The sequence below is a fragment of the Strix aluco genome, chromosome 2, assembly GCF_031877795.1.
Source record: "Strix aluco isolate bStrAlu1 chromosome 2, bStrAlu1.hap1, whole genome shotgun sequence".
NCBI classification, from domain to species: domain Eukaryota; kingdom Metazoa; phylum Chordata; class Aves; order Strigiformes; family Strigidae; genus Strix; species Strix aluco.
Genome location: NC_133932.1, coordinates 97,934,035 through 98,006,123, shown reverse-complemented (window position 1 = coordinate 98,006,123; position 72,089 = coordinate 97,934,035).

Sequence of the window (72,089 nt, the reverse complement as noted above, 5' to 3'; positions counted from 1 at the left end):
AGAGAAATGGGCTGACAGGAATGCGAAGTTCAGCAAAGGAAAGTGTGAAGTCCTGAAGCTGGAAAGGAATAATCCAATGTATCAGTACACGTTAGAGTCAACTGACAAGAAAGCAGCTTTTCAGAAAAGGACCTGGGAGCTGTACATGAATATGAACCAGGAGTTGCCCAGAGAGTGAAAAAGGTCAGCTGTATCCTGGGATGTATTAGCAAGATCGTGGACCCAGCAGGTTCAGGTGAATGACCCTTTCCCTCTACCCAGTGCTTGTGAAGTTGCACCTGGAATGCCATGCTTATTTTTGGGCGCTCTCACAGAAGTCAAACTTTTATAAACTGAAGACAGTTGGTCAAGAGGCTGGAAAACGTGGCATACAAGGAGATGCTGCAAGAGTTGTGTGGCTTTAGCCTTGAGAAGACTAAATCAGGATCTTATTTCTGTCTTCAGTTACCTAATAAAGAAGACAATGCCAGATCTTCCTGGAAAGACACAGAGATGTGGTAAGGTGCAGTGGACAAAAGCTGCAAGACTGGAAAGTTCTCATCAGATATAAGGAAAACTTCTTATCTTTAAAGAAGTCAAATAATGGAACAGCCATAAGAGGCTGTGGAATCTCCAAACCTTGACCTAAGTTGGTCTTGCTTTGTCGAGAGTTTTTCTTGTTGTTATTTGACCAATAATTTTTTCTTGAGTAGTTTAGTCATACATGAAAATTTATCTACTGAAGCCCAAGCAAAAAAAATCTCTGCTTATAAGTAGGGAGAAAATCAAATTACATTTATGAACATTATTGATCTGGGGATGAGAGTAATAAAATGAAAGAGAAAAAACTATAATGTACAGATTCATCTTGTATTCTAAAGGAAAGAACATCTTCAAAATCCACAGTTCAGTATTCAAGAATGAATGACCCTTTAGGAGTTCCACAGATAGTACCATGCAGTCTCCATCATTTAAGAAGGACTCCATGATTGGACTACATTGCAATTGATTAATAATTCTTTGATAAAATCAAGGTCTAAAATTCCAGTGAGTCTGTTATCCAAACACTGGGCTTCTTTTTGTAGTGGTTTTTTGTTTGTTTGTTTGGTTTTTTTTATTCTTTGTTTTCCTTAGTAAATGCAGACAATGTATTTCTCTGTAGTCCTCTCTGCTTACATCTTTGTCTTCCATTTTAATCTGCTAAAATAATAAAAGGTCCATTGATTTTAATAGGACATGGGCCAGATCTAAAGCGTGATTTCATGTGTAAAATATCTATGTATCATCAAATTTATTAACACTAAAAGGTGCCAATATTTTTTGTTCCAATTAGCTTCGTGGGTATTTTCCACAAACAAAACAATTTGAAAAGGACACTTATTGTGGCTTAACTGCAGAAAATGTGTATGCTTTCTGTGTATTCATAACATATGACTGACTATGTGTAATACTTCTCCTGTGAAGTAAGATTCAAAAAAAATATTCATCCAGGAAGGAGACAAGAGGTTCTAATTTCATCTTAGTATTCACTCTAATTCTCTTTTAATCATTCAAGATAGATGATATATTTTTTCCTTTTTTTTCCCCAATGGGGGAACTGTCTATTAAGGAACTGACTTCAGACTTTCATTTCTGTCCATTAGCTTCTCAATTTAATATGTTGTAAGATTTTATTTGTCATGTTGATGGGTTAGATAAACCCTACTTTTACAAAATTAACAAAATAAATCCTGCTGGATCAGGGAAAAAAAAAAAAAAAGTCTAAATAAACCTCATAAAAATGACCAAATTTTAATTTTGTGTTTTACTTGTCTAGCCAAATAAGTTAAGTACCATGACAAGTTTAAATATCACTAAAATGTCTAAAAGCTTATCTCTTTTCAACATCTTCAGAAACAATTTTCCTTCTCTTTCCTTCTATACCTTTCTGAAATGTATTCTTCCTCTAATACATACTCCATCAAATCAATGAATCTTGAAATGCCTCAAGACTTCTGTATTCTCTTCAATACATCCTTCCCATGCAAAAACAAAGTTTCAAAATATTTTGACCATATATTCTTTGCAATATCCATTATCCAATTACTCATTTACAGTTGTTTGGCATGATATAGTCATATCCTCCTGCTATTAACTCAGAAGTATTTTCCTTTTCCCTTTCCCTTTCCTTTTCCCTGGAATATAGATAAAATACAGTCACAAAACATCTGATTTTGCTAGGGTTTTTTTTTTGAAAGGTATTAGTCTACAAAGCAATCTATAAATCCCGAGTCTGCAAACAGCTAAATCGAGATGACTAAATAAAAGACATTTCATGTAGAGCAAGGCCATTTTGGTGGATAAAATTGTGTTTGCAGATAAAGAATCATAGCACCAAATAATTATTTAGTTTGTTAAAGGACCTCTGGAGGTCATCTGGATAAAAGTTAAACAGGAGTTTAAACTGCACAGCAGTTTGTACACCACTTTGCATAGAAGGGTACACAGGAGAGAGCCAACAACTCAGTTCACAAAAGCTTATGCTTCCTGGCGGTGATGCAGCACAGGACACCGTCCCTGGCAGCCACTGCAGCAACTGTCCCTATAACACTAGCATCCCTGACCCAGCTGGAGCTCCTGAGGATGAATGCAGCCCTGCAAGTCTGGGACTGCAAGGATTCCTGGGGCTTCTTGATGAACCCAGGACCAGGGTCAATGCCTTCCTTCTTGCAGGATATGAATGCTCATGATCTATGTTGCCAATTAAAGAAGGTGTGGGAGGACGTCAGCAGTCTGTGCAGCATCAGGGATTATAAGAAAGAAATTGACTGGATGTTCTCCAAGACCCTGCACCTTCAAAAGCCTGAACTCCAGCTGTACTGAGGGAGGGGTAGGCAGAATTTGATCTTTGGGAATGGAAATGGGGACTCCTATGACAGTGAAGAGAGAAAGCTCATGACTTCTGGCACCAGGAGGACAGGTCCTGCTCTATCTGCAGAGCTACAATTACAGAACAGGGTCAGTTCCCTGATTGCAGAAGAGGGCCTCTGAGCCACCTGGACATAGAAGCCCAGATGTTTTTCTCCTCGATCCTGCCAGTGAGTGGGGAAAGGTTTCAGAAGAAGATAAAAGATTCTATGGATCAACAACTGGTTGTGCAGGAAGTGTCAGCAACAAGGTTTTGGTTACTACAACCATGGGACCCTCTTTGATAATAAAGGTCTGCTTAAAAGATACAGGAACCTGACCAAATTGGGGAAATCAAGCTGGCCAACCTGGTAAGAAGAACTTTAAACTATGATTGACAAGGAAGGGAGATGATGACCAATAGTCAAGAGAGGACATGATAGACCTGGACAGAAAGCAAAGAGTTAAAGGTGGCATGAACAGGAGGGATCTCATAATCAACAAAAGTAGGGTTGAAAGGGGCCCAGTTCAAATGCATGCACACAAATAAGTAAATGCTTACAGGAGAACATTTTGGGGAAAGCTCTCACACTTTTACTGGGAAAACAATACCACCAGTTATTTCTGTGAAGTGTCTGTATTCTAATGCACACAGCCTGGTGAGCAAACAAGGAGGAACTGGAAGTCTGCATGCAGTTATACAGCTACAATGTCACTGAGATCGTGGAGACATACAGGGGCATCTGACAGGACTGGAGCACTGCAGCGGATAGAGACAGGCTTTTCAGGAAGGTCAGGCTGGGTAGTTGAGGAGAAGGAATTGCCCTTTATGTAAGAGAGCCGCTGGAATGCGTGGAGCTTTGCCTAGGGATGGTGATGAGCCAGCTGAGACCTTATGAGTCAATGCTGGCGAGCAGAGCAACAGGGTCATATTGCAGGTATCTGCTGTAGACTGCTAATCAGGAAGAAGTAGATGAGGCCTTCTCTGGAGAACTTGAAGATGTTTCACAATCACAAGCCCTGGTCCTCATGTGTGGCCATAAACATCCTGAATTCTTCTGGAGGGACAATACAGAAAGAAAAAAGCAGTTCAGAAGTATATTGACAAAAGCTTCCTGTCACAGGTGGTTGAGGAACCGATGAAGGCAGACATGTTGCTGGACCTCAAATTTACAAAAAAGGAAACAGTAGTTAAGCATGTGAAGGCTGGTGACAGCCTTGGCTGTTGCAATGATGAGAAGGTGGAGCTCTTCAGAAGAGGGAAAAAAAGTAAAAAATGGGATCACACCATCAATGGACTTTAGGAGAGCACACTTTGATCTCTTCGGGAAAGTCTTGCAAGAGCCTAATGGGATATGGCCCTAGAGAATGAGGAGTCCAGGTGATTTGGTTGTTATCAAGGGATCACATCCTCCAAGCTCATGAATGCTCCATTCCAATGAGGATAAAATCAAGCAGAGAAGACAGGACATTTGTGTGAATGAACAAGGGACTCCTGATAAAACACAAATATAAAAAGGAAGCACACAAGAGGTAGAAGAAGGAAAAGGTGACCCATGAGGAGTATAGAAACACTGTCTAAACAGTGGGTAAAAAAGTGGCTGGATGGCTGGGCTCAAAGAGTTGTGGTGAATGGAGTTAAATCCAGTTGATGGCCAGTCACAAGTGGTGTTCTCTAGGGCTCAGTAATGGGGCCAGTTCTGTTTAATATCTTTATCAATAATCTGGATGAGGTCATTGAGTGAACTCTCATTAAGTTTGCAGACAACATCAATTTGGGCGGGAGCGTTGATCTACTTGAGGTTAGAGGGATCTGGACAGGCTGGATTGATGGACCAAGGTCAATTGTATGACATTCAACAAGGCTAAGTGCTGGGTCCTGCACTTGGGTCACAACAACACCATGCAACGCTACAGGCTTGGGGAAGAGTGGCTGGAAAGTTGCCTGGTGGAAAAGGACCTGGGGGTGCTGGTTGACAGTCAGCTGAATATGAGCCACCAGTGTGCCCAGGTGGCCAAGAAGGCCTGTACCATCCTGGCTTGTATCAGAAATACTGTGGCCAGCAGGACTAGGGAAATGATTGTCTCCTTGTACTTGTCACTGGTGAGGCTGCACTTCGAATACTGTGTTCAGTTTTGGGCCCCTCACTACAAGAAAGACATTGAGGTGCTTAGGTGTGTTCAAAGAAGGGCAACAAAGATGGTGAAGGGTCTAGAGCATAAATCTTACGAGGAGTGGCTGAGGGAACTGGGGTTGTTTAGTCTGGAGAAAAGGAGGCTCAGGTGGGACCTTATTGCTCCCTATGACTATCTCAGGGACATGGCTTAGTGGTGGATTTGGCAGTGTTAGGTTTACGGTTGTACTCTATGATCTTAAAGGTCTTTTCCAAGCTAAAGGATTTTCTGATTCTATAAACCAATAGGGTTAGGAAAGCCAAAGTCCACCTGGAATTGAATCTGGTAAGAGACATGAATAGTAAAAAGTAAGGCTTCTACAATGTCATGGTTTGAGCCCAGAGGGCAACGAGTACCATGCAGTCACTCAATCATCCCTTCCCCTCCAGCTCTGGGAAGGAGTAAAATGAATCAAAAGGCTCAGGAACTGAGATAAGGACAGGGAGGGGTGGGGCACTCATTACGTTCAGGGACAAAAGACAGGCTCATTAGGGGAAGAAAAAAGGACATCACTGTAATTCAAAACACTAACAGAACAACACTTAACAGACAGAATGGGACAGTAAGAAGTGTTACAATATCTTAAAAACACCTCCCCCAACCCCTCCCTTCTTCCCAGGCTCAGTTTTGTTCCCAATCTCTCTACCTCCTCCCCACAGCGATGCAGAGACAGGGGATGGGAGGTGCAATCAGTCTGCCACTTCTTTCTGCAAAGGGGGGAGAAGCATTCTTCTGCATTCTTCCTTCTGCTCCACATGGTTCCCCTCTCACGGAAGACAATCCTCCATTAACTTTCTCTGGAATTGAGTTCTTCCCACGGGCCTCAGACATTCCTATGCTGCTCCTGCATGGGTCATCCCTGTGTGTTGCAGTCCTCCCAGTGCCAAACTATAACAATGGGGGTTTCTTCCTCCCTCAGAATCCCAGCCTCCTTTAAGTGCAGCTGCCTTCTCTGGTGTGGAGTCCTCCACAGGGCGCAGGTCGGCCTCTGCTCCACTGTACACCTTCATGGGGGGCAGTAGGAGCAGCCCTGCCATCTAACCACGGGATACAGGGCGGGGTCTCTTCCTCAGTGTACCTCCCCCCCTTCCTTCCCCTTCCTTTCACTGACCTCGGTGTTAGCATAAGTGTCCTTCTCGTAACTCCTCCTCACAAGTCCCAATCCGCCTGAGATTCCCCTTCATAAATATGTTATCATAGAGGCGTGGCCACCATTGCTAATTGACTCGGCCTTGGCCAAAGGCAGGTCCGACTTGGAGCCAGGAGAGCTTTAGAGATACTTCTCACAGGGGCCCACCACTGTAATCTTGCCCCCACTACCAAAAACCTTGCAACAGAAACCCAGCACATGCAAGTACATTGGCAGAGAAAGAAAGACTAGGGAAAATGTGGGCCCAATGCTGAATGAGACAGGGAACTTGGTGACAAAGGTGGTGGAAATGGACGAGGTACTCAGTGACTTTACTGCTAAGACTTTACTGATAATTCTTAGTCTTTACAGGTAAGGCCAGCCTTCAGGAATCTCAAGGTTGTGAGACCAGTGGGAAAGTCTAGAGTGAGAAAAACTTACAATTCATGGAGGAGGATCAGGTCAGTGAATAATTAAACTGGATATAAACAAATTCATGGACCCTGATGGCATGGATTCATGAGTGCTGAGGGAGCTAACTAATGTCATTGTTGGTCCTCTCTCAATAATATTTGGAACATCATGGTGATCAGGAAGAGTTTCTGAGGCCTGGACAAAAACAAATGACCCCTCTATCCTCAAGAAAGGCAAGAAGAAGCATCTAGGGAACAACAGATATATCAACCTCACCCCTGATCCTGCAAAAGGTGGTAGAGCAAATCCTCCTGGAAACCATTTCCAAACATAAAGACAAGAAGGTGATCTCAAGAAGTCAGGATGGATTTATGAAGGGGAAATAATATGTGACCAACCTGGTAACCTTCTGCAATGAGGTGATTTGCTTGGAGGAAAAGGGGTGAAAAGTAGTTGTGGTTTATCTCTACTGTAGTAAAGCTTTTGAAATGGTCTCCCATAACATCCTCACAGACAAACTAAGTAAGTATGGATAAGTTAACTGGACACTGAAATGGACTGAAAAGCAGTTCATCCACTGGGCTCAAAGTGGTACAAGTCCAGACAGAGACTAGTCACTAACAATGTACTCCAAGACTAACTGAGGCTAATACTGTTTAACATGTTCATTAGTTACCTAGATTATGGGACAATTGCACCTTCAGTAACCTTGCAGATGATGCAAAACTGGGAGAAGTGTTTTATAAATCAGATGAGTGTGCTGCCATTTAGATTCACCTTGGCAGTCTGGAGAAATGAGGAGAGAGGAATCTTCCGAAGTTCAACCAGGGAAAATTCAAAGCCTGTCATCTGGGGAGGAATAAATCCAAGCACCAGTACAGGCTGGGGGAAAACCAGTTGAAAAACAGTTTTACAGAGAAGAATGTGTGGGTTCTGGTGAACAATAAGTTAATCAAAAGTTGATTGTGTGGCTTTGTGGCAAAGAATGCCAAAAGAGAGCATTGGGACTGTTTAGCCTGGAGAAGAGAAGGCTTAGGGGGATCTTAGCAATGTGTAGAAATGCTGTATGTGAGGAGTAAAGAAGATTCTCCTCAGTGGTATGCAGTGAAAGGACAAGAGACTATAGGCACAAATTGAAGTACAAGAGATTCTTACCCCTGAGTGACCTACTTCTGCTGACCCTGCTTTGAGCAGGAGGGTTGGACTATATGATCTGCAGAGATCCCTTCCAACTTTATCCATGCTCTGATATTGTGATTCTGTAAATGGAAAAGTGGTTAATACTCTTCTAAATTATGTTGATAGGTTTTTATTAATTTTCTTTTGGGAATAGATATTAGACAGAAAGACAGGAATAAACACATAAACAGCAGAATAAAAGAAATGCCTGGAATCTGCTATTATTAGATACTTTGGCAAGCCAAATTAAGACAATTATAAAGTAATCTTTGCAAAGTAAGGGCCTCCTAGCATTTCTAACAAAAATTCAAGGGATGTTTTTAGGAATGGAGGTATAGATGTGGAAGGAAGAAATGTCTGCAGGAAAAACAACATGCTTGGAAAAATTTTCCTATCCCACATTGAATTGTAGAACAGTAACGTCCAGTTTGGGAAGAAAAGCACATTCAAGTGAGTAGGAGTGTGTGAGGGAGTCTGTGATCACTACCAAAGATCAAGCAGGACTAGTGAGAGAGTAGGTGAAGAGACCTGGAAGCCAGGCAAGTGTGTGTCACTCTAAGGGCAAGACCATGGGAGGAGCTGGCTATTGGGGAGAGCAAAGGAGTTCAACACAGCTGACAAAGAGTTTGTGGGGTCAGGGTGTCTCAAGGGGCAAGAATCTTGTGTGTGTGCCTCTGTCCTGGTTTAGCCAGGATAGGGTTAAATTTCCCCAGCAGTGGGGGGGAAGCTCTAGCCAGGTTATTCATATACCATCCTGACGTCACATCCTGGCGCGAACGCAGGAAGAATCGGTGATCATGTGGGTTGGCACAGCTGGTTCTCTCACTGCTGTATCGGTATATACTTTGCTCTGTTCATTGTTATCACTGTTATTGTTATTGTTTGTTGTGTTGCTGTTGCACTGCTGTATTAAACCTTTCCTTATCTCAGTCTCAGGACTTTGTATTTCACTCCCTTTGTGGGGGAGGGGCAGCGGCCAAGTGGTCTCAGACCCCGGCAGGGGCTAAACCACCGCAGCCTCTAAGGGTGACACTATGAGGAGATTTCACTACTGGGGTACTAGAGGACTCTCAGTGTGTGTGCATGCATGCGTGAGTGAGACTATATCAGTAACTGGAGTGAGGCTGTGATCCCAGGGCCCTTATGTCGAGGTGCCAGAAACAGGTGAGACTGGGATTCAGGGGCAGGTACTGAACAGAATAAGTGTCTGTGCCCAGCTGCTGGAGGATCCACATCGTACTTTTGTACACACACACATATATATGTATATATACATATACACAAATATTTCCGAGTAATGAACCTTTATCCTGCTCATCTGGAGAGGTAAGTAGGATGAGGTTGTTGGTGTTGTATGTGTTCATGTGTGTACTCTGTACATGACTATGATCTGTGTGGCTGGCCCTGTATATACACATATACATGGCATATACGTGTGCTCCGTGTGCATGTGTTTCCTGGGAATACATGACCAGCCTTGCAACTGGTTGTACCTGAGGGCACCCTCACCTTTCTGGAGCTGCCCTAACATAACAATCAAGTATCCCTCAGTTTGTAATTTTTGCATTTTTTTATCTGTCAACAGAGTTTTTGACAAGCCTTTCACAGTACTCTGAATAAAGTCTATGCAGCTGTGTCGAGTCTGAGGTGGGTCTTGGATCTAGCCAAACAGCCACAAATCCTCTGGGTGGGAGGGAGGCTTGCAGCAGGGGTTACAGAGAGTCCAGTTTGCAGTGAACTCCCTTGTTAATCTTCTGGCTGACTTTCTCTTTTCTGCCTAGTTATTGCCCTGGGACTTACATCTTATACTTGTTTTTACAGGTAATGCAGATCTAAAACCATTACCTTATGTTCAAAGTAATTTCCTCATTGTTTGTCTTTGCGAAAATAACATTAATTTATTTTTTCAGAATCATGAACACAAACTATTACCCAAAGAAATGGGTACACCTCTGAAAGGTAGCAGTCTGGGTACCTTTTAAGAATACAAGAAACAGTGATAATTCTGGATAATTTGTTCCTGCAGGCATAGGATTTCCTTAAGTTACATGCTAAATAAAGTTTAATGGTTAATCATCTGTATGACTTTAAATAACTAATTTAAATAATGACTGAGTCTTGTTTTCCATGAATTATCCTTCATGCTAATTCATGCACAAGAGAATGCATCATCCACAAGCCATAGTCTGTTTCACTTATACGTGCTGAATAGTCTCTGCACCTTGAGAATTCTTCCTAATTTCAATTCTAACTCCCGTGAATAAGGGTGTCATAATCTGCCTTAAATAGAAAAGCATTTATTACCTGATAGGCAGATATTGTGATCAGATGTGTCATTTGATACATGCCCTATCAAATAAGGATAAAATCTGTCAGAAATGTGCTAATATTTTACACAAGCATCATTTAGTGTAGATGAAAATAATCTGAAGGATAAAATCCAGTCTTCTCTATGTATTTTTTGTGCCATTCCTTTGTGGCTGTTTCTCTCCACAGAGGCTTCAAGGTAATCCCATTGGGGTTCTGTAGGACTTCAATTTATACTTATAGAAGCATTTGAGGAAGACACACCAAGAGTAAAAGACACAATGTGCACCCTGAGATCTCTAAACAGCCTCCATGAGGAAAGTTCCACAATTAAGAAAGGACCATTTTCTGTCTTCATTTATCAACTAGTTTTTTTCTGTATTTAATTCAGGGAAGCAACATTGGTAGTTGCAGTTTGCTTTTTTCTTATAGGTCTCATTTCCCAGTTCAGATAAACAGTTACTCGTAAAACCTGCCTGTGCCAATCTGGGTGTAATGTACATAATATGGGTGATAGATATCTTTCTTCTCAAAAGAAGATATTTTCTATTTTAATTAAGGATCCACATGGGGAAACCTTATTTATAATTGGCCAAAAGTGAGCATGGTGAATTACCAGCACTCAGTAGAAGTGTATACAAGTCTCCATTATCTATGATCCTGATATCAGATATTTCAGACTGGAGATTGCACCTCTCAGAAGCGAATCCTTATATGTAGAGTAGTCACAATGTTGTTAATGCATCTTTTCATATAATGAAAGCCAATATAAGAATTCCTCTTTCCATTGTCAGGTTCTGAATTTGTGGAATCACTTGCAGATTTATTTTATGGCTAAGGAATAGCAGATCCACATAGAATCTAAATTTATGTGGAAAAGAGGTAGTGTCCTCAAGATAGCAGTAAACACTGCTACTTGATAGTCTTGTTAGGAGCATGAAAAATGATGAGGATCTTAAAATACAAGGAACTCAGTAAGAATAAAAATGATCAGAACTTCTGTTATCATAACATGTAAGACATGCACTAGATAAAAGGCACAATCTCCAGCTTAAGCTTATTTCTGGTATGTTTCTTCATTGAATTTCAGCTATTTTGTGTCCACACATAAATATTTTCAGGGAAATGTATATAATGTTTACAAAAATATTGGTTATGTGAATATTTTTGCCTTATAAACTCATTACAGTAATTCCCTTGGAATGTAGCTCCAAGTGCAGGTTGGCAAAAAGTGAAAACTACATCCAGTTAATATATGACCAGAGAACAGACTTTTCACTAAACAACTTTGCTGTTCTTGATGTACTGAAATTGCAATAGTAACTGTAATGTTTATTCAAATTTTATACATTTATTGTATTATCAAATGCTATATTTGTCCTAAAATATGTTTACCTTGTTTAATTTTAAGTAGCAACATCTTCCCTTTTATTATGAACTTATTAAAAATGTCACGTAACTAAAATTTTATGAATATGTACAATCTCAAGAAATACTTTCATTTATTATAGCAATGTTGTTATCAATGCAGAAATGTCATCTCAGAATTTTTGTCATTTCTCCTCCTCGCCAGACTTGAAAATACCTATCCTGACTGTGTCTGGCTTTCCAAGGCCAAAATGTTAACTATTGCACCAAATTTTCTTGATCTATGTCCCTTTCCCCCCACCTCCCATTGCTTTTAGAAAGACAGGTTAATTTTAGTTTTCAATGCTTTTTGAATAAAAATTTGACCCATCTGAAATATCCTATGTTAGAGAAGAGATAGCTAATGCATCTGGAAGGATTGAATTTTCTGTGGTTTATGCCTCCATAAACGTAAAAGCAGCTTCATAAAAATCACCCAAGTGTTTACTCTGAAAAAGGCTTTAAACAAATAGAAGTAGTTATACTGACACAATATATTTAATGCTTGCAAAGGCTCTCTCTCTGCATTGTGCACAAGCATGTATTGTCACACTACGATGTACCAGACTTATTATTTCAACTGTCTTTGACTACAAGATTTAATGTAAAGGGCAGCCATGTGCACACAAACTCAGCAAGCAACAGAATGAAAGAGAGTGATTCATTTATTCAAATTTCAAACATGCATGATGCTATACTGCAAAAGACAAAGCAACTGAGGCAACATTTTAGTCAGGAGTATGTATCAGGCATTCCTTCCCAGGATCTTCCTTCTTGGGGTCCTATTGATCTTTTCATAGTTAACTAATTAGTTCAGAAGCATTTCATTTTATGTTTGTTGTCCCAGGAAAGCCTACACTGTTGTCCAATCTAGAAGGCCAGCTCTTCATTAAATGTGAAATTAGATACTCAGTTGATGAAGCTTTATCTCGTATTTGATGACTGACAGTAAATCTGTGGTATGTTCTCTGTCTGAATCCCTTAATAGGTTTACAGAGAGTTAACTCTGACTTTGGTCTTCCATTAACAGCAAGACTTTGCTGGTTGGAATGTTCTGCTTGTTTAATTATTTAGTGGCTCAGTAGCACAGACAGCTTTTACAAAAGCCAAATGATCATACACAGCAACAAATGAACACCATAATCTTAACAAGATTATCATAATAAAGAGTCATCAGAGAAATTAAAATTATCTGCTTTAATTATGAAATTATAACCCCATTAACTCCTCTGCATGAAAAGCAGGAATTGGGGAATAGCAAAGAAGAACCCAGAGATGGCTATTATAAATGTGATAGCAAATTAAGGAGGGGGTGAAAGAGATTTGCTGTGTGGGCTCAGATATTTCAGGTAATTTATTTTACAGCATATGTTTCCTATAGATTAGGCTTTCCAAAATGAGACCATGGGAACTGTGGGTTTTTTCCTTGTCTTGTCTTCTTTTGCCTTTTTCCCCCAGATTGTGTTTACCAGCCTAAGACAAGCTTAGTTGAAAGTTATAAACTTAAAAGCAGACCCTTATTTAAATATGCCTAAAGCTGTGAATTAATTATGCTCTAAATAAGTTATTAGAGCAATATTGCCACTAATGCATTATTTATGGCTACTTGTTGAAAAGTTTGTAACAGCAAAACTACTGAACTGACATTTCTAAAGGCATTAACATGAAAACGAGGTGAATTTTAAGAGAAAAAAATATTCAGTGAGCAAGCTTTTACCAAAGTAGTCTTCAGTAATGCATATACTAGCCACAATTTCTTTTATTTCTACTGTACACATGCAGTATTCATAGGACTACTTTAAAATTTCTTTATATTAGTTTGCATGATAAATAAATAAATAAGAATACAACAATAGGTCTCTTCAAAGTACATTTATACTTTAGGAAAAATATTTAGTATCATTGTTATCTCATTGTAAAACACATTTTCATGAGAATTTATCTTATAAATAATTTAGGTAGTAGATTTGCTAGTAACAGGTATTGTCCCTTAATTTTAAATTTGACATGGTTCTCTACAGTTTTGCTAAATTAAACTTTTGAATATAAAATAAGAAAATGCAGAATCTAGTGAAGTATATAATTTCATTTTTATATCTCTAAAATATGTCATTGACACAATAGCACATAATGACTGTCTTTATAGAAATTATTACTGAAATCAGGTATAACACATTTATTGTTGAATAGCTGACTTAGTTTCTTTCAGAAGAGACTGAAAATAGCCATGAGATCAAGTTATACCTTAAAGAAGTCGAGATAAACTGTCAGAGATTGTTTTGGAGTATTCATGTACCTGGAAAAAAAAAAAAAAAAAAAAAAAAAAAGGATATTTACAAAGCTTTTAGTAGTCCATTTTCCACAATATATACACTAATTCTTTCTAATCCATAAGGACATTAATAGACATTTGAAAATTTCACATTGCTCATGAGAAATTGCCCTTTTTCTTGTGCATTATTTGAGTTCTATGGACTTCTGTCTGCTTGTTCCCAAGAACCAGGATTTACTGGATAACAAGCAGCATGTGGGTAGTTATTTTGCTGTTGATATATGTCCTTTGAAGAGGAAGGAAAAAGAGTTGCTAGCTATTGTTTTTCAGGATTTCTTTCTGGTTGTGAATACTTCTCAGATATATCTAATATACATAATATATCTAATACATAATATATCTAATATCTAGTAATTCTAAACAGACTTTGACAGCTTTCAAAAGATGTCCCTAGGTCAGAGAATTACAGGCATGCTAGACTTGTATTCACTGTTGTTTCACAATAGTGCAGTTTCTACAAGTGTGTTTTATGTTTCTACAAGTGTGTTACAAGTGAGTAAGGTGTTTTCAATATTACACATATAACCACTTGATAAAGCCTATAAAAATGAAATTCATTCATCAGCTACAATGATATTTCTAGGGAAAAGCTATGTCATTATTAATCTCAGTTGAAGCCTAAAACATAGGCCACATTTTTTCTGTAGGTTATAGTATTGTTTCATTGTTGTTCCAGTGATATGCAAATATAAAGATTCAGTAGCACAGTCAGGATGCTGTGAAGACTACTTGATATAATCTAGATTACTTTGTCTACTTTGTTTTTTTTTTTGTTGTTGTTAAACAACACATGTTGCTAGTCTATAAATGTTGTACAAGGCAAAGGGAAATCTGACATATAGTTCTCACCTGTATTTGAGGATTTTATTTCTAATTTGTGTTTTATAATGAAAAAGACATCCACTTTTGATGGATTTCACAAGGAAGGTCATGGGAAGAACATGCTAAACAGCTATGCTTTTGTGAGTTCCCATCCTCATCCTCAGTCCAGTGCTGTAGGATGCATGAAACTAAGACCTTCATGAAATTGGCAGAGAAGTTTCACAATGCACATAGGTAATTTTAAGTTAGGTCTGTCTGTCATTCCAGGAGGTTTATCTGAATTTACAGACATAAAAATATCATGATAATCCAGATCATAATTAAACAAGAAAAATAAAGAAATTGGAAGAAAGCATTAATGACCATTTTTAAATGGCTTATTTTAAATAGACTAAATCTTAATGAAAACACAATTATGGTACAAATCTATTATCTCCATCATCTTTGAAGAGCTATCAACTTTTGAAGGCCTTCAAGCCCACCAGATATAAAGAGCCTTTACAATTCTAAGTGAAAAAGACAAAGATTAGTGAGGTGCCAGTATGGAAAGAGAAAGTGTTTAGATTAAGATATAGCAAAAAAAAGTCCTCTTCCCCTCCCCTCCCCTCCCCTCTCCTCTCCTCTCCTCTCCTCGCCTTGCCTTGCCTTGCCTTGCCTTGCCTTGCCTTGCCTTGCCTTGCCTTGCCTTGCCTTGCCTTGCCTTGCCTTGCCTTGCCTTGCCTTGCCTTGCCTTGCCTTGCCTTGCCTTCCCTTCCCTTCCCTTCCCTTCCCTTCCCTTCCCTCCCCTCCCCTCCCCTCCCCTCCCCTCCCCTCCCCTCCCCTCTCCTCTCCTCTCCTCTCCTCTCCTCTCCTCTCCTCTCCTCTCCTCTCCTCTCCTCTCCTCTCCAAAATTAATATACCTTCTAGATGTTGCAACAGATTTTTAAAATTGCATCAATAAAATAAATACCAGGAAGTTGATGAACAGCAAGCCTAAGAGACTTTGACAACTGTAACTGTTAGAAGTAAATGCAAGTACTGTGAAAAACAAATATGGATAGTATGACAGAAACAAAATAGGGAGGTAAGTGACAAGTACATCTACTGAACTGTCACAAATAGCGATTATATCATAACGATCAAAAGACAAGCTGGCAAACGTAAGAAACAATGCAGCACTGAAGGAAACAAACTAAATGATCCTGATGCAAACTCAAAACCAGACCTTGGTTTCAGAGAAAATTGTGGCAATAGCAGAAGCAGCAGCTGTATTACATAAAAGTGTTCTTGCCAGTAGCAAGGATAGTGGTTTACATAGCACACAAGTGGGAGATTAAAAGAAAATGGAATAGAAAATCCTTCAAAACATAGGCTATAGAAGTGTAAGGGAATAATAAGGTAAAGAAATGCGTGACTCATAACAGCAAAATACATATGAGAGGCCATGGTGTGACTGTGACTATTTCCTTACAACATTGCCTTCCCAATGATGATTTTTTTAGTCTAGAGTAATTAGATACAACCAATTAATTTTGTTATAGTAGCGGAATGTTATCGGAGCTTCCAAATGGTCTATCATTATTCATTCAAAAAATCCATTATGAAATAGGATTCCAAGCAAGAGATTGTTTGTTTTTAGTAAACTTTATAGCAGCCCCCACAATTTATAATATATGCAGTACAGAAACACCTGGATTGCTTATTTTAGGTTTCCAACTAAAAGCCTGAGCATCAGTAGAATGATCCAAACAGACTATGTAAAGTGTTTACACTCCTCATAGAGTCAATGGAGAGAGTTAAATACTTTTACAGAAGAAAACAGAAAACCTGTACGAAGATAGGCAGCTGCTTAAAACTAACAAAAGAAACCCTCAGCTATGACAGCATGTCTGATTTGTTGCTACTCCACAGCCTAGGCTCATAAGTCCATTTAGGATACAAAATCTGTTCTTTGAGAATATATAAACTTCATTATTTTTAAGACAAAGAAATTAGTGAGACTACTCATACAGGCAATTAGAGATCTAGATTTCAACTTTGTCCCCAGACAGAGACTGGCAAGGCTTGGTCTTACATGTCTATATCCTAAAAGATTTCTCCACTTGTCCAGGCCCTGAGGACAGTCACAGCCATCACAGTCCCTGCCTAAGTTCCCCCAGTGCCTCCCTCCACCCAACTCATGGTCCAGGACCACATTTCAGACCAGTCCAGGGCCATCAGTCCATGTCCCAGAGATGCTGTGTGTGTACCAGTCTCCAACCCCGTCTCTGACTCTGCTGTCTGAATGGACCTTAGATCGATATTATAGCTCTGTCTCTGGCCCTGACTCCTTCTCTTTCTGACTGGGCTCTCAGGATGGACTCTGGCCCTGGTGCACCACAGTGCCAAGGTTGTTAATGGACCCTGTTACCAGTCCCTGGATCTGCCTGCTGTGCTCAGGTCCTGTGGGACTGTAGCCCATCACTGGAAGCATTCCTTGCGCTGGGGGTACTCTTGGCTCACCCTGTTTCTGGATCATCCCTGTTCTTGCAGCTCCCTGACAACTAGTCATTATACTGCAGATGAGTCTGAAAAGTGAATAATCTGTCTTTTCTTGTGGATTTTGATGTGTATGACTTTCTCTCAAATTGTCAAACTCTTTCACAGCAGGGGACTGGACCCACCACTGTCTGCACAAGCACATACTATTTTTTTCCCCTGGCTTCATTATGAAGACAACCCTCTAGTTTTCTTCAAGAGAAACGACAGCACAGTCAACTGCACAACACACACCAGCAAGTATTTAAGACGAATAACCTTACCTTTGTGTTATATGAGACCCATCAACACAATTCTTAGGTGGACAAGACACTGGATGATAAAATATGGTATGTGTTTACTCTGTCCCAGGCTTGTCACCTCTTGAGCAAAGTGGATGAACCATGTCTTTTGAATGTAGATTTCCTTTGAGCCAATATGGTGGGTTTATGGTCCAGATACATAATTATTATTTTTAATATTTTTGCTTGTTTGATTGCTTTTTACCCTTCATTGTGTCTGCAATGTTGTGAATGTTGTGATGCAGCCCTAAGGGCCTACAAGCAGTTTTTGCAGCATGAAGAAAAAATGTGTTACATGCCTTGGTATCTGGTGTTAGAGTTTGATGTTGGTGCTAGAGTTAGATGTTACAGTGCTGGATGACGTAGATCTGAAAATTGTAAAAGGTAGAGGAAATTAATTTGCTAGTGTCATTCATACCAACTTTTTAAAGGGATCTCTGGAGTTAGCTACCTCCAAATCCACACCACTAGTTTTCTTTCAGCAAAATTAGTTCATTGTAAAAAAACAAAACAAATAAAACAGTGCTGTAGAGAATTAACATATATGCAGATTACAATAAAAATATATGCATTTATGAGGTAGACAAACACAAGACCAGTGCCCAGGTAACTGGGTTCTTTCACAGTGAAGAGGTATCCTTTACAGTATACAGCAGAGATGGTTTAGAGATGCAGGGATATGACAGATTTCAGAGGAGTGCTGTGCAAAGTGGTTGTAGCTACTCTGCCTCAGTGGTTGGTTGCCTGAGTAGAATGGACTTAGGCCATTATATGGTTGTTGGCAAAGTTGCTGAGGGGAGGGGCTCCAAAGAGGAGGATAGCAGCAGGGGACCCTTCTGAAAGCATCAAAAAAACTGCAAGCCAAGAAGGCAGAAGCCAAGGGAAGAGGCAGCGCCTCAAGCTGCCTCCCCATTGAGCGGGAAGAGTGAGCTGGGAACGAGGACAGCGGGGACTCAGCATGGGCGGAGACGGGAGTGACGGCGCCCAACGCCCCTCACGTACGAGAGCAGCCCCCAGGGAGCGTGAGCGGACAGGGTGTGGCGCGGCAGTTGGCGCAGGCAGGGCATGTGGACAGGGCACAGTCCCTCTCCTGGCTCTAGAGCTCATCTGAGCTAGCTGTCATTGTCCTCCACGAGTAGACTGAACTATGGTCTCCACTCAGGTCAGAACCACCACCAGAAAGAATGTGACGACCCAGACGGGGCTGCCACACAAACACGCAGCGGTCTGGGTCCCAGGCTGCAGGGAGTGCCTGAGCCTGTCAATCCTGTCAGAGGGCAGCAGTGACAACACCTGTGTGTGCTGTGACCAGCTGGATGACATGCTCAGCCTGGTGGCGGAGCTCAAAGAAGAGGTTGAAAGATTAAGAAGCATTAGGGAGTGAGAAAGGGAAATTGGTTGGTGGAGTAGCACCTTAACACCCCTGAAGCAAAAGGAGCAAATGGAGGCTCCAGAAGAGGCAGGCAATCCCTCACCCTCTTGCTACCAGGCAGAAGGAGGGGACCTAAGAGATGGGGGAGGCTGGAAGCAGGTCCCTGCTCAGGGAGGCAGGAAAATCCCCTCCTGACCTTCCTCACCCTCCATGGTATCCCTTCACAATAGATACGGGGCCCTGGAATTTGTGAATGAAGCAGAGAAGGATGAAGAGAATGAGTCAAACAAGGAGGAAGATCAAGGTCCACCAAGGCAGGGTTGCTCTACATCAGGTATTAAAACCAATTCTAAAAAGAACCACAAAAGGCTCATTGTAGTGGGTGACTCCATTCTGAGGAGTGTCGAAGGCCCAATATACAGACTGCACCTGCTTCATAGGGAAGTCTGCTGCCTCCCTGGGGCCCAGGTAAAGGACCTTATGGCTCAACTTCCTGCTCTAGGGAGAGCCAAGGACTACTACCCTCTCTTGGTTTTTCAGGTAAGTACCAACGATATTACCAGGAGAAGTCCTAAATCAATGAAGAGAAATTTCAGGCCCTTAGGGAAACTGGTTAAGGGGTCCAGGGCACAAACTGTTCTCCTCCATCACTTCAGTTGTGGGGATGAATGAAGAAGATTATAGGAGAAGGCAACAGATGAACTTGTGGCTCCAAGACTGGTGTTACCGGCAGGGCTTTGGATTTTTCAATCATGGCCTAGTATACAGGATGCCAGACCTTTTGGCACCAGATGGGATGCACCTGTCCCAGAGGGGGAAAAGGATCTTAGGGCAGGAGTTAGCTGGACTCATTGAGAGAGCTTTAAACTAGATTTGAAGGGGGAAGGGGACAAAACTGGAACTCCCAGACATAAGCCTCAGGGAAGATTACCAGAGTTTGTGGGCTGTTGTACACTGATGACCCTCACCCTTCAATCCCAGTGGAGGCGAGGAATGGAGACATGCAGCACAACAAAGATGCAAGGGATATTGATGGATCAGTAGCCATGGTAACACCTGTGAAAGCTCAGGCTGGACTTAGGATCTCTAAATGCAAAAAGGTGCTGGGGACATCAGCCCATCTGAAGTGCATGTATACCAATGCACACAGCATGGGTAACAAACAGGAGGAGCTAGAAGCCATGATGAAACAGGAAAAGTGTACTGAAGACAGGGTGGAGTGTCTTTGCGTTAGAATCAGGGGGAAGGCCAACAGGAGAGGTGAGACATCCTGGCAGATGTCCCAACCAGGACAGAGAGGTGGATGAAATATTCTATAGGCACTTAGGAGGAATCTCACAATCACTTGCCCTTGTACTTGTGGGAGACTTTAACTTCGCAGACATCTGCTGGAAATACAACACAGCAAAGTGGGATCAGTCCCAGAGATTCCTAGAATGTGTGGGAGATAACTTCCTGACACAGCTGGTGAGTGAACCGACCAGAGAAGGTGCCCTGCTGGATCTCCTCTTTGTGAACAGAGAAGGACTGGTGGATGATGTGGTGGTTGGAGGCTGACTAGGGCACAGCAATCATGAAATAATAGAGTTCTCTATTCTTAGAGAGGCCAGGAGAGGGGGCAGCAGAACTGACATCCTGGGTTTCCAAAGAACTGACTTTGTCTTGTTTAGGCACCTGCTTGACAGAATATCTTTGGAGAGAGTCCTGAAGGGTATAGGAGTCCAGGAAGGCTGGACACTCTTTCAGAAGGAAATCTTAATGGCACAGGAGCAGGTGGTCCCCAGGTGCTGTAAGAGAAGCCGGTGACAGAGAAGACCACCCTGGCTGAACAGGGAGCTTTGGCTACAACTCAGGGAGAAAGGGAGAGTTTACGGCCTTTGGAAGAAGGGGCTAGCGACTCACAATGATTAGAAAGAGGCTGTGAGGCTATGCAGGGTGGAAATCAGGAGGTATACAGCACAGCTAGAAATTACTCTGGCTTCAGCAATCAAGGATAACAAGAAATGTTTCTATAAGTATGTCAACAGCAAAAGAACGACCAGGGAGAGTCTCCATCCCCTGCTAGACACAAGAGGAAACATGGCAACGAGTGATGAGGAAAAAGCTGAGGTGTTTAATGCCTTCTTTGCCTCAGTCTATAATAACAAGACTAATTGTACTGAGGGAATTCAGCCTCCTCAGCCAGAAGACAGAGGCTGGGAGAACGACCCCCCTGCAATCCAGGAGGAGACAGTCAGTAACATACTGCATCACATAGACATACACAAGTCTATGGGACCGGATGGGATACACCCGAGGCTGCTGAAGGAGCTGGCTGGGGTGCTCACCAAGCCGCTTTCCATCATTTACCAGCAGTCCTGGCTGACTGGGGAAGTCCCAACAGATTGAAAATTGGCCAATGTGACCCCTATATATAAGAAGGGTCTGAAGGATGATCCGGGAAATTACAAGCCTGTCAGCTTGACTTCGGTGCCCGGGAAGCTGATGGAGCAGCTCATCCCGAGTACCATCATACAAGACATGCGGGACATCCAGATGATCAGGCCCAGTCAGCATGGGTTTATGAAAGACAGGTCCTGCTTGACAAACCTGATCTCCTTCTATGACAGGGCGACCTGCTTATTGGATGAGGGAAAGGCTGTGGATGTTGTCTACCTTGACTTTAGTAAGGTCTTTGTCACCGTTTCCCACAGCATTCTCCTGTTGAAACTGGCTGCTCGAGGCTTGGATGGACACACGCTTTGCTGGGTAAAAAACCGGCTGGATGGCCGAGCCCAAAGAGTTGTGGTGAATGGAGTTAAATCCAGTTGGCAGCCGGTCACGAGTGGTGTCCCCCAGGGCTCAGTTTTGGGACCTCTCCTGTTTAGATGAGGGGATTGAGTGCACCATCAGTAAGTTTGCAGATGACACCAAATTGGGTGGGAGTGTTGATCTGCTCAAGGGTAGGGAGGCTCTGCAGAGAGATCTGGACAGGCTGGAGCGATGGGCTAAGGCCAACTGTATGAGCTTCAATAAGGCCAAATGCTGGGTGCTACACTTGGGCCACAACAACCCCCAGCAGCTCTACAGGCTTGGGGAAGAGTGGCTGGAGAGCTGCCAGTCAGAGAGGGACCTAGAGGTGTTGATTGATAGTCGGTTGAACATGAGCCAGCAGTGTGCCCAGGTGGCCAAGAAGGCCAATGGCATCCTGGCTTGTATCAGAAATAGCGTGGCCAGCAGGGACAGGGAAGGGATCTTACCCCTGTACTAGGTGCTGGTGAGGCCGCACCTCGATTCCTGTGTTCAGTTTTGGGCCCCTCACTACAAAAAGGACATGGAATTACTCGAGCATGTCCAAAGAAGGGCAACGAAGCTGGTGAAGGGTCTGGAGCACATGTCTGATGAGGAGTGGCTGAGGGAACTGGGGTTGTTTAGTCTGGAGAAGAGGAGGCTGAGGGGAGACCTCATCACCCTCTACAACTACCTGAAAGGAGGTTGCATAGAGGTGGGGATGAGTCTCTTTAATGAAGTAACAAGCGATAGGACAAGAGGTAATGGCCTCAAGTTGTGCCAGGGAAGGTTTAGGCTAGATATTAGGAAGCATTTCTTTACAGAACAGGTTGTTAGGCATTGGAATGGGCTGCCCAGGGCAGTGGTGGAGTCCCCATCCCTGGAGGTGTTTAAGAGTCGTGTTGACATAGCACTTAGGGATATGGTGTAGTTGGGATCTGTCAGTGTTAGGTTAATGGTTGGGCTAGATGATCTTCAAGGTCTTTTCCAACCTTGATGATTCTGTAATTCTGTGAAAATGAATGATGATTATCTACTCAAGATTAGGAACATACACTGAAGTAGCAAACAGCTCCTGGACCACATGGAAAAATTAATTTCTCCAACCTTTATGTATTCAGTTTAAATGTTTTTTCCTTGAGGTAGACACATTTATAGCCTGCCTTTATAGTCACAGAAGGCAAATAGACATTTTTAGATACCTGGTCTCATTCCTACTTTTGGACAAGAGAAATCCTGTCTTAAAAACATCTAATTCTTTCTATAACTATAAAGAAGCCTGGAGTGATCACATGAGCTGCAGATACTGACAATTGTAATGTGGATTCCACACAAAATACACAATTTATTTTTCATGTTTGGTGAGACCTTAAACTTAATGACTTAACACAACATGATTATTAACAATTACTTGGTCTCAGAAATAAGACTCTAGAACTTTCATTGTATATAGAGTAGTCACTAATTCTCCTCTCCAGGTGCAAGTCTATCTAACAAAGTTATTTCTCAAGAAATTTTCCAAACTTCCATGCAAAATCACACAGCCTTGTTTTTCTGAAAGGATCTTTTGTCTTTCAAGCATTTTTCTCAGATTTCATATGTAATATGATGATGAAATACTGGTGAAATACATGGTATGTATGTGTTTAATATCTGCATTTCTAGCCTTCTAAGTATGAATCCCCATTTTATACCTTGAATAGAGTTATCTATTAACTTCATTCAGGAAGTATAAATTGCTCAGACATTAGATTCAAACTGTAATTTACCATTTTCCTTTCTTAAACACTGTGTCTTTCTGGTAAACATACAAACTATTTAATTAGAAAAAAAAAAATCTAGAATTTGCTTCAGGTTGAAATTGTCATTGCGTGTGCAGACCCATAGAAGGACACATTTGGTGAATATAAATTAAACTTCCTGAGGCCTTTAAGAGCTTTAACAATCCTAAATGATCAGAGAAACTTTCAAGTTTCCTAATAAGTTGTAAATATCCGTTCCCTTCTCCCTCTTTCCTTGCACAGATAATGGAACATACTGTAGTCACTTTTGGATTAAAATGAGTGTTACTTCCAATAAGAGTAGAATTGTTATAGGCTTTATTAGACTCTGCAGTTTTCAGCTTCTTAATACCTTTTAATTACAAGACTCATCCTGTTTACTGATTGAAAAAGTAGACATTAAGAAACTGATTCTCATTTATGCTCAGGCTTCTTTAGTTCATTTTGGTTATGTAAAGGGAACTAGCTTCTTGAAGTCCCACCAAAATCTTCATAAATATTTTTGTTGAACTACTGTTCCCATTGCCACTTTATTTTACATTCCATTTGAATATACATTTAGCATATTTGATATAAATCTTAGATATTTAATTAATTAATTAAAGTAATTAGTATATAATTGGAAAACTCAAATAAGTACTGAGATGCTATGAACATTTAAGAAAAACTGTCTTTGAAACTGACTTTCACCTGTGGCTTTTAAGTCATACATTGGTCAATACTTTGTAATGTCTAATTTCACAAAATTTTTTTTAAGTTAACCAATAATTCCAAAAGAAAAATATAAATCAGTCAATATTTAATAGGTACACCAGATAAATGTGTTAAAATCAGGAAAGCATACTCATCTTCCAGTAAGATAAATGTTCTGGTAATTGTCTTAAGTTTTTACATGGAAACATATCTTTTCATCCTTCCAGGTACAAAACTGCAGTTCTAACGACTTGACATCACAATGAAATATTCTGTAGTGCTATACATTAAGCCAGAAGCAAAGTTTACTTACAAGCTATGTAAACATATGTTGTCAACTGAAATTCCCTATTCTCTATTTAATATCTTCAAAGGATTAAAATATTAATAACAGCTATGCGGAATAGTAACAAAAGAATTAAAGACATATTGTAAACAAGTGTTTTTCTGAGCTGGAAAAGGGTGATATTTTAGGTTTTACGAACATTTTTTTTCCTGTTTTTATTTCTAACATCTGAGAAGTTACAATATATTTTCTACTGTACAACCTAAGAAACAGATAGCTACAATCCTGTTATACACAGATTTAGCTCAGATGTGCATTTTTTCTTCTCCCAGTTCTAACTTCTGCGTACAGATGGATACTCCCAATATAATACAGTAATAACGGGGAAATAACAGCAGACATCTCTGACTATATCTAGACCACAGTGGAAAACATGATAGTGTACCTTTGAAACATGATTGAGTATTCATATGGAGTACAGTGAAGCTTCTGCCTCATCTGTGTGCCTGTCCCTTTTGCGTGAAACCTAGGACATCCTCCAGTGTGGAAAGATGGGCCTGATTTTCACTCTGATCTGAAATCAACTATCATACATGGGAACTGAGAAACTTTTCTGAATTTACTAATATTCTTATATTGAAACTCTTCTTGAATTCCTTCTTGAACTTCTCACTTTAAAGGAGCTTCCAGATTGGTTTTTGAGTTGAATCTTTCACTCAAAACATTCATCTGAAAATGAAGTTAAAATATTTTTGAAGTTACTAGATTTTTTACACAACAATATTTAGCTTTTAAAGTCAGTCCTGGTACAAAGCCCCATAGAAATTGAGAACAAATATATAAGTAAGTAATTTCCTGCCTTTTCATTATAATTTATTTTTGCAACATCTCAGAATTAAGAGGTAATTTTTCAACTGTAACAATGTTGTTTATATGGACTTCTGGTAGATATAGCTATTCCAGTCCTGTAATGAACAATTCAGTTCTGTACCTGTTAAATATGAAAATACCAGGACTTCTGTGTTTTAACCTCAGCCAGCAGCTCAGCACCACACAGCCGCTTGCTCACTCCCCCATGGTGGGATGGGGGATAGGATAGGAAGAGTAAAAGTCAGAAAATGTTGGTTAAGATAAACACAGGTTAATAAGTAAAGCAAAGGCTGCACATGCAAGCAAAACAAAACAAGGAACTAATTTGTTACTTCTCATTAGCAGGCAGGTGTTCCACCATCTTCAGGAAAACAGGGCTCCATCATGCATAACAGTTACTTGGGAAGACAAATACCATAAGTTTAAATGTACCCGCCTTCCTCCTTCTTCCCCCAGCTTTTACTGCTGAGCATGACATCGTATGTTACTGGTTATACTTTTGGTCAGTTGGGGTCAGCTGTCCCAGTTGCGTCCCCTCCCAACCTCTTGCCCACACCCAGCCTACATTGGCAGGGTGGTTTGAGCAACAGAAAAGACCTTGACTCTGTGCAAGCACAGCTCAGAAATAACTAAAGCATCCCTGTGTTATCAATCAATGTTGTTTTGTTCCGAAACACAAACCATGAAACCATACAAGCTACTATGAAGAAAATTAACTCTATCCCAGTCAAAACTAGTACAAACTCCTCCAGAATTAATGGCAGCTGAAGAATAGGTTCCTCAGTGCTATATGAACCACAGATCAAGTTGCAGGCCTACAGTAACTTACAAAGGGAAAAAGATGGTGGGAAGAACTTCAGACAGATTTCCTCAGTGCCGCATATTTAAGCAGATAAGAGAAAAGCATCACCTTTACAGCATCTGCAAAGAAGTATTTGTCTCACAGGACTATCAAATGTATAATGAAGAGGGAAATTTTATATGACAGTCTGCAAGTCAGCAGGGTACAGCTGTTTGTTTGGGTGGGGGAGCTGCAACCTTAAAAAACATCTGGTGTTTCTCATATATATCAAAATCAAGAATCAATCAATACATAAATCTTCCTCTTCTGCCTCTCTGAACAAGGGTCGTGAATCAAATGGAATGATTACTGCCCTAAGAAACTGGTGTTTTCTCTACTAATGCTGAAACAAAACAAAGAAAAGAGAAAAGAAGTGTCATTTCTGTTTCCCCATGCATCATGTCTTCTGTGGACATTAAGTAAGAGACTGAAAGATCTCTTCCTCCTTCAGAACCCCAGGACCAAATTTTCTTTCTTCTTGCAGTTTTTACTTCTTCATCACCAAGACTCAAAAGAATATATGTATGTGAACACAATAAGGCAATAGATGGTAAGGACAGGAAGACTTCATCCAAAAATCAAAATTGCAGAGAATGTCTTATTACTTAACACCATGCAAAGGAAGAGCCAGAAAACAGAGCAATTTAAGGATATAACCACCCCTTAAAAATAAATGGTAGAGAAACAAATTGTCTCAGGATATCCGTGTTGCAACATTAATTCCAACCTATGCTCCTGTAACCTCTGAGGAACTGAAATGTGAAATTCATCCTTCTGTGATAGACATCCTATTATACTTCAGATTAGCTAACAGGTACAATTCCTTACCATTTCTGAAGCTCACATCAACATAAATCAGGGGGGAAATACTACATGGTAGCAATTCTCTGTCTGCATTTTATATGCTGTGTGAAGCTGCTTAGAGAATTGGAATGTTAGAATAAATCCCGGCGGACAAGGTTCAGTGGTTACAAAGCAGGTGAGGTAGCCACAGGTGCATGGTAAATGTAATTTGTCACATTGTTCAGCAGTTTAACACATGGGTAGTTTCACACCATATGTAGTACAAACTCAGACACACATGCAAACCACCAGCTTGCGCCAGCCTAGCCATTAGTGAAACCTCTCTACATGAATACAAATCACTAAACTTATTTTACTTAATATAGAGAAATATTTAAATTAGTCTAAACAAAACTCCATATATAGAAAACACTAGGCAGAGAGGGAAAGGCTACAAATTTACATGAAAATAAAATATACCCATCATCTACATGTTCAGGAGATAATTCATCCTGTCTATAACGAATATAGATATATTACTTTATGAATGAAATAATAACAATCTATATTATTCTTATAACTATGAAATAAATGAGATCGTTATCAATTTTTCCCTCTGAGGTCTGTTCAACTAAATATCACTGCTAACACCATTGGAGATTCTTCCTTTGAAAAGGATCAATTCAAGCTTTATATATGGCTTAACTAATAATATCTTTATCTATCTGTAAGCATAGTCTTGTAATCATATCAAATTCACATTTCAGCTCACTCTTAAGCTTATAAGCATAGTGGTGTAAATCATGGCTGACTTAACCTTTTGAAAGTATTCAGAATTTGCTTAAAATGTTCAAACAGCTAGCCTGTAACTCAAGAAAAAAAATGACAACAACATTTTGGTTCAAAGCTTCCAGTGTGATAAAATGCAGGTAATATATCTTCAGGCTCACAACTGCTGATTTAATTTCTTTCCAGAACTGGCCTCATGTGCAGTCTACACTTCATTTCTAGAAAAGGATTATGTTTTTCAGAACAGCTTTTGATTGATTTACTATCATTTTCCTAGTACTTTCTGACAACAAAACATATTTATGGAGAAAAAGAAGGTACATCCCCATAACTGCAGAATTTATTAGCATAGTACTGAAATTGCTGAAGTGACCAGTGCTTCCTGATGAAAACAGGAAAAAAGTAAATTGTCTAATGTTATGTTGAGATTAAACTACCATGTTATTGATAATCTCTGTGAAATAAAGCATGAAAATTTGAATGAAACTACATAACAATTCAGAATATATGCTGAAAATAGGAACAATTATGAAGCTAATTTTACTATATGAATTTTAATAAGTTTTATAAGCATGACATCTTATAGGAGCAATATAAATATAATAAATATATCTTTCCCTGTACGATCTTGACACTAAGTACATAGTTTGCAAAACCAAAATGTATGCAAGTAAGGGTCATCTTAAAACAACGATGTTATAGATGAGAATGAAAGTAATAGATACTGATTCATAATGGAAGAATGGCTTTGCTTCAGACGGTCAGTGTTGTTAAATTACAAGACAGTTATTCCAACCTAACTATTATTAGATCATGAGAGGACAAAAATTATGACTTTTATAAAAGTATAATTGTTGCTAGAAATTTCTAATGACAAGCCTATGTAACTATATAGAATCATTTTCCTAAAAATGGCACTGCTTGCTAAAAAAGCAACATTTCCAATACAACATATACTTTCAATGCAATTTATTAGTTGCATATGCACATCTTGAATTGGACAGGGATCCTTTGGTTTGGGTACTTTTTGTGTTGTTTGGTGAGTAAATTAATTAAGGAAGTGTGAATTAAGATGAATACATCTAATGAGGTATGCTAATATGCAGTGATTCTAAACTGCCACAGGGTGGTAGGAGATGTGCTTTCCATGACATTTATCTAATTTGCAGAACTAAATGCTTTGCTACACTTCCATGTTATTTAAATCCCTTACTGGAACATCTACTAAACCTATAGCTCAAAAAATGTAAATAAAAGTTAAAAGGCAAAATTACACCTTTTACACCATCACAGAGATGGTGTAAAGGAACGGCTTTAAATGTTTCCAACAGATATCTGTTTGTTTTCTAATGTCATATGCAGTAGATATTGTTTTGTAAGCTTATATTCTTCCTTGTTATCTGAATGGTGCAGGTTATTTTGTAGATAACCTTTAGCATTGGTCCTCAGAAAACATGTATATTATGTTACAATACATTCAATATATATGTATATAAAATTAAGAATGTAATTTTACATTCTTCATTCCTATGTCAATAGTGTGTGAAGGTGTGTTTAAACTCAGATATCTCCTGTGTTCTGATGTCTAAAAATGTTTAAGAATCTGAGGCTGTCAAAAACTTAAAATCTAAATACGAAGCTGTATGTGTATTTTGCTTTCATAATTTTATTTCCATCATCATCAGTTCTGAATATGCCCATCATTTTGGCAGTGTATTACTAAATATTTATACTTAGGGGTCCTCTACTTAAGTAATCCTAGTTACAGAACTACATGTAATTGCTTTACCAGAGCAAAGATAAGTCAGAGAAGTCTATCTTTACATCTAGACCTACACCTATTGTGAATTTAATTATTTTGCTTGAACATCAAACAGCAAGGTATCTTTTTGCAATCACAGCAGTTTGAAGACAGTGTGCCAGCTAAGAATAAACTCTTTATTTTTGAAATTATTAAAAAATAAAGAAATGTTTACATCTGAGAACCCCTTAAAAAAAAAGAAGGGGGAAAAGAAAAAGAGTCTGACCTTGTTCAGTCGTTACGTATACATGCTACTCAGCTTGAAAATTCAGGCAATCTTCTAGACAAGCTACTTTGACCTGAAAGACAGAGGATTCAAATGTTCATGGAACATGTTATGCAGAGGCTGTCGACAAGTGCTCAGTGAAGTTTTCTTTTGGCTAATGCTTTCATAGCAGGAGTTTAGAAAAATGGAGTGACAAAAACCATTGCAGTTAAATCCTGGCAGATAACGAATATGTTTAGCATGTTTAATGAGATCACTGTTTCTTGGAGACTGATAACACAAATATGATAATTTGAATTAGAATCTTACAATAGTGGAACATCCCTTTTAACATGGCCATGATAAAATGAAAAATTTCTGTATTTAGATGTTCAGCTCACTGTGGACCAGTGTTAAAAAGAACAATGACCACTCTGTCAGTAAGTATGATAGAAAATAAAATCTCTGAAAATACCTCAGTTATAACATTTTATAAATCTTTCAGGATGAGATTAATTAATATTTGAAGGTGTTTCTCCCCTCACTGTTTATGGAAGCAGTCACTAAATTGCTCAGAAGTCTAACCTTTAGATAGTTTAACTTAAGATGCAATTAAACAATTTGTATATTATGTACACCTAAACTAAACAAAAATGTAGCGGATAATCCAGCCTAGCTCATGATCTGCTGTGGCAGGAACACCACCCCCCGCCCCCCCCTGCAGGGGCTAGGGCTTTTAATATGGCATCCACCAGCTCTTTTGTGCCCTTATTTTCATTCCTCTGGCAGCACACCATGGTTGATGTCAAATATGCACCCTGGCTGGATGCAGACCAGCACGCCCACTGCCACCCTGGTGGCTCAAAATGGACATGGTCGACAGACAAGGCCCTCAGCCAACAAAACGTCTTGGTGGAGAGAAGTTTCTGGAACTCTGACCATATATGACCACAGTTCAGATCCGACCAGGCTATAAAATGTCATCCCTACTGGAGACCCCCTTTCAGTTGTTCTCAGAGCAGCGGATCTGTGATCAGAAGCCCTCCCCTTGGGACTGGGATGCCATTCAAGGAAACTTCCCCGAATTGAGTGCCCTCTACTCCCCCCTTTCTCGGTGAGTGAGTACTTCTTCTGGATATCCTTGAGCAATCCGTTGACTCTCTGGGTGAGAGATTACATCTCTGGGTACCCTTGCGTTAGAGGCTTCCCCTTCAAGTGAGTGAGTGTGTGCACATTTTGGAATCATCATTCTTATGTGTTGTTGTCCTTCTGTGTTGTGTAGCAATAACTTCCCCAACAGGTACATCAAACCTATAGTTTGTTAAATGTTATTGGAGCATTGTTTTGATTACCCCATTGTCTCATTGGTTTTGGCTGTTTGGATTTGTTTATGATTTAAAGTTTGTTTATTATCTGTATGAAACTGCTTTAGAATCCCTCTGTAACATATGCACATTGTAATTCTGGTACTGATAAGAAGATAATTTGGGAAATTTAGCAAATGTAAAGTCCAACAATATCCATCTGAGCTGGTTGAACACTGGAAATTATTTTTCAACAGAAATGAATAGCAACAAAAAAACTTCACCTTTGCTTCATTGTTTGCAAAAAAATGTGGTGTATTCTTCATATTAACGTAAATATTTTTAGGTATAGTCCATATCTATAGTTTCATTTAGGTTGTACCATGGCAGTGTTGTGCCTGTTTTCAACAACTAGGTTGCTTATTAGCTATTAGTATCATAATTCTGTAATACCTCTTTCATTAAGTAGACATTTTATGATGCCTTTGGCTGAAACATTGCAATATGGAATTTTGCAGATCTAAACAATTTTGGGTTTTTTAATAACTTATACATTCTTCAGTAACCAGAACAAGGGGAGGTCTCTAGATATGGTGTTCTATACAATAGCCCCAGTGGCATTTCTTTGCCATTAATCAGGTGTGCATAGCTCAGAGACAGATTTTTATCTCATCAGTTTCTGAATTGATGCAAGTGATCTCAGCAGAAATTAAAATTAAAGAAATAAAGTAAATCTTGAATGTTAAGAACTGTGAAGGACTTGGACAAAATTTTATATCCTAGTAAATTCTTTCTTTATTCAAATCCAATTTTAAAATTGGAATCAAATCAATTTTAAAATCATTTGTGTTAGAAGATGCCTATGGATTTCTTTTAGTCTCTTCTGGATCTTTTTTGGTAAGAAAGCATTTTTATTTCTTTTAACTCAGAAATTGACATTCCTATATAACACCATATTGGAAATGTTTAAAAATATCTCAAACTGCTATACTGAACAAAAGACAATTTCAAATGCCAAATCTGTCATGTATGGAATAGAACTGCTGCTATTTAGTCTCTGTTATGAGAATGTTGAAAGTACTTTTTCAGTTTTTGCAGTTTAAAAAATTATATCTGATTTCACAAAAAAAATTCAAAGTCTCTTTTAACAAAACTGATAATTCTAGGCAAATTATGTTTTTAAATCATCATCTGCTGACTGTATTTATAAGTTCTTTCCTTGTTTACTGTATTCAAGGGATAGCCTCCATATTCTTTTACATGCAGTAGTTCCCCATTAATACTCATATATCCAGCTAACATCACATTTTTGAATATTAAAGTACTCTGAGAACTATAGGTTTTCCAGGAAAATTACCTCAGACAGCGTAATTATTATTTCTTGTCCTTTCAACAATTTATCACCAAGGAAACCCATGGTATGATAAAAAGATAACTATGTTTCTTGTAGAAAAGAGAAGAGAGATTACCATGAAATGTAGTTTTTAAAAAGACTAAATGTTGGTTCAGTTTATTACAGTGTGAAAAGTGAAGGAAAAAATAAACGTGCACCTCAATTCTGTCTAAAGATACCTTCTCAAATCAAGGGTCACAATTATTATTCATATAAATGCATATCATATGATGCAGTTCAACCCTGAAAAAAAAAGATCTTTGCTGGTAAGTAGGTGGACTTCAGTAAAATTATTTTTTTGGGGGCTTGTATAGCACATTAGAATTTTAATTTTCCTATGAATGCCAGCTATAGCTTCTACCATCAATGATTGTGAGAGAAGAGAAAGGAAATTATATAGGTCTTAAAGGCTTCCAACTAGGTAAAGAGTATGAACTTCAAAGAATTTGGAAGCACTGTGGGAAAGCTGCAGTAGTTTTTATTACATCAAGTGCTAATGTTATGGATATGTGAGAAAAAATTAGAGGAAAGAAAGATTGTTTCTAAGGCAGTAGTTGTTCCAAATGCTCAGGTGGGAAGATTATCTTCAGCTTGGAGATGACTCTGGCCTGTGCCACACACAGCATGCCCAGTTCCAACTCATGCCTTTGAGATTAAAGGTATTATCCTGTCTGACTACTTTCCAGATGCTTAGATTAGTACTGAAGCAACAAAATGTGTGTTTCCGAAGATATATGCTATGATGATTTCCAAACATCCAATGCTTTTGGTTCTCTTACTCCTATTTGCTCAGGAATAGTTAAGCTTTACTAAAACTAAACTAATCTCCTGCCAGATGGAATGTAAAACACCAATTTAATTATCAGTGGGAAATAAATATATATATGTTTTCTTCTATACTTCGAAAATAGAAAAAAAGCAGGCTTCTCTATAATTCTTTTGCTTTTAGAAGCTGATGAAGCTGTACAAATTTTGTGCAGGGTACCAATGAAGTCAAAGCATGTGCTAATGTTAGACTGTGAATGAGACTCTGTTCTCACTAAGAATCTGTCCTGCCATGGTGTTATCAAAGTCTCTGCTAGGAAACCAGCACTAAGAAATGCCAGTCTGATTGATGCTTCGTCTTCAGTTTCTAGGTCCTCAGATACATTTTGTCTATTGTTTTCTGAGAAAAAAAAGAAAGCAAGATGTATGGTTTGTGCATTAGCACGTGTCATGAGACACTGTTGTTGTTGCTGTTAACTCATTTTTCTTGTCTCAAGGCCCACTGCTGCAGTTTTGTTTGGATGTGAAAGGAATTATGATTCATCTGCAAAACTAGTTATACCATGAATAAAACAAACTTCTGTATTATAAACCCTGAAAGTATAGTAGATCATTGCTTCCAAATGTTGATGTTAGTTGTAGATTTAAACAGTGATAGTTTGGGTTAGCTAAGATAGATGAGATATCACTAAACACTAGTCTTGTTCTGGCACATTACTGAATGCTGTTTATGCAATGTGTTGTCTAGAAATCAGAAGTTGGTTTTTGAGGAGCTTATATTGTTTTTTCTTTCCCAGCTGAACATTTGGCTTCTGGAGACCAACCCACAGACAATCCAAAATCCAATCTTTTTTTTTTTTTTTTGTACTGCAGAGAATTTCACCTGTTTATGTGTCTTTTCTATATGAATTGTGTTCTTAAACATAAAAATATATTTAGAACTGTTCAGGGAGAGTTCCTGACTAAGTTCCCAAGGCATTGTTCAAGCCTCATTTTTAAGTGGATTTGTTTCTGTTTTAGTGAAATACTGTCTTTAATTCCTTCTTCACAAAAATTTGACCTTTAACAGAACATAGATGCAGAGTATCTCCACCAAACTCCACCTGAAAGAAGGAAAATGTAATGTTAAAAAGTTCTTTCTGTTATGAAACCTATGTTTGCTCATTTTGGGGTCTGATTTACTTCCTGGTAATCCCCATTTACAAAGGTCTGATAATATTTTCCAGCAGAAAGCTGTCACAAAGGATGAGGTGATTTATTCATAATAGTATAAAATGATTATTCACAGTATAAAAATGATGTTGCATGTACTTAGACATTCACATATAGATTGCTTTGTTCTGTTCCTAGACCCATGTTCATAAAGAATACAAATCAATTAGGAGATGAACTGCACAATTTCATAGAAAAGAGAAACCCATACAAATTTATTTATTTATTTATTTGTCTGCATGCATATGTTTATATGCAGGCTGCATATCTGATCCTCTGAAGAAAAGTGGAAGCATTTCATTGACATTCATTGTTCTGAAGGTTAAAATGGTATATAAATGTAGCCCTACATGTGTGAGAGTGCAAGGAAGCAAGAGATACTTGTCATACTCTGCCTCATGGTAAGAGATCCCAGTTCATGCCAGCTATGAATGTAAGATTTTTACTACCTGAGCAAAAGATTAGATTCTGTATCTATAGGCTAAAATATTCACTTATGGATTGGTAAAACTTCATGGTAAAAAAGTGTTGTAAATTTCTAACCTTCATTTTGATTGATTCACAAATGAGATGGGTTAGTAGTTAGACTTGCATTACTGGAAATTTGAATCAATGCACTATGGGTTCATTTTTCAAAATGCAGAAGATATACCTTTATGCAGTCTCAAGAGTACAGATCAAGGCAGAAAATTACACAGTCTGAAAATTAATTTGTAGTATGCAAACCCCAAAAAATTACCAAGTTTGATACTGTCTCTTTCAATACTACAAAAAACAGATTAAGTGCATTCCAACATCCACACAGTGATACACTGTTACCTTTAAACTTGTTGGTTCCACTGTTTTATTAGTGAGAGATTGCTTGTCATTAAACTTGCTCACCAGTCACTTGCAAAAGTGGTAGAGTTAAGGTGTTTTTTACACAAGCATCTCAAAGATTTAAACAGGAAATTAGCACAATCTGACATCTATCACACATCAATATTTACAATAAATATGGATGTATAATATTTAATTTTTTTATATTCTACAATTTTTATAATTTTAAGCACTTCAGTTTGAATGACTACCCAATGCTCATGAATGATTTAAATATTATCTGATAAACTTCAAATGAGACTTAAGTAAAGATTAAGAAGTGTGCCAAACTTCTGTACAGAATTAATTGTATGGATAGTATACATGTGTGTGACTTTAGTTTTAACAGTTATTTGGAGAAAAAGCTAAGCAACTCTCAGCATCTTACTGCAGCAGGAAACAAAAATGTGATTGCCCCAGTTTATTGTAATCACTTGTTTCCTAGAAAAACACAGGAAAATCAGATACCATTACAAAGGAATGGCACAGAAAAAGTTTATTTTAATTTGTTTAACCTTAGTGTATCAAAAAAAAAAAAAGAAAAGAAAGAAAAAATAAGTGAGTTTAAGTGTCCTAGTCTGATTGCTGACACATTGCTGCTGCAATGCAAAACATCTAGTGCACTCAGTCATAACGTATTATATGGAAGAATTCTGATGTGACTGGCCTCTGTGCTTCCCAGCATGATGTGTCTGCCATTAGGAATTTCAAATAGAAGCAGCTTTTGAGAACAGACAGGTAGATATAGGGAGTGTATTTCATCATTATGAAACAAGAAGTAATGAAATTCTTGTGGTGCTAGCAGAATAACTTCAGATTCATTCATCTGTTCACAAGAATAAAGTACTGGTCTTCTCTGGCTATTTTGTATTTCTCCATTGAAGCTAACCACTATAGAAAAACATGGAGCTTTAGATTCTGACTAATTAGCTTTTGAGTTGTATGTAAATACATTTCCACCTCAGGGCTCTTCTGCAGCAAGTATTGAGTTCTCTCATTCAGATTTTTATCTGTAATGAAGTCCGTAAAGAAGATGCAGAGTGATGTTTACATTGTGAACTAGCCTGTATTCCACAAAACTCATTAGAACCTGATTATCTATAATGAAATGAAAATCTTCAAGTTTCCAGAAATGCACCAGTCCATTAAAAGTCAGTACGAGAAAGGATACAAGTCGTTCAGACTTTTTACAAAAAGTTTATATATATATATATATACACCCATTTCTCAAGACTATTGGTAGTAATTGTTTCTCAGAATTTCAGTATTAATTTGTAAAATTCAGAGCAATGAGAAATCAATGTCAAATGGCAAGGGAAAAACCCCACTTGACTGAGCATAACATAAAAATAGGCTTTTCATTTTGAGAGGTTTTCTGTTTTGGTTTGGTTTTCTTTTCTTTTAAGAGTAATTTCTCCTTAACACAGAATATCTGTTGCAGAATGATTAGCAAGATTAAAACTATATACTGTACTTCACCTTTCCCCATCATTCTCATTATCTTACTCACCCTGAAATTGTGTATATTGCCAGAGCAAGTTAAGACCTCATTGAAAAAACATAATTTTAATTCTTGGACTGAAAGTAGTTATTACTTTCCTAACAGGAAAGGCATATCACACTTGCTTTGAGACCACAGGTTACAGTTGCTAAATGCTACTCACAAAAGTCTGTCATGAAAACTGACATACTGGGTAATTTAAGGAAATGTGATCATGTCAACTTTTTTTTTTTTTTTTTTTTTTTTTTGTTGATAATTACATGTTCTATTCATTTTAAGACCTTTTTTTATGGGACCAGAGTCAAGAGGTGAAAATTGGCTTGTTCATTTCAGAATGATGAACTGAGAGAATACAGCTCTTTGACATGTATTTTATGCTTTTTAATTATTATAAATATCCTTCTATTTTATTTCTGAATTGCAGCAATTTTCCAGAAGTGTCTGAACAGGAAAATAATCTGCTAAGTCTAGGTCTCTTAGAAAACAGACATGTGATAGTTTCTAAGCATCTCCAGATTTTCAATACCAATTTTTCTAATGGCATTTCATGAATCTCTGTCACATATTCCAGTAAGAGTGAACAGATGCTAACAACAAATATATGTAATAATTTGATTTTGTTCACCTTTGCCTTCCATTACTTTTAAGACTGTGGAAGACAGAAAAAAAACATTTCTTACCAAAATGACTATTGTGTTAAGAGAAACACCAAATGAAGAGAGAATGTAATCAAAGTAAAAAGCTGGAGGGCAGGGAATTTTTCTTATTCTTTGTAGTTTGAACAATGATTGCTTATTTTATTTTTCATTTTTATATTATTCAGTGCCTCCGATATTGAAGTGAATAGCGGTGAGTAGTGCTAAACAATTTGAAAAGCATGTTTTGAAATTTCCATTCACAGAACAAGAAACTTATAGAATTATTATGAGAAGAAATATCCTTGTGCAGTTTTGTGTTCTATAGTATGCACATAGAGTTTACGTATCAGAGATAAGCATTCAGCCTGTGAGGTGTTTCTGCTAAAAAAAATCTTCAAATATTATTAATACTATTAAGTATTCTTATCTATATATATGCCTTTTTTACTGACAGTTATGAGTTTATATTTTGAAGAATAAGACCTTACTAATTGACAGTTATTTTCCAGACCCTTTTGAGGTTCTGAACTTTCAAAGCAATGTGTAAGCTAACAAAGACTACAAAGGAAGGATACTTCATCATAGCATGTACTGTATCTGTATGATCACTATAATTCAGTTTTAACTATTAATGATAATCTTTCATGGCTTGTTATTAGATGGTCTCTAGTACATTGCATAAATGTACTGTAATTAAGTTTTAGCAATAATAAATTGCAATGAAATATTTAACCGTTAAACTTTTTCTGAGAAATTACAAATACTCTAAAACTTTTTTTTATAGTGAAAGTGTGGTGTATGGATCAGAATATCGTAGAATCATAGACTCATTCAGGTTGGAAAAGACCCTTTGGATCATCGAGTCCAACCATCAGCCCTACTCTACAAGTTCTCCCCTACACCATATCCCCCAACATCTCATCTAAATGACCCTTAAACACATCCAGGGATGGTGACTCCACCACCTCCCTGGGCAGCCTATTCCACTGTCTGACCACTCTTTCTGTGAAAAATTTTTTCCTCATGTCCAGTCTGAACCTCCCCTGTTGCAGTTTAAAGCAGTTACCCCTTGTTCCGTCACTAATCACCTGTGAGAAAAGAACAGCCCAGCACCAACCTCTCTACAATGGCCTTTCAGGTAGCTGTAGAGAGTGATGAGGTCTTCCCTCAGCCTTCTTTTCCTCAAACTAAACAGTCCCAGCTCCCTCAATCTCTCCTCATAGGATTTGTTCTCCAGGCCCTTCACCAGCTTCGTTGCCCTCCTCTGCACTTGCTCCAGCACCTCGATATCTCTCTCATATTGAGGTGCCCAAAACTGGACACAATACTCAAGGTGTGGCCTCATCAGTGCAGAGTACAGAGGGACTATCACCTCCCTACTTCTGCTGGTCACTCTATTTCTAATACAAGCCAGGATGCCGTTGGCTTTCTTGGCCACCTGGGCACACTGCCGACTCATGTTCGGTTGCTTGTCAATTAGAACCCCCAGATCCTTCTCTTCCACACAGCTCTCCAACCACACCTCCCCAAGCCTGTAGCGATGCATGAGGTTGTTGTGGCCCAAGTGCAGGACCTGGCACTTGGCCTTGTTGAAGCTCATCCCGTTAACGTTGGCTCACCGATCCAATCTATCCAAGTGTCTCTGTAGTGCCTCCCTATCTTCATGCAGATCGACAATCCTGCTTAACTTGGTGTCATCTGAGAACTTACTGATGATACACTCTATGTCCTTATCAAGATCATCAATAAAGATGTTGAACAGAAATGGTCCCAACACTGAGCCCTGAGGAACACCACTTGTGACCGGCCGCCAGCTGGATTTATCTCCATTGACCACCACTCTCTGGGACCGTCCATCCAGCCAGTGCTTGACCCAGCAGACCATTTGCTCATCCAGGCCATGAGCAGCCAGTTTTTCTATGAGAATCCTATGGGGAACTGTGTCAAATGCTTTTCGAAAATCCAGGTAGATAATATCGACAGCTTTTACCTCGTCCAATAGTTGGGTCATCAGGAATTATATAATAAATTTTCATGTCTCTGAAGAATTCAAAATTCTTCATAAACATGAATACACTTAGTTTAATAACCTAGGTCATGATCCCACAAACTATTTACAGTGATTAAATTCAATGAAGCTTGAATTTATTTTCTGCTGCTCTCTATGGGATTGGTGCATGGAAAGAATTAAAAAAAACCCAGTATCTTTCTTCTTGGAATCTTCAGAATTAATTAATAGAATATCTTCAATGTATTTACTCAATTCCCTAGGGACCTGAACATTGGTTATTGTAGGACTATCAATGGTATCATAGATCAGATCAAAGAGATACAGCCGCTGTCACAGGTTTTTTGATCTGTGTTAGTTTCAGAGAGCTAAAGGCTGATCTGAATGCTATCTGCCTCAGCTAGTCAAACTAAACTAACAGAAGAAAATATTCATTAGAGATATTTTAGAAATCATTGCTTAAATGAACTCTCTTGACACTACTAAATGACTGAGATTACATTTATGTGAATTTTTCTCAAGGAGCTGCCACAGACCCCACATCATGCACAACTTGTGGGCAACAGCAAGAAAAAGAAAACAACAAATAACCCCCTCAAAACCAAAACTTTTAGACACTACCAAAATGAACCCCACATATTTTCTGATTAAACAGCAAGTCAGATGTCAAAATAAGATCAATGATTTCTCAACATATTTCCCTGCCCCAGTCACCTGCAGATTTTTACCTGCTGCAAGCAGGTCCTACACTGATTTGTAATACTGGTTAGATGCAGTAATCAAAGGACCAAAGCCAGGAAAAAAACAACAGCTGCTGCAGAAGGTGAGTGAACAGCTAGTAATCATATTGATGACATTACTAATTTATGTAGTTGATAGAATTTAAAATAGGAGTGAGGACTCATCTGTCATCATTGCATCATCCATCATCACTATGGCTTTCTAAGTAACGTACAGGATGCTAATAATTTTAGTTTGTTTTCTTGTTATTCCACTTGATTTGGTTTTGGGACTTTTTTTAAGACACAGAAAACAAACACATCATGGCGGCAAATATGAAGGCTGAGTTTTTTCTGTGATAAAGGAGCAGATACAGTAAACACAGTTTAATATTTTCTTAAAAATTAAAAATCATAATAAAGGCATGTATTCTATAAGTTTTTTCTTTTTTCCTACAGCATGTAGATAAGATCCTGTCCTGTCTACAGGTTCAGTAGAATGAACACTAGGCATGTTTCCAAAGTGGCATGTTTGAAGAACAGACGCCTGTGGAACTGTGGTTTCTTGCTTTGCAGAAAGCAATGTCAGTCTCAATCTAGATTTTCCCATCAGCCAGAGATATAATCTCTTGATTGAGATTTCATGCTTGAAAGTTCCTTGTTACTTGAGTACTGATCTGCTTGGGCTTTTTCTCCACAGTAAAATCAGGTCTAGAAGTCAGACGCACAATAGATTTTTAGAAAATTAGAGACATCATATGACAAATTACTTTCTACTGTGTTTCAAAACAGTTTTAATTTTTAATATGTTGAAGATTTGAGTCCTGTGTAGATGCTTAAGTTATTTGTTAATTTAGTGAGTTACCACATAAAAGGTCTTAGCAGGAAGTCATTAAGCTATGGCAAGAGGTTAAAGTAACAAGATTAAGGAATTTATCTCCAAATTCAAGTCTCTAAATGTAGGGGTCTGCCATGTAGCTATTTGTATATGAAGTAAATATGTAAGTTTCCATCATAGTCTCTGCAGATCTAGTCAATATAGTCAATGGAATATATAGAGCTATTAACCTTAGCCTAATAGAAATGCTTGTTTCATCATGTGTAGCTCGCTAGTCTCTGTTGAATAGATTATCCAGATCTCCTTTGTCTATAAAGAGAATATAGATATGGAGATCTCACATAGACTTGTAGAGACACTTACATTTAGGTGTTTAAAACTGGAATTAAATTCTGCTCCAGATCCTCAGGTCACACTGCTGATAAACATTTTTGCCAAGGTCTGGGGAGATTCAGCAGTATGGATTTTACCTTTGCAGTTTCAGAGAATCTCTGCATGAGAGCCGAATCTTTTTAGCAGTTTTTGGCTACAAGTAATAGAAGGACACGAATGCTTTAAAGCATGGATTGCAACTCTGGTCTCAGATACCTGCAAAGACCCACTGTTGTTCCTGTACAGTCTTTGTAGATGGTTGGGTTTTTCCCTGTGTGGACATAACAGCATAGATGGGGACAGGGGTTCCTGTCCCATTCAATAAAGATATGATTGAAACTGGACCAGGAAGCTGTGAAAAGCTGTTGACTCAGTCATATTGATGAAATATTGATTCTACTTTTGGGAAAGAAATTAGCTGTCTTGGGTGAATTGTTGTGAATATGTATATTTGTGATATCTTTGTTACTTAACAAATAATCAATAATGTTTCCACATTACTGTCATCTGGTAGTCAGTGTTATCTATTTCAGGCTTTCTTCAATATTAACACATAAATCAGTGAAAAGTCATCTCTGATTGTTAAAAACTTGACAGCAGTACAGGTTTATAAGAGAAACAGAACAGACAATAAATAGACTCCCCCAAATCCTAAATTGACTATTTCTGTTGTCAGTATATTGGAGATATTTGGGTTATTTTTCCATACTAAGATGGACTAGTTAAATAATTTTAGCATTTTCTTCACAGGTAGTATGTTTAAGCAAACGGTTACTTCAGTTTATTTAATATAGCTGAACAGATTGTTTAGCAGTTGTACAAGTTAAGTAGACAAAAGAGGTTTATCTTCTGGGGCAAGAAAGGAACACACAGACAAACAATGAAGTGCTTTGATTGATGAGAATATGTGGAAAATAATAGATTTTCATGCAATCTATTTTACTGTAGTGAGAGGTGTGATTCCCTGTCATCATTATTGATTCTCATTAATTAGGAAAAATGTCAAAATATACTTTTATGTATAAATGTTTTAAATTTATGTAACTTCTTCCTCATTGTAACTTGAAATGTAGAGTCTCCAAAACAGTGTCCATGCAATAATCCTCCTTTTCTGCCATTACAGATGACTATACAGACCAGAAGACACCTTGAGCTTTTGTGGAGTACAGTTGCATCAACTCCAAAGACATGAAATTCAGTTCTCTGTTCCTGTATAAAATGTTGTCACAAGTCACTTTTCTTCACGTAACAATATCTTAAAACAATTTCCTGTTTTATTAAGGAACCTTAATAGAAGGAGCTTCCAGAATGCAATTTGTCTAGTTTATTCTTAAAACTATTCAGGAAAAGTCTTCTACAGCTTCTGTTTCTTGTATTTGTTTCTGATCCAGACTTGTTTGTTCTTTCCCTTACACTTACTGAGCTTTCTTTGGAGTTCCCTCCCTGTTTTGTCAGATCAATGGGATCTAGCTGCCTCTGAACTGTACAGATTACATCCAGTCATGGTTATGTAGACTGAGAGGAAGACTATCATGATTTAAGCCCAGAGGGAAACTAAGCACCACATCGCCGCACAGTCACTCCTTCCCACTCAGGGATGGGAGAAAAAAGTAAAACAAAAGGCTCAGGATCAAGATAAGGACAACAAGGGATGACTCACCCATTATGGTCATGGGCAAAAGACAGACTCCATCGGAGAAGAAAAAAAAGACTATAAAATTAATTTGAACACCACCACCACTAATTTACCAATCAAATAGAGTAGGACTGTAAGAAATACAGCCACATCTTAAAAACACCTTTCCCCCACCCCTCCCTTCTTCCTGGGCTCAGCTTTACCCCCAATTTCTCTATCTCCTCCCCCTCAGTGTGCAGGGGGGGCAGGGGATGGGTGTTGCGGCCAGTTCATCACCAGCTTTTTCTGATGCTCCTTTCTCCTCTGGGGGAGGACTCCTCACACTTTTCCCCTGCTCCAGCTTGGGGTCCCTCTCATGGGAGAGAGTCCTCCATGAACTTTCTCTGACATGAGTCCTTCCCACAGGCTCCACCTCTTCATGAACTGCTCTAGCGTGGGTCCCTTCTACAGGCTGCAGTCCTCCTAGCAACAGACGGCTACAGCATTCCTCAGAGTCCCAGCCTTCTGCGGATGCAGCCACCTGTTCTGGTGTGGAGCTCCACACCTCTTCACAGGCTGCAGGTAGGCATTTACTCCACTGTGGATTTTCATGGGCTGAAGGACAAGAGCCCACCCTCTCACCAAGGGCTGCAGGGGAGTCTTTGAACTGGTACACTCTGTCACACCTCCTCTTCCTCCTTTCTTCCACTGACTTTGGTGTTTGCATAAGTATTTCCCTCACTCCTCCTCCTCCTCTCAGATTCCCCTTCTTAAATATGTTATCACAGAGGTGCAGCCACCATTGTTAATTGGTTCAGCCTTGGCCAGAGGCAGGTCCAACTTGGAGCTGAGGGAGCTTCTGGAAGCTTCTCACAGGAGCCACCTCTGTAGCCCCTCCCCTGCTACCAAAACCCTGCCACACACAAACCCAACGCAAAGATAAAGAAATAAACTGAACAATTAATTTCAAATCTCCCAAACTTGTGTGACAAAAATCTTTATTTGATGTTTTTAACAGTTTAGGATTTTCCCCCCAAAGTGTAATTACATTTTAAGAAGGAAATTTACTTTTCTACATAATTCTGCATGTCTAACTCACACAGTTTTCTATCTCCTCTTCTGCTTTCCATTTTCTTTCCCTTGTACATATTCCTTTGTGTTATTCTCTAAGGGGGATCTTGGTGATGGAATGATTCCAAATGGGAACACAAGTAGTTGAAGAATTGTTTGCTTATCCTATTCAAATATAGTTGCAAATATAGGGACTACCAGCCTGTGAAGCTGGATGAACTGCATGGCAATGGGTCACCAACTCTGCCACATCTTTTAAGTGTACTTGTTTTACACTCAAAAAGGAACAGGTTTATATGGCACCAAGAATTTAGTGTTAACCCCAAAAATCTTTCAACACTCATTCAAATTATCCACTCAATAGAGAAAAGCCTCATCCATGCTTATACAAAAGCCTCATCAAAACTTGTGCAAAAGCCTTCCTAATATTGATTCCTTGTCTTTGCTGTTCTGCACTCTACCCCAATGTTTCTTTGGGGTCTTAAGGCTGACACTTCCTCAAGCAGAGTTGCAGAGGGTTACAATGTGCTGACAGAACCCTGAGGTCTTCACTAGGAGATTGATATTCATAGCTGGTATTTTTTTCAGTTTCTTTGTTGTGAGGAGAATGGCTTCTGAATGACTTCAGAATACTAAACCTATGTTTAATTTTATATATTTTCTTACGACAATGTGCTTCTGTTTCATTTGTTCCTTACTGAAGTTTGAAACTTGCACAACAACATCCCCCATCCTTAACTTTTTCAATGGGCTACTATTTGTTGTGTAGGAATCACCTTGGGGTTTCAGACCTTTACTGCAAATTATATTCCCAGGGATTAAACACTAGGGAATTGTTGCAAGAAGCTAAAATCAGTTCAGGCCAACACAATTCTAGACAAGTCCTGAGAGTGTGCACTGCCAGGCACTTTGTAAGTGCATTAGTAATGACAAAAAATGAAAAATACCGGACTACATTTGCTTTTTTCATATAGTAAACTCCTCAAAGATGATCAAAGATATTTAAAATCAGAAGATGCTCTTTTAGACATATACAAAAATAATTTTCATTAGAAATGCAGAAATATTCAAGATAACCAAATAGAAATAAAAAGTGTTTATAAGAAAATTGTACCTTTGATCTTTGCAGGACAGATTTTGCTTTTCAGGTTTAAATTCAGTTATTCATTAAACTTCAGCAGAAACCTCTGCATAGATCTCTTCATTCCCAGATAGTTTTCCCATCCATTTTCCCTGGAACTAGTCTGTCTTCCTTCTCTTATTAGTCTCTCAGGGCTCAGTTCAGTTCCTTATAAACATGGCACTCATGGTGTTTGAGAGTCTCTAGAATATCTAGAACAATTGAAATAGTTTTCCAGGTATGACAGAGAATTTATTAAAAATCTTGCAGCCTTTTGGACTAATGGACTGAGGTTAGATACTCCACAGCATGTAAATAACACCAAATATGTTTATTTGGACTAATTACTTTGCAACAAATCCTTGCTGTTTTTCTTTCTCTTCATTTGCCTTCATCTTATGGACATATAATTTCTAAACTTTTTTTACCATCAGATATGATGCAACTAAAAAGCAATCTCCACTTTCTTTCAATGACTTTCAATCTGATCTAGTCACTTAAAGAAATATAGTATATGACTGAAAAGACAGAACTCAAATAGATAGCACCTGACACACATGGATTTTTCAGTTCAGTGTATGAAATGGAAGTCAGAAAAGAAAAATTGTTGCTGTCAAGTTGAAGCACACAGTGTTGTGGTAAAAGAAAGAAAGAGTATCTATGATTCTAACTGAAAGGTAATTAACTGATATTTTTAAATTTAAATAAATGTTATTTTTTTCATTTTAAACTGCACTTTCTTTTTTATATAAAGTACTATTTGAAATGAAAAATTGCAACACTTAGTTTTCAAAATAATTTATTATATTTATTTGAGAAAAATGTTTTGATATTTCCAAGGCAAGATATATCATTATTAAAATTTCACAGTGGGTTTCTATTAAAAAACAAAAAACCAAACCCCTAACCAAAAACCTCTTGCACACATTTTTTTCTTTTTAAACAATTTACAAAATTGTATTTGTAATTCTATGATACTCTGAAAACTATGAGATTTCAGTTTTCATAGATTTGTCCTTAATTCAAAAAGCTTATTTTGAATTATTACCACTGGTTTTACCACAAAAGAAAGGCTGTGAAGAAGCCTGATGTTGTGAAAGTGTTTACATGCTATACATTGGTTAATTACTATGAATAAAATGAAGTTCCTGTGTCATGACTATGACCTGACTATACAACCACCATAAATGCAGAACAAGAAGCACACAAATGTGTTAACACACCCTCTGTATCATCTGGAACATTTTGAGTCTGTATTTTCCTTCTTAGGCAGTGTGAGAGTCCCTAGCAGTAAAAACTAAGTCTTCATATTTTCTACTATTTTGATCCCATTATCAAAGCTTAACAAATAAGTAACAATAATAATTGTGCCCCCACTGTACACTCTTAGAAAGGAAAAAAACATAGTAAGCCAAAAAAAGATTATTATCTGAGAAGTGGCATCAGTGAGAAAAATCAGAAGGGAAATCACGCATGAATATTCCTATGGCAAGGGAATACACTATTGGAAAAGGATGAGCTATAGGGATATACTTCCAGCCAGAAAAGAGTGTGCAAGAAGCCAAGAAGTAAATAAATTTGAAACAGGAACTAAATTTTCCAGTTTGCTACCAAAATTATTTTTAACTATTTTTCTTCCAGAGTGTTTTATATCACATTTTTGTCTGTTTCTCTTTAGTTAATTTTTCCTTATAATATGATGCAATCCATTTTTTCATAGTAATTTTGTTTGGTTTGGTTGTCAAAATAAGAATCATCTCACTTAGCTAAAGGTATGTAAAAGTTTGGTATTCAGTCTAAATTAATCTGTAGGCATCCTTTGGAAACCAGAGATTGCACCTCTGCAAAATAGTTGACCTCACCTGTCTTAGGACACAGACATTTATCCCCTCTATTGAAAATGAATTCTCTATGAGCTCCCTTTATTAAAATAAAATGATAAAAAAGATATATTGTTAGTTCAACATAAATGCTAATTTAAGTTTCTAAACCTGGGTCCTGCCTGGTCAGCATTTATGTATGCCAACATTTTTCATTCTGATTGATGTTGGATGCTGATTAGCCATTTAAAATATCCTCATGTCTTCATTCAGGCTAATGGCAAATGACTGCATTATTTCTTGCTAGCAGCAAGATAGAGAGAAAAGAAGGGGGTGTTCTTTATATCATTTAATGCAGTGATTATAGCATGCAGACATAAACTGCTCATTTACAAGAAAAGTCAAGAGAAGGTATTTTGCAAGAACTGTTCCACCAGATTCGGGAGGTATGTTGCTTCTTCCAGATTGTAGACTACAGATGTGTTTGATAGAGAATACTCTAAAATGAAAGAACTAAACACTAGCATCCAGAAAGATCTTTAAATTATTTAATCCTGATTATTACTGCATTTGAAGAAACTCCAAAATTCTTTGGTTTCACTTAACTAGTTATCCCCTTTTGCACAGTGAATTCTCATTAATCTTTTTATGAGGTGGTAAGATCAATGCCTATTTTCTGCAATAAAAATGCTAGAATGTACATGTTTCTGTAATTTCACGCATATATCTAACAAATATTTGCTATTAAAGGTAAACAATCATGGATACCTATGTACTGCTTTAAAGCACAGCTGTTAATGAAGCTCCATTGTCCTCATCTGCATTTATGAAAATTTTACAAGGGTGTCCAGAATAGGACTTGCACTGTTATTTGAATACATTTCAGTAGAATGAATGCTTTTGGAGCATAAAAATCTTGATCTGTAAAGCTTCAGCTGAAAACTTTATGTGACAAATGGAAGGGGCTAAGGATTGAAATCCATAAAGTTTTCAAGAGACAAACAAAATTCAGAGAACTTTCGGGGAGGGGATACTAAAGATACTAGAAATACTAATAAACTGAGGATAAAAAAGATAAGAAACAAAAGATATTAAATTAGCTTAACAAAATACTAAGGTTAACAAAACTGTTGTGAAATCAAAGTGTATTTCTAATATAGTGTGTTCCTAGGAATATTTCTAACATCACACCTAAAAAGTTTCTTGACTTTTGAATGTATAATTTACATATTTATTACTGTTTCACACCTAAGGATATGTTCTTATCCAAGTGCTTAGAATATCTACTGCATTCTCATGTCTGCTTGTTTTTCAGTGTAAACGAAAATTAAAAGAACATGTGTTGATTGTAAAAGCTCCTGTTATGTTCTTGTAGGATTAAAAAAAGCAGCAAAACAAACCCAAAGAAACAAAAAAACCCAAATGAAACTACAAACACTATGGTTAAGCACCTGTCAACATTTATAAACACTTTCTTTGGTGAAATTTGACTTTGCATTTAAATTTCTATCCCAGAGGCAGTTTGTACTTCAAGTTTAAAAGCAAACCACTTCAGATGTTTTTGAATTATGTGTCTGTAGAAAAGAAGTTCTCAACAGTTGCACCTGTTTTTTGGAAATGGACATTAATGGCAGCAGGTTGCATATATTCCTGTATGTATCTTCAGTCAAATAATTCCTTATGCTGGTTTAGGAATTTTTTTTTTTAATTAAAAGATGGAACCAAAGATAATTCATAAGATTAAGCATCCATACAAGGTGCCAGTGAGATAGGAAAGGAAAAAAGAAAGTTTTAGTACACTTATGTAAAAAAGAATAACTAGAGACTGTCATAGTATCTTTATTAAAGATAGCTGATTCGTGATACAGGTTCGGGATGTGTATTCTTATTAATTATAAAACAAAATAACAAATGACATCTAAATAAATGTCATTTGAAATACATAAAACTTAGATCACACAAGATCAGCCATGTGTATTTGCAGTTACCATGGCTATGCCTGTCAAACTGCATACCCACATTCAAATGAATATGTCCAATTAACTAAATGTCTATTAATTCAGGGTTCATTTTACTGAGAAACATTAATTCAAATATTTTCATAGCCAAATGTAGATTCATATATATGATCTTTTAGCATACATCCTTGATGACATATTGTTTTCCAACTAGTTTAGTCTAGAAGAAGAAAAAAATCAAATTACTTCTCATATTTTTCTGAATGAAATGTAATCTCCCCACAGCTTCACCCAGTCCCCACCATAACTGTGTAGCTTTGTTGTTATAATTAACTTAAACTATATTAAACAAACCCAATTATACACTTACATTTTAACAAACATACCTTTTCCGTGTGTGTGATATTCTCTCCTTAAAAAAGAATGTATAAAGCAGTATGGCTTTCTGTAGTTCTACATTTTATCAATGTATAAACTTGTCTCAGTAGGTGTATCAGAACTAGCTATTATCTAAGCAGGTCAGATACGGCTAACAATATAAACACTTGACACTTCTTGAAAAAACAAGCTGAAACTGTGGGGGAAGACCTGGATAGATAACCTGTGCCAAAATCTACTACAAATCTACGTTCTCAATAGGACTACCAGGGCTGAACAAGTGAAATACAGGGTTGCATGACAAATGTAGCTATTTTAGGTTTACCTCACTCTTGAAGACGTCTATATTTTAAATTAATTTCAGCAAACAATCTTATTGCTGTAAAGCCTACTTACAGAGTGTTGCGCTTTTTTACAGCATAATGTGTTTGAACTACATTCTAATGTTTGATCTTACTCTATTCACAGGATTTGGAGAATTAGTTATTTTCTTTTTGGATTAATAGAATGACAGTAAAGTAACGGCTGACTTTATTATCCATTGAAATAATCAATGAAGTAATCTGGAAAACTCTGATATTGTCTAATGACTCAGATCAAAAAGACTTTTGCAAGCCTTTATCTCAATATAAGCAATTATAATAAAACTAATAGCTTTGATTTCAGAGGGATAAGTGGGAAGATCCAGAAATTCTTTCTGCAGATTGCCTTCATGAGTGTACTTCAGCTGGAGGGAGTCCCACAGTATCCTAACACAAACGTTTGAAAGCTATGAGTACAGAAGCTCACAATTCATTTAAGAATTTCAGGGAAAATTTCTCCAAAGTAAATGATGACATTAGAGACACACAGTAGTTATTTGTCTACAACTAGGAAGCTCACCCCCAATATCATGTTATAGGCAGCACATAGCCTTCAGATTATAGACTCGTATAGTCATACAATCAGTCACAGAATCATTTGAGTTGGAAGGGACCTCTACAGGTCATCTAGTCCAATCCCCCTACAATGAACAAGAACATCTTCAACTTAACACTGGAAAGGCCAAACCTGGAGTGCTGTGTCCTGTTTAGGGCTCCTCAGTACAAGAGAGCTATGGACATACTGGAGAGACTCCAGAGAAGGGCCACAAAGATGATTGAGAGATTGGAGGACCTTTCACACACAGAGAGAAAACAGAGAGCTGTGACTGATCAGCCTGGAGAAGAGAAGCCTCAGGGATATCTTATCAATTTGTAAAAAATCTGAAACAAGGGTGTAAAGAAGATGGAGCCAGACTCTTCTCAGAATGGAGAAGAGGCAATGGAAACAAATTCAAATACAGGAAATTTTGTTCAAACTTGAGAAAAAACTTTTTTACTGTAAGGCTGCCAAACACAAAAAGATTGCCTGGAGAGGTTGTGCAGTCTCCATTCCTGGAGGTACTCAGAACTGAGTGGACACAGCCCTCATCACTTACTCTAGTTCACCCCACTACGAGCAGAGGGGTTTGGACTAAGCAATCTCCACAAGCACCCTCCAACCTCATTCATGCTGTAATTCCATGTATCTATGGAAATAACAAGATCAATAATTTATTGAGTCCAGAATATTTTCCCACTCCAAATCCTCCCCTTTCAGAAAGCCAACATCAGAGTACTTGGATAGAGATAAATCAATGGAACAAACTCAATCCCTTCCTTGTAAATCAGCAAAATTAAGTGTTTCAGAGAAAAGAAGCAAAATATTCATCCTATCTAAAAGAGAATGAGACAAGCAAAGTACTCTGAAAGTAAAAAGGAAATAACATTGTTCAGATTCAAATAAAACTAAATTACAAAATGTAATTCATTATTTAATGCTTGCTAAACCTATTCTAAACTGGGTTTTGTATTTTAATGCATGGTATCTTTATGCTGATACTATATTCTTTATCAGGCAGTAGTTCAGAGAGGTTAGAGGTGACATAAACTCCTTTGATCCAGATAGCCATAAATTTTCTTTCTTATTTTGATGTATACAATTTTCTGAATATTGGTTCTTTTAGACTCAGAAAACTAGTTTTGACTTGAAGGTAAATTGTTTTAGAAATACAGATATCACAATTTGGTAGTTACTGTATTAATACAATTCTGTCCCTGTAATTATTTGCAATGGTATTAAAAATCATTTGTTAATATGCCTATTCAGAGATTATGCTTAAAAATCTAACATATCTTTGGGGAAATAAATATAGAGCGACTCGTCAGAGCAACATCAAATTTGGACATGAAATGCCTACAAATGGGGGATTTCAGAGTCTTGCAGAGAAAATTGGAAACTTAGTATGCTTCTCACTCTTAAAATCCCAGAAGAGATAAACATTTCTTGCTCAATTAAGGTTCCTGCATAGCAAAAAAGACTTTTGTAGAATAAATTTGTTTGGTCGCTGTAATAGGTGGTTGTATTAGGATATAACTGAGAGTCAAATATATTACCTAATTATGGCATGCAGACATTATTTTATAGTGCTTATTATATGTTAATTTATTTTATTTAAATGGTAAAATTTAACAAGGGGAAGGACTCCTCCATTATACCTTTCTTCATGCTATATTAAAAAAAATAAGCTATAAAAAAGTCTGAACAGTATTTTAACCTATTTCCTCCAAAAATTTCCTCCTAAGCTATTTTTGTTATGAATATGACATGAAATTAGTCTTGAATTAATTAATTGCCCTTTCTACATCTCAGATAAAGCATGAATTGAGAGGCAGAGCTCTTCTGTTATTTTGTGCAGTTCTGAAACTCTTTTGGTACAAAATAATATGAAAATTTAAACCTCAACATATACATTAAAGAAAATATCTGCATCTTTCTTCTCTAACCTTGAGACCTAAATGTATTCTTCTCACTTTCAAAATACAATGGCACCTGCATTTAATCCTTCTCAGAAGAATATCTAAAACCAAAATGAAAAAATGAAGGTATGTTCCATTAATTTGGCTAAATCAATAAAAACTATTTATAATTGGAAAGACTTTTTTTTTAAAAAATAATGAAAATATAGAAAGCTACAGCTATATATAACAAGCTACAGCTACTTTGACTTCAGATATAATTATGAGCTATGATACATTCTAGGTGTAGCTGAGAGAGGTGTCACAATTCAGGACATCTTTTTTCCTTTAATGTATAACATAATAACTGTAACACAAGAAATGTAATAATGAACAGTACTAAACATTGGCTTTTGAAGTCCTGTACTTCCAAAACCAGCCCCCAAAAAGTGTTAGCTTATTTTAGCCATATATTGGTCAATGATTTAAACGGTGTGTATTTCTTGTTTGGGGTCCCTAAGATGCATCACTTGTCTTAAAGATTTGTTTCTCTTTCCCCTCTGGTATATATTGTTTTGTCAATTAATGGATGTGACTGGATAATTGTTTCTTCATCTAAGCCCTAATCTGTTGTGGAGTTTCTCTAGTATGACCTTCTGTGGTTCTCAGAGAAGCCGTTGAAGGAAGTAGAATAAAATTGAGAACATTTTATGGAAAAAAAAGAAAATCATATTAGTAAGTCAGTATACTTAAGCTTATAATTATTTGAAACATTTAGACCTACATGTATGCTGTCCTCAGTACTTAAGGGGATGAAGTGTATTTCATGCTTTATGTACTTTCATGTGTACAGTATATGTTAGCATACTTCATATATACATAAAAACATAGCAATTCCAATGTTGTGTCAGAGGAAAGATCTATTTAAACCACCATCAAATATTCAACAGAGCCAGTATTGTATGCTTAGAGAAAGAATATAAAATATATAAAATAGGGAAGATAAAGATTTTTCTCTTGGATAATTTCTCAGCTTCTTTCACAATTTCACTGTCATTAAACCAATTATAAGAAAAATTTCTGGTCCCACTTATATCTAACATAGCTAAAGGCCTACCACAGACTTCCTGAACTTCTCTTCAGTCGCTTTTACCTGCTTTCCATGATCTGCCCACTTGCTTCTACAGAGACTGCTGCACAAGTAACTACATGAATGAAGGGGAAAATGTCTATATGATGTGTGCCTTCCTTGAGATGAATTATGTATCCTGAAAGAGTTAAGCAATTTCTATTGACTCTCTCTAGAAAAGACTTATTGCACTTTTTTCACATGTGAAAATAAAGGGCATTATAAGTGTATTATGAAACATATTTGTGCTAATCTCTACGCAATGCAGATCAGCACACAAAAATTCATAAAAACCAAAGATGGATCTGTTTATTTCCCTTTGAAGTATAATCACTGGACTAGAAGGCTAGTTTCTGAAACTGCTTGGAAGAAGAAAAAAAGAATGAGAAAAAGCACCATATGTCTATCTGCAGGAATTCAGAGAACATTACTGTAGTCTAATTTATTTTACTATTTACCTATTTTACTGAATTGGAGTCTAGGAATATATACTAGGATTCCTTTCCTAGCATCACCAGTTAGCTAGAAAACAGCTCAAGACACATGGAAGGAAAGGTGGAAGATGGACTCTATACTTTAGCTTTTGCTACTTATATCCTGCATGTTCTATAACAAATCATATCTGAGTATCTTTGAGAATCTGTGCCTTATCTCCCCATGAAGCCACATATTTAAGAAAGACATAAATTACTCTTGTAGTACCAAAATATTATATTAATAATAATATATTATTATTAAGTAATAAGTTAACTGCTTGATTAAATTATTTCTCATAAATTGAAAGAAGGAAGGAAGGAGAAGGAAGGTACCTTCTAGATTTCAGGTTTTTTGAAAAGCTGTATTTTTCAAAATCTTTACATAATGGTGATTGAGTATCTGTCACATTTCATAATTATAAAATCTTCAAGGTGAGGCAAGACAGGATTGTGAGCAGAAATCATAGTTTAAAGACCCAAAGAATTCCTGCTGTCATACAGAAACAAAACTGAAGACTTTATTTTTAAATCCTGAAGTAACCCCCCCACACACTTTTATGGTAGATCCATTTACATCAAAATACTCTTAGAAAAAGATTTTAATTTTATAAAGCTTACAAACCTTAAAAATATGATCCTATATTGGAAGTGATGACAGAATGTTGATTATAGTGTTGTGACTGTGACCTTGCAATTACTGATGCCACATACACCAGCTGTGATGAGTATCTATGAACATACGTTGAGCTCCTGCCAGTTTATGAGTAGGACATGGAATTTTGCCGTCCATACCAGTGTGCTACCTACTGAGAATGAAAAATTTTGTCTTTTACCTTTTTGTTTTTCTTTGTTTTTCTTTTTTTGTTTGTTTTATGTATAGCTTCTCCTAGCGATGAGTTCAATTGTACCAAATGGTAGAGTATTAAAGTGGCAACGTGTAGCTAAAATTTACAAATATATGGGCAGAGATATCTATATAACTGCATATGTGTCTGCATATGTCTTGGCACAGTGTCAGAACTTTAACCAGTGTCTATTGCTTTGAAGCTAAGATAAATACTGATTTTGAGAAGAGAGGAAATTGAAGTCATAAGCATTGACCCATATTGAAACTGTTAAGATTGTAACTACAGATTAAACTCCTCATGAGTGAATCATGAGTGAAGCTGGTTTTCACTGTTTAAGAGAATGAAATTTGTACTGTAGAAAATGAACAGAAAAGCTTGTCTATTTGATGCTAGTTATTGAACAACAAGATATGCTTACACTTTATGACTTACACATGATAAGGTGAAATGAGTCATTTTACATAGTTGAACTCAATGATTGTTTTTATCCTAGTGGAACTGTACCATCTTCTAAGGAGTTACTTGAAAGTTGAATTTGTACCATTAGAACATCTGTTTCTTGTAACAATATGAGTTCTTCAATATTTTGGTTTTTTAGACATACAACTTTGTTCTGCACACCAGGCAACTTTGGGAGTAAGGAGAACAATCTGGTTTTTATAGTCTATTTGTTTATTTGAGCTATTGTGTGTTTGTCTGCTTATGACAATTATTATTCCTGGAATGAGTGAACAATGAATACATTACATTCTAACCCTTGGAGCTTTATACATCCTGGGTTTTATCTCTAAAGTTGCAAACAAACCAAATTTAAATATTGCACCATTAAAAATAATACAGCTTGACTGTATAAATTATTTGTGCATCTACAGTACATGCTCTCATGATTGTGTTTACTTGTAAAATATTACCATATAAAATCAAACAGACAATTAAAGTTTACAAATGTGGAGAAAATATATTACCAACATGACATTGTAATTTAGTGACAGATACTGTATAGTAACATTGTAATGGCCCACAGCCAGTGAATTTTTCTGTGCAGATGGTCCCTGCACCTGCAAGCTATTGGAAGGTACCATTTTTTGAAAGCTATGTTTAGATCTCATGAGAAGGCCTTTTTTGAATGTTAATGCAATGCCCAGAAATTCTGGCTTGTAGCAGTTATTTCTACTATGATAAGACTAAGTTTTGATAATTCCTCTATGAAAAATGATCATGGTGGAAACCTGCATTGCTAAAAGAATAAAGCCTTAACAAGCTATAACATGTGAGGATAATTAACAAATTGGTTGAACTAAAAAATACCTCTCAGATATTCCAGTGGTTTGCATATTGTACCATCACTGACAGCTGTACATATTGGGTTCAACATGGATGTTATGTGCCATGCTGATGCTTTGTACCAGCTATTCAAACTCATTTGGCATAAATATAAGTTATTACATAATACAATTTAAAGTGAGGAAATTCATGTCTTTAATGTATTTAAGAAAAAACTTGATTGTTACGTTGTAATCTTATTTCTCTATCAGCAACGTTATTAAAAAATACAACTGTAGTTTACAAAGAATTTACAAAGTTATCACATATATGAACTCCTATTTCAAAATATGTGGAGAGTGTATTCACCCTATTGATGCTGTATATCTCCAGTGAGAATGATATAAATGTTTCATATATGATGCTTGTATAATACCTTAATTTAAAATATTTAGTAAAATAAGTAATTGATCCTTCTAACAGACATATTTGATTGTGCTTATTATATCCATTTTTCTCTTTTTATGTATTTTTGCCCATTTTTTCTTAAGAATGGGAATTAGTAAATTGCTTATGGTAATAATTTATTTGATAGCAGTTACTGAAAAGTGGATTTTAACCTTGCATTCAAAATTTAAACTTTTATATGTGAAAAATTACTACAAAAGTATCTATTCAAATGTTTGGGTTTTTTTCTTTTTCAAGTGGTGACATCTTTAAACATGTTTTCCTTCAGAGAATCATGCTCTTATACAGTTGAAACTTATTAAAAGCATGCTATGAAATTTCTGCATGAAATTTCTGCACTTTTAAAATTATTATAAGTTCTTTCCAGAGTACTTTGAAAATGTATTAAATGAGTTCAAAGATAATTATCATTCTCACTTTGAATGTTAATGTGTTTTATTCATATATCTTAAAGTTGGTGGAAAAAAGGAATCTTAAGTGGGTAGTCCACAAGTTTTCTAGTAATATTTGATTTTCATTCCCTAAGCAAAGAATATAACTGCAGTTTTGTTGAAAAGATTAATAAGATTATATGCCTCCATTCTGCTCTGAGAATGGCATTTGTCTTCCAAAGATCAGCTGGAAACTAAAATGGGGAGGAAAAAAAAATACAACAGCTGAAAATCATCAGTCTCAGATCCAAAACACAATGGATGGAGCTTGCCTGGCTGGATCAAAAGTCACAAAAGAAAAGAACTAGACCAATGAAGACTGTGGAGGATTTGAGAAGTTCTTGCTACTCAAAGTCAAACCAAGTAGTTTTTGAACTGAACAGTGCTTGCAGGAGAGAGTCCTGAAAGGGCATAAACACACAGGTAACATTTAGGTAGCAGCAGCAAAATTGATGAGGCATAGACAAACATATTTATAATCAGTTGGCATAGAAAGCAATCAGATCCATGCTGACCAGAGGGATAGCTCTAACATCTACACATACTCGGAGAACAGCACTCATGGATCCAGGCTGTTATAGACATTAGTGTCTGGAATACAAGATTTAAAATAGCAGTAAAATCATGTTAAATCACAGCAGATTAACCTGCCTAAAGCCCAATTAGAGGATAACCTGATAACTGTTCAACAGTTATATACAAGCACACTGGCACAAAGGTAAAAAAAGTGAAGGTCTCATCTGAAGATTTGGGCCAATGTATTTTGGCCCTCAGGGTTGAGTACATAATAAATATCTTAAAGGATGCGTGATTTTTTTGTTTGTCTTCAATTCAGATAAACAATTACAAATCTTTTCTGTAGTTTGACTATTTAACTTTTTAGAGGTTAACAAAAGTATATGAGTCTATTCTGCAAGCAGGGTTTATTATGATTAAAAGCAAGTGCTTATATGATGCAAAGTGCTGAGCAAATCATGTTAGGATATGAAAAAAATGTGTAAGATTGTGTCATTTTAAATTTCTCCTCTTAACTTGTGTTGCTTGTTTCTTGTGCCTAAATTCAAACTCCACATTCTCAGACTTCGCATAGGTACTGGTTTTAGCCTTTTAGACACCTGTGTCCATATTCATTTAGAATCTGAAACATCAATAGTGTAGATATTTTCTTCTGAGTTCCAAGAAAATGGCACTAGAAGAGTCCCTTTGAATGCTTGTGATGTACGTCACTCTTTTTTTTTTTTTTTTTTCAGTTAAAATCAAATTGTAATTGATTTAATTCCTACTCAGTTTGGATCAGCTACTTTTCATTCCAGTCAGCAGTAGTGTGTCTATGTTCTCTGGTGGGAGCAGAATAACATTGCTCCTATCATCAGTCTTCAAAAACTAAAGTTTTTGACTAGAGTTTGGACCAATGACTGCAGCTGAAGTTTCTGTGTGCAATAATAAATGGAGTGATGTTGAAAGCATGAATAAAGTGAACATAAAAATCTCATTCAAGAAACAGGAATGAAAACTCATCTATGTATTTAAAAGTTTCATCATAAAAAATATATTTAGATACAATTATTTTTTAATAATGAAACTACAAACAGGTTGAGACATTTGAATTTATCTTTGTAATTGACTGAGGTACAACCACAATTTAATTGCACCTACTTTGGATTTTTCATGCATTTTAATTTTTGCTTTTATTTCAGTCTCCTTGTCAGTAGCCTTCAACAAAGATAGTGAAAATATACCCTATTTCTGACTTCATGGCTCCATAATTCATGTTGTGACTCCTTGAATTGTAAAAATAGAGGCATTTTGTTTTAAAAAAAAAGAAAGTCAATTTGAATTTATTTATGTTCAAGTAGAGAACAGTGACGAGTGGTGTTCCTCAGGGGTCAGTGTTGGGACCAGTGTTGTTTAACATCTTTGTCAACGATGAAAACAACAAGTTTGCTGATGACACCAAGTTGTGTGGTGGGGTTGACACACTGGAGGGAAGGGATGTCATCCAGAAGGAACTTGACAGTCTTGAGAGGTGGGCCCATGCAAACCTTATGAAGCTCAACAAGTCCAAGTGCAAGGTCCTGCACATGAGCCAGGGCAATCCCAAGCACAAACACAGGCTTGACAATGAAAGAATAGAGAGCAACCCTGCAGAGAAGGACTTGGTGGTATTGGTGGAAGGAAAATTGACTATGAGCCAGCAATGCGCACTCGCAGCCCAGAAAGCCAAACGTATCCTGGGCTGCATCGAGAGAAGTGTGGCCAGCAGGTCAAGGGAGGTGATTCTCACACTCTACTCCACTCTCATGAGATCCCACCTGGAGTACTGCATTCAGCTCTGGGGCCCCCAGTGTAATGAGTACATGGACCTGTTTGAGCAGGTCCAGAGGAGGGCCATGAAGATGATCAGGGGGCTAGAGCACCTCCTTTATGAGGACAAACTGAGAGAGTTGGGGTTGTATAGTGGCCCTCCAGTACTTAAAGGTCCTAATGATTTGTAGTTAACAAAAAACATAGAAGTTAATAGTACTCTCAGGGATTTATATTAAAAATAATGAAATATGAAGGGAAGACAATATTCTTAACTTTTTTTTTCATTTTTTTTTTTAACTATTTGTGATTCCATTGATATGAGTCTAACAGATGATTTGGAGTACCATCTGAAGACTTTCTAAAAAACTTTACTGTACTGTCTGGTACTTTAAAAAATAATTAATTAGAAAACCTTCATTTTTTTTATAGTCCTCATTATTATGCATTTATGACTATGTGCAAATCCTCCATTTTACATCTGTGCTACTCCATGCATGAATTGATATCATGCTAGGATGTATACAGGGGTAGAAATGTGGCAGAAATCTACAGTATTGAAGATCTATTTATTTTCCCACTAGAATCATTAGGATAGACATTTGTTTAAAATGGATATATAAGACCTAATTCATCTTTATGAACTCATAAAAACTAATACTCCTAAATGAAACATTTTCTTGACAGTATAAGATTCATATTTTAATGTTTTCTTGAGAAGTTTAATTATGATTTTGAAGATTAAATAGGAATTAGTTCAAATTACATTGTCATTACACTGCCCTTGAACTTTTCCAGTTGTTACTATGATGTTTTCAATTATTTATAAACACATTTTTCTCTCATTTTATCAAGTAATCAGGGAACTTCTCACTTTCCTCAAAATAGAAACACAATACAGATTTTACTGCTGAAAAAATTCTGGCAAAGGGAGAGAGCTAAAATTATATTTGCAAACATTATGTTGTTTTCTTCCCTACTGCCCTATAAATACTTTGTAAGAAATGACACCATAATGTAAGTTTTGCCTATAACCTTTGCTCCTCTCTTTTCTCTGTAGTCATGGCAAAAAGGGGAGCAAAGTTAGATGACAAGTAAAAGGTATTGCAGAAGCCTCCAGTCACAAAATAATTTCTGTGCAGTTGTATGCCCTTTGTAGTAATTACCAGAACTGTCTAGGAATTTTCTGCAAGAATGATTTTGTCATATAGAATATTCTTTCAGTGTGGTACAAATTCCAAGGAAATTTCAATTAGAACCACCTTTTTCAAATAAAATCAGTGATGGGAATAAGAAAGTAATACTGACAAGGCCAACAGTCAGGAGATGAGATTGAGTGACAGGGAAGTATATGAGAGAGAACAGAAAGGCTGAATGGCCCAGCTTTTCATTACTTAACCTGGCTGCCTATCTACCTAAGACTGAAAATTGGTTCATTTTGAAACTCTGTATGTCCATCTTTCAGAAGTTCATTCCTCAAAGGCACTAATCAAAATTGATAAGTGTCTTCATAATGCAGAACAGCATTCCAAAGAAATCCCTAACTGAAATTTTTTAGAAATTGTTATTTTTAATATGATGGAGGGAAATGAGGGAAAGATTCTTCCCCCCCCCCCCCCCCCCCCGAAAGCTTGACATATTTTGTTGAAAAGAAATTCTATTCCCAAGTTATCTTCTGCACAGATATGTCTATGTAGTCTGTCAAACATATGCAGTGCTATGCAGCCATCTGAGACAACTGAAGGCAAGCTAGCTCAGACACCAAAAGCTGTACCACTTATCTTACTTGGTGTGCCACCTAGACTACTGCAGATTATTTTTCAAGATATTTTTGCTTTAGAAGCCTACATTGCTTCATGGAGGAGTAACTCTTTAGAGATAGCCCACATAAGTCTATACAACATTGGTTTGTTCACCTTGTTCAATTTCAAAGTATTTAGGATGAGCAATTCATATAGAAAGCAAGTCATACGTTAGATTTGTAAATACAAGGTTTAGAGGTCTTGCTGTTGTTAATTGCTACTAGCCCGTATTTTGGTATTTATGGCTCATAATATGCTTATGGACTTATTGAACCCTCACAAAATGTAAGTAAAATTTCAGAGCCTAGTTTAAGATGTTAATAATTTGTGTGCATATAGCTGCATCCATGCTACAAGATACCAGAGTTAGCTGTAAACAAAGCTATCTTGTGTATTGGGAACAATTTAGTTCAACATTACACTGAAAAGCATGGCAAATTAGTCAACACTGAGGTTGCTGCTTCTGCAGGCAAATTGCTCTTGATACCTAAATTACCTTATTTATGGCTATCCTGTGCATCTCCATACATTTCTGTCTCTGTAGAGCAGAAATACTCACAGATCAACTGAAAAAGTTACAAAGGATCTGAAGATGATGTTAGCAAGAAGGAGTGCAATGTCAGGACTTTATTTTTTCATTCCAAGCTTTGGGATAAGCAGCTTCTGAATGTTCATAAGCTATCCCCCCCTCTTTTTTTTAAATCTCCATTTTAAAAAATGCAATACTTCTGTTGCCTTCTGTTAGCTTTTTGTATGCCATTGCTTTAATCACTAGTTTCTATTTCCTGGCTTGTCAATATAGTGTTAATGCAATTAAAGATATTCATCCTTGCAAAATATATGTCATAATATTAATGTATCTAATTGTAAACAACACTGGGAAGTGTCTTACATCAGGAAAGCAGAAGGGATTATGAAAAAGGTGCAAATGAGAAGAACATGAAAAAATATAAACAGCTGTTCACACCAGGACGTTTCCTGCTTTTGTACTTTGGAAGAAAAAGATATAGCCTGATACGGAGGTTTCACTGTGAAGTCAAACAAATTCAGATCAGAAATCTTTTATTTTATTTTTTCACCTAACAGTTCAGAGGATTCATGATCATTATTTGTCTTAAAATAAATCTTCAATACATTTGTAAAATAATGTGTCATTAACTAAAGTAATTTTCCATTGGTTTTCCTGTGTGAAAGCCTAAAATGCAGATAAAATTTTAAATTATAATTTTCAAAATAATTTAATTAAATGCAGAGCTGATTTGAAACTGATTGACAGCTGAATATAGATATGCATTTGTAGCAACAATTCAGTTGTGAATTCAGTAAGAAAAAGTTTGTTCCATTGAAATCAGAGATTTGAAGCAAGACTTCTATCTACATAATTTTCCAACACATGCTTGAAAATAGAAAATGTATAAAGACTAATATTTTCCACATTTTAAAATTGTGATGAACTTTTCAGTCAGACTTAGCTACAAATTGGTTCCATGTCAAAGTGAAAGGGACTATAAATCTCTGTACGTATACGTTCACAATGTGGCACCTCTGAAGCATACAAGTGGAACTAGCATAGATGTCTACAAGGGCAGCAAAAGATGACAGATATGGAGTTCCTCTCTCTCTGAGATCTTTAAATTTCATAGAATCAGAATAGTTTGGGTTGGAAGGGACCTTTAAAGCTCATCTAGACAAACCTCCCTGCAACAAGCAGGGACATCTTCAACTAGATCAGGTTGTTCAGAGCCCCATCCAACCTGACCTTGAATGTTTTCAGGGAAGGGGCATCTACCACCTCTCTGAGAAATCTGTTCCACTGTTTCACCACCCCCATCCTAAAAAATTTCCTGCTTATATCTAGTCTGAATCTATCCTCTTTTAGTTTAAAATCATTACCCCTTGTCCTATCACAACAGGTGCTACTAAAAAGTCTGTCTCCATTTTTTTCTAAGCCCCCTTTAAGTATTGAAAGGTCACAGTAAGGTCTCCCAAGTAGCTGATTTTCTCAGTAGCTGATGGGTTTTGAAGGCTCAGGATTAACGATTCACTATAGCTATATAATAACCACCAAGGCAGACTTCTTAACAGGTATCACATCAAAACAAACCAGAAATGTCCTCAAATGTCCTCTACTGTTGTCAGGGGATCTGCATTGCCTTCCACAGCCATTCTCTCAGCTGCCTACAACAAAAATCTAGCACAATTAGTCTTCTAACATATATATGCAATTTTAGAGACAAAATTGGTCTTTGAGGCCCTTGTAACTGAAAAGTATTTCCAAGATAATTCCAAGCTATTATGTAGAAAGATTCTATCTTACAAATCTGCTCTTTTTTTTTGATGATACCTTGATGTCAAGGATGTGCTTATTTTCTGACCATGACTCAGACACTGATAAAGGTACTACCAACATTGCTGAAACCTGGCATCTCACAGAAGTAAACTGTTGAACGGTACAAATTTATTCACATCCTTACTCTCCAATGTCATCTTTTGCATCGACATCTTAGTATATTATAAACAGAACATGAAAGAAAGTATTTATTACTTAAAAATTCTATAAGTGAAAAAGAAATAATGTTGTGGTGACTCATTTTGTCTTTGTGAATACGTTTGCTGAAAGGGGAAGAAAACAGAGAAGTAAAAAAGAAAAAGGCCTCTGCCTGATGCTACAGAGCATCAACATTAATTTTAAAAGACAGATTCTAAACTAATTTTGAGATTTCAATTTTCTTTCTAGTTATAAAACAACTACAGATCTGAGTTCCCACACATTACCATAGGAGAATAAATTCACACAGAATAGTACAGACAAAAGCTAGAGAAGTAGATAAAACATAAAATGGGAAGAGTATTTCAGTAAGAGTTAGACTTTCTCCATCTATCTATTTCATGGGACATTTTCAGTGTTTATTTTTTCAGTGTTATTCATCACCAAGATATATTACTATTCATTTAAAATGACTTTTTATTAATAGTTGCTTGATTAAACATATAGTAGGCAGACAAAACATGTGGAAATAACTGAGTACTCTTCTCTAAGGATCAAAACATCTTGAAAAAAATAAATGCTCCACAATGACCTCAGAAAACACACTTAAGATAACAGCTGGAGTTTAATTACAAATCAACACATGTTTAAAATGTACATGAAAGCATATTTTATTTCTTTGTTGCTTATTGATTGTGCATGTATAATGAAGGCTAGAGTAGAACCATGTTTACAGCAGCAGAGAAGATAGCCTGCTTTGCAAGAACATCATTGTACTGTTTGATATTTTCATGTGTTATTGTCTCAAATGCAATCAGGTATTATAGATGTTTTCAGTTTCTAAATTATGCAAAGATGTGAAGAAACAGAAGGTTTCAATTTCAGCTTGTATTCCAGGCCAAAAATCTTCAACACTGAATCCAACCTTAACTAATTTATTCAGGGTTTAGAGAAAGAAGAGAAGGACTTGGATATGATGATGTAATTCTCCCATTGTAGGAGGTATATACAATAAGTGAGGAAGGCAGAGAAGGCTAGCACTTTGATGCAAACCTACAAACAGGCAAAAAAAAAAAAAATCAAACCCTAAATATTTACACTGTAATATACAATGGCTATGAAATCATTGTCATAATGTTCATACACCTCAGTATATATACTAGCATAATATATGTATTTCATTTTAGAAACATTGGTGGAGCCAGTGTTGATCTGTAATTTCAACACCTAATTTCAAGGAACAAACCTGTCCTTAGAGAGCTCAGGTTTGCCTCTTTCTCCTGTTCTCTGCTCAAGGGTCCAAACTGCCAAGAAGTGTATTGTTCATCCCGATAGAAGGCAGAGTATCATCGATAAGATCTTCCCTTAAATCTAACAACCCCCCACAAAAATCAGACTTGGCTTATATCTACACATCACAGGTGAGACTCTGCTCAGTTAATGTCTGTAATGACATAATTGACTAAATTCCCATTACATTTGGGTTAGCTGTCCTTAAAAGCAACTGGATAGGCACATAGCATTAGATAATATGTTTTATCCAGCCTGGCCTCCATATGCTTGAGATTCTGTGTAAGATCTTTAATAGCAATAGACACTGCAAAGGAGCAAACTGAATTAAACAGACACCTGCACTTGATCAGTGGAACCCTGATGAATGAATTCCTCATCTCCATTGACTATATTGGCTAAATCTTCATTGACATTTAACTTTTAGCTCACATGTACGTATCTATACTGTAGAAACTAGCATTAAGGAAAAGTGGCCCCCACTCCAATTATGGATTGGATGTAATATAAGCATGAATTTAAACACAAAGTCTCAGGTGCTTAAAAAATCTTTCCTAATCCTATTCAGGTGCCCAAGGATACCATGCCTCACCTCCAGCTGGTAGTCATGGATCTATCCTAGCTGCTCTGTACTACCTGCCAGCCACACACAGATGTCTTGGATACCTTGAAGCATCTCAAATGGTATATTTAATCAACTGAACTGAGTTTAAATAATCAGAAATAATTTTGGCAAAAGTGGTTGTTTTGATAGTACATTAATTAAGAAGTTATATCTTTGTGCTTGAAACAGATTGAGAAGAGGGTAAAGTTTGCTATGTGTCTATTAAGGCAGTTATCCAAGACATTTATGTGAAAGGGGGGAAAAAAATAACCATGAGATAGTCTAGCGAGCAAGCAAGCAAGCTTGACATTTTTTTATGGAGTAGGTGAAAAAACTGGATTTTTTCCTCTTGATTAGGGAAGGAGATGTTCATCGGAACATCTATTCTTCTTTCTAACCATCTTTAAGCACAGGAGCAGAAATGTTTTTGCTTAATAAATTTCCAGAAAATTCTGGTCCTAAGATAATGTGTGCAACGAAACAAGCTACCTGAGATGTTGGTTTAGATGTTGTCTAAACAACAGTCATTAATTACTATTTTAATAATGTCTTAATTTATCATTTGTCACTTGGATCCATTATTATAAATTCTATTTTAAAGAACACTTTTTATCCATAAATTGTAATTAATCAACCCAAGTGAGAGACAGTATCATCATTCTTTTGGTACAAGAAATCCATCACAGGAATGCAAACATCTCTGCATAGTCTGATCCTCTTAACATTTTACAGAATTTGCAGGATTTGAAGGGAAAACCATGTTTCTTTTAGAGATATTCAAAACCTGATTGGATGACACCTGCAAATACATGGTTCTATGCTGATTAATCAGAACTGGGTGACAAGTTGCTATGTTGTAGATATATATGTCTTGGTAAGCATTGTCCTGAGCCTCTTTTAGAATTATGAAGTACGAAATGTGAGATCTTAGTTTGGAGATGGGTCTTGTTCTCTCATTACATCCTCACAGAATAAACAACACGTAGTTGATACTTGTCTTTTAGCTATTTGTCTTCCCAAGTTTACAACACAAGTGTGGTAATCTCCAGCAGATACTGAGTTAGGAATCTTCAGTTAAAATGGGAGTTTCTGCAGCACTAGCTCTTGAATGAGAACTGTTGCAAGTTCAGTGTTATCTGTTGTCCTGACAGGACAGCAGTACACAGTCAATGCTGAATTAAGTAAATTAAGTTAACAAAAACAGAAGTAAGGATATCCTCAAACAGAATATGTATCTAGATACTGATGTTAATCATTATGAGGTCTGATTATCTTTTGCTTTAATCAGTTATACCACATAACTGCAGCCAGACACTGTCTATTTGAGAGCACTGAATTACTGTCCATACATATTCATAAGAGTGTCTGAACTTTGCCAATATCTCCATACTCTTTTGCACTTAGTTCAGTAGACTCCCCGCCTTAACAAACCAAAATAGTAGAATCACAGAATCATAGAATAGTTTGGGTTGGAAGGGACCTTTAAAGGTCATCTAGTCCAACTCCCCTGGAATGAGCAGGAACATCTTCAGCTAGATCAGGTTGTATCTAGATACATATTGTGTAACAGTAGTCTTGTACACGATGGGTTAAAAGAGCAGAGGCATTTCAACATTCATGTCTTAAAAAAAAAGATGGTAAGACCCTCAGGATATTAATAGAGAAATATATGAAAAGTTAATTTCCAGAAGTGCAGGGCAATAAAAATAAGGTCTGTCCAAACTCTCTTTATTAATAATTTAAAAAGTATGTATATGTGAAGTGCTTTTTAAGTAATGAGTGTTAGTCATAAATATTTAACAGTTGTGCTTATGAAATATGCCCTAAATTACGTCCAAATGTTAACAAGAATGCCTTATACTTGACAGAACAATGAAGCCCATAAATTTTTCAGAAGTGTGTGTCTGACAGGTGGAAGCTGAGAAGACACGTCTTGCTCTTTGTTTTAATCTGACACTGCAACCTTCAGGTCTGTGCTTTTTGAGCTTAATAGGAACAAAGAGCTTTCTATCCAAAGCCAATATCAGAGCCGATAGAAGATTCCCTTGGGAGTTTGTTATCTGGCAAGTACAAGTTGCCTCATCAAAATCATGGGCAAGAAATTCAAAGCACATAAGCAATGGCTTAATCCATCCTCGTGTTGAGTGTCTTCTGTGCGTTGTTTATCTTTATCAGGAATAAAGTTCATAGGAAGTTCACAGTATGCTGACTTCCTATTCCCTTCAAGAGGGAATTAATTGATTGTCCTCAGGAGGGGCTCAGCATCTGTTGCAACAATGTCTTGAAGAATTGCTTGCCAAGAAAAAATAAAAATAAGCATTCTAATACACTAGGAGATAACTGATAACATTATAATTGTAATTAGAACAACTAGTGATGGAGGAAAAAATAGTTGGAGGAAAAAATAGGCAATCACATACAGATAAATTCTACACTTAACCCTTATGTTGCAATTAGAAAAACTGAATATCTTGGATTTGTAAAGGCAGGATAAGTAGAAGAAAGGAATATGACCTATTTAGAGTGGAGAAAACCAGAGCAAAATGAAGACTCCAGGTGAAGACTCCTGTTATGACTTCGGGTAAGATCTGTTCTTACAGTCCCTCCTGCAACTTTTCTCTCAGAAAAATGGAGAAACTTATCCTGGAACATCTCTCTGAGAACTGTGAGACTTATGTGTCCACTGATGTGAGACTAAGGTGACAGTATAAATGGACGAGGCTTTCAGTAATACTAGGGAAATAATTTACATGGAGGAATAAAAAATAAAGTTCAAAATACGAGTGCTCTACTTATCTTAGGAGAGACATTCATAGTTTTCACAGGTTTTTGAATGCTTCAGTTCAGCAAGAAAACCTCAGCTTTACAGTAGTCAATGACCCCTTCTGTCACTATGACAATAAAGACAGAATTTCACCCAAGAAGTACAGAACAGCTAGAATATTCAGTGTATTCTGCCAAAATGTTATTTTCAAAGACCATCTTCCTTTTATTTTTCTCTCTGTAATGTTTCTCACAGACCCTACAGCAGATATTTGGGTGTAAAAGCTCTCTAAAAGGTTCTCCTTTCCCCTATGAAAATATCCTTAATTTCTTTATGAAAGGCCTGTAGGGCTTCCACCTCTATTCACCTGGGCCTCCCACTACCAGAAAATAGTTCTTTGATCTGTACAGTTCCCTTGCTGCATTATAATGAGTTTGTAAAGGCAGTTCTTCTTCCTCTACTCCCACCTCCACCCACCACTGGTTTCCATCTGAACTGCGAGTTGTATTAGCTTTTCCTTTATCACCTTCTTTTCAGTAGTACGGTACACGTGTTAGACAAATGGAACTCCTGCTGCTCACACATGACAGTAACACTGAGGAGACTCCCAAGTCCAGACTCCTAAGTACTTTTTGCTGTCATCAGAGTGGATCCAGACAGTATCCTTTACTGAAAAGTAAGACTTTGAAAGAGGTCAGGTTCATGCCCTTGTTTAAGGCTGAAGAAATAGTGACAAAGCAGCACAGAGTGGGCATACTTAGATTAATGTGGAAATATTTTAATGAGGGTGAGAAGATATCAATATACACAGTTAATTTTTGTTAGATTCTTTTGTATGATCAGAATTGTCTTATGATAAGAGAAGTTAAGGATATGCAATATATACTGAAGCTGGATAATTGCTTATACTTTAAAAACAAACAAGGTTATTCTATGTTTCAGCACACATAGTAGTTCAATTACATTATGTTTATAGAAGAGCTTCATCTCCTACATACTGGAAATCTAGAAGGCATGTTGACTACAGAAAATGTTTACTGTTTTTCACATCATTGCCTTCTTTCCAAAAGTCTTTAAAACCTAACAAGGAGGATGTATTGTTCGGTAATCACATTTAAGTTGATAAAATGTCATATGAATGAATACAATATTAAGAAAGCAGATGGCAGAGATGGTGATGTATGAGCCTGAGACAACTGCAAATATCACTTGTGTAGTTTCAGCATGGTATTTAGTATTATTCACTGACTTTTTCCAAGGAAAGTTTTCTATAATCTGCTGACGCATCACTACATTACTTCAGAATTGTGGCATAACCTTGCTGAAAGCTGTTGTAAGCAATGACATCACAGTTTGCAAACTAAATTTATCACCATATCTGACAAAGTGAGAGCAATACATCACAAATATAAGTATCACAAGGCAAGAAGTCTGAACTGATCCAAATGTGAGGGTGTGATCTCCATCATAAATTTTTTTTTAATAATTTTTTCAGGCTACCTCTCAGTGCCAAAACGGTGTATGGGAAAGGTCCTGAAATGCAGGGGAAAATGATCTCTTTAAGACTGAATATCTGAGCCCTTCCGAATGACTTCTGAAGTTAAGAGCTCGTGACCCTGTGGAAAGCACCTGGTGAGTTCATTACTCTTTTTCTAATACAATTCTACTCAGCTCTCCATCTCCTTTACAAAGATACACAGTGATCCTATGAGATACCATATCCAGGTATTCTAAGACTTCTACAGGTAGGGTGTCTCCACAGTAAATTTTTTCCCTTTGTTCCCCCAAAATTTACCTTTGAGACTTAGGAACCCAGAAGTATTATTTGCCCAATAGTGACTGAAACTGCTATCCACAATTAATTGGCAATTGCAAAGTTCATCACCAATATATGTGTCATAATGTTCTACTTGTTAAAGTATTTTAAACTGCCAGTTATATGAATAACACTTCGGTAAATACAAAGTTTGTGTCTGTCCAGTACTGCTCAGTACTTTTATGGTTATAGATTTTCTAGAAGCAGTATAATGTCTTATATTTTATATATTTTATTAATTCATGTATATATTTACATATGTTTTTATATATATGTGGATTTAAAATGTATATGTAGTATATTTAATGGATAACAATATATTTGAATAGTTATACTCATCACCACAAATTGAAAATCTCTTTTGTTTACACAGATAGATGTTCATTTAAACAGCTTTCATTGAAAGCTTGAACTTGAGATTTTGATATGTTTTCATAGTAAATCTACAAGACTTGAAGACTAAGATTGCTATAATTTTTCACTACAACTTTTTATGAAAAACAATAAGATTAGTCAAAATGAGTATTTCAGTACATTTTCAGTACATTTTAACCAAATCAAGGTTTCTAGAGAATTCCAAGCAATTTTTTTTTTTTTTTTTCCGAAGATAATAGACTATCAGAAGATTTTAAGATGTATTTATATCATTCAGATTATCTGGTTATGAATTTTAACCTGATGTTATTCTGGAAGTAAAATCCATTCCTACTGCAAGAAAGATCTGCATATAATGCGATAGTCTAAGATAGCTTATTATTATATATTTATATTTTATAGATATATTATAAATATTATAGCTAAAACAATAGTTTCAGTTTTTGTGTATCTCGGTTTCTGAGATTTAATCAAAGAATTGATTCTATTTTTCTTAGACTGTATATTGGCAGTCCTATACTTTTCTATGAAATTAAAAAAACAAAACAAAACAAAACTGAAAGCAGCAGCTTCATGGTCAACTGTAAACATCACTGTGTTGTTTCACAGCAAGATTTTATTTAAACACACAGCATATATTGAAAGACAGCATCTTCTGCATGCAATTATGCATTGCATGCATAATTAATTACCTAATTCAAAACTCATAACAAATTTGTGAATTATGCTAAAAAAAACCTAAACAAGCAAAGTGCAGGAACTATTATACTTATAATAAATTATTAAAAATGTATTAACATATGCCAAGTTTATAGCACGCTGGAGCAAAACAACATTTTATTGTAATGTTGAAGCTACTTTTATTACTTATTTGTCTTATTTTCCAACATTCCTTCTACAATATCTGAACTTTCATTTCAATGTTGGCTTTATTCTTATGTACTGATGCCTTTTTAACCTTTCCATATATTCTTGTATCCGTTATATTCATCTTATTTTTCAAGTTCTCAGAATCCATTTTCTCCCTTTCACATTGTGTAAAATTCAAACTGGAGTGACCAATAATCATTACATACCAGTGTTACACTTTTGATTTGTATGGGCACAGAAATAACATTCTGAGATAACTTGTTTAGAAGTATAAATAGAAGAAATAAATATTTGTTTATCTGTATAAGTAGATGAGTCTATAAGAAATCTGTCACTATAGTTGTCCTACACTTGCATAGAATCACTAGAAAATAACTTAATTTTTCCATAGTAGTAGTTACAGAGTATTTCCTAGATCCCAATGAAATATGAAAATGGAAATTATTCCTTAATCAGCATTTCAGATATCAGGATCATTTTCTTCATATGGAACAAATTTAAGGAAAAATAAATCACACTCCAATTTTGGAGATGGGAGAGGGAGGAGGGTGGTTTTTTATTGTTTTTAGAAAATGCCTGCTTGAATTTTCACTTTGGCCTACTTTATCTATGAATAAACTGCTTCACCCTCTTGAATACTGTATTATTGCCTTTACATGGCAAGATGTTTGACAAGGTCCAGGTGATCACGAACCAGAGCTCTTCAACTACAAAAATCAGAACCCAGGTGGACTTCAGTTTTCCTCATCTATGCCTGATTTTTTAATGTTAATTGCACTCCTCTAAGAAGGAGAATATCAATTTTTCCTAACACTGTTTAGCTTGGTTCTGGTTTTATCAGTCATCCTTCTCATTATTGCTGCAGGTTATGCTGTTTGAAGTTCCTTGGGCTTACCTTGTTCCTTATCTTGAGACTTCTCTTATTTGGATGCCTCCTATGAACAACTACACACACACCTTTTCTTATCCCTTTGGAGGTCAATTTGATCACATATTAATTGTAGGAGTCTGGGCCACGCTGGGAGAAAGTTAGTGCAGACAGAAGAATGCAAGGATGAAGACAAGGCCAGCAAAATAAGGCTGGCAAAAACACACAAGACAGCAGATAAGTGAGAAACACCTGTGGTCAGCAAAAGCACACAAGTCTGAGCAAAACAGGGTATGAGATAAGGGAG